The 58,303-nt window shown below is 41.6% G+C and overlaps 2 protein-coding genes across 4 annotated transcripts; one reads left to right on the top strand and one right to left on the bottom strand.

Annotated features, from left to right (window-relative positions):
• Positions 1-11,558: 11,558 nt before the first annotated feature.
• On the bottom strand, positions 11,559-30,062 carry XPNPEP3 (X-prolyl aminopeptidase 3). Of its 2 annotated transcripts, XM_075077993.1 has the most exons (10): positions 29,901-30,062; positions 28,132-28,248; positions 25,150-25,557; positions 23,309-23,511; positions 22,371-22,433; positions 18,984-19,097; positions 16,472-16,557; positions 15,632-15,815; positions 14,060-14,180; positions 11,559-13,270 (listed from the first exon to the last, which is right to left on the bottom strand). In XM_075077993.1, the coding sequence occupies exons 1-10, from the start codon at positions 29,959-29,961 to the stop codon at positions 13,104-13,106; spliced, it is 1,524 nt and encodes a 507-aa protein (XP_074934094.1). In that variant the 5' UTR covers positions 29,962-30,062; the 3' UTR covers positions 11,559-13,103. The 2 variants fall into 2 exon arrangements, with proteins under 2 accessions (XP_074934094.1, XP_074934103.1); XM_075078002.1 differs by lacking the exons at positions 28,132-28,248; positions 29,901-30,062 and adding an exon at positions 25,635-25,725.
• On the top strand, positions 29,695-55,197 carry ST13 (ST13 Hsp70 interacting protein). Of its 2 annotated transcripts, none has more exons than XM_075078028.1 (12): positions 29,695-29,862; positions 35,601-35,658; positions 36,874-36,943; positions 37,054-37,124; positions 37,692-37,758; positions 38,328-38,412; positions 40,470-40,580; positions 42,992-43,094; positions 45,824-45,940; positions 46,631-46,694; positions 47,931-48,013; positions 53,342-55,197. In XM_075078028.1, the coding sequence occupies exons 2-12, from the start codon at positions 35,602-35,604 to the stop codon at positions 53,468-53,470; spliced, it is 957 nt and encodes a 318-aa protein (XP_074934129.1). In that variant the 5' UTR covers positions 29,695-29,862; position 35,601; the 3' UTR covers positions 53,471-55,197. The 2 variants fall into 2 exon arrangements, with proteins under 2 accessions (XP_074934129.1, XP_074934117.1); XM_075078016.1 differs by lacking the exon at positions 29,695-29,862 and adding an exon at positions 30,421-30,658.
• The last annotated feature ends 3,106 nt before the right edge of the window (positions 55,198-58,303 follow it).

Genomic DNA, 58,303 nt, shown 5'->3' with positions numbered 1-58,303 from the left:
CCGCCCTGTTCACTGCAGTTACAGCTGCCAAGACAGAGGAGTGAAAAACGGGCGCCATTTGATGGTGAACAGGTTTACAAAGGCAACTTTTGGATGAACCTTGGATGTTTGTTTGGAAGCTTCTTACTGCAGTCTGTAGTCACCCCTCCTTTCCTGACAAGGATGAGCGGATTTCACTCTATTAACTGTATCTCCCTTGAGTTCTCTGTTCAAGTTAAAAAGAAAGTTCTCAAAGAACTTTCAGGGCACATTTGGGACTCACATAGAACACAACAGTGGTTTGTTTGCAGCAGCTTAATTTAAATTGGATTTCACATCAATTCGTTGAACAGCTGAGGAACCCCGTGTGGTCACACTTATTTGCCTTAAGAGTTGGCTTAAAATCAGTTCCTAATTGATTTAAGCTCCTCTGATCAGATTTAAATATATATTTAAAAGGTCAACACAACCTTTTGCATTGATTTAATGAAATGATATTGAAAGCAATGCTTGAGTAAACTGGTGCAGCTCTGTGTAAAAGCTGTCCGAATTAGTGTAATATGGATTGTCAAAGATGGAGAAACATTTCTCCCCTTCGAAGCTTGCAAATACAATCTTTTGATCGAATGCTAGCAAGATAGAGGCTGATGGATGTCTCCTCGATTGAGCCACATATTGATTTTATCATTAGATATACAAAACAAATGCCTAATTCAGTAACAGGCACATTTTATGCCTTCCCTTGATGGTGTAGGTCTTAGCCATACATATATATATATTTTACCTAAAATTTACATATATTCCCTCTTCAATATGAAAGTTCAAAATTCAGGCCTGGGAATGTTTTTGAAAATATGATCTTTAAAAGATTATAATCTGGAAAGATAGAACCTATATAAAAACTTAGATAAATAACAGCATGAAAGGATCACTTATGTCAGGAGCCTTTTCCACTGTTTAACAGGTGCAGATATTCACCATAAATTAAATATAATTTGTGCTGAGTGGTTCAATTGCTGAGCAATCACTTTATTGATATGTAATATTTACTACGTATAGCTGGACAACTTCTCGGGAATTCTGATGAAACACATTAATGCACAATAAAGAACATCCTTTCTTAATAAGACTTGTGCAAATGTAAGCTTTGCTACTCTCAGTATGTTATACAGAGTTTTTTAAAACTATCTGAATTGTCCATACAAATTTATCTAGAATAAATATTATCTAAAAATCTTTTTATGTAGAAAATTATCTCTCTGTTGAGAAAAGCTGCTGTTATAAACATGAATATCCAAATTAAAGACACTTATTTAAATTACATTTTTCTTCACCCTATTTAAAATTGCCTTTCTCTTATCGAAGGGTGAGAAACCAAATGTTGCTTTAAACAATTTCAGATGCCTAAAAGAGAAGAGTGATATTGGGATCACTTCAAAAAGCACATGAACTGAGAAGCCAATAACTAACATTTGGCTGGGAATTATTTGCATGTGTCCTTTGAATAAGAGGCATTATTTGCTAAGAATGATTTATTTAGACAATTCAGCTATGGATTTCTATATCTGTGGAAAAACCAAAATATGGTACAAAGGTAGGAGAGACTTGCAGTTACCATCTAAAAGTTCTAGGTTCCCACCTGTAATATGAGATCTGGGTTTGCTATGTAGAATAATTGATCTGCATGACAAATACAGGCAAGTTTAGCTCTTAGAGTGTGTTGCAATATGGAAGTAAAAAGAACATCAATAACAGGTTTACACAGACAAGAAAAATCTCAAACAAGTGGAGGCCATACTCCTTGCAGCTGAGAAGCCACATAGAGAACCCAACCTAAATTAAACAGCAATAAAACCCAATATGAACTGTGTTATATTAAAAAGCTAATACTGAGAGCCATGAAAGCTCAAGAGTTTACATGAGCAGCCTTTAAAATGATAATGTAACTAACACCAGGGAACTTATAGAAACCACCCCTCTGCAAATCCAAAACTATATTAAAAAAAAAAAAAAGTCAAACTATTTCCAGGCCAGGAGTAACAGATGTATACAAATTTGCCAGGTTAAAATTTGTTCTCTTTTCCTAATTCACAGGCATATGTCACCAAAGTACACATATAATTTTCAAGGATATATTTCTCTGAGGTGAAAGCAAGTCCTCTGTCCCACCTGGTATAAACTGGCTCTGAGATTAAGTTCAGGAAACCTGAACACGAGTGGTAGAATTGCCTTTCCATCCTCTAAACATTATGGCTATGCAGTGGACTGCTTATGATAGTCTGAACTACTCCTTTAGGCTGCCTGTGAACAACAGTATTTATATTATTTTTGCACAGATGCTTGTAACAGTAGTTTGAATATTCATGATTTATTGAAATTACATGGAAAAGACTAGGTACACAAAGCAGTGTGTGTGTATGGGTGTGTTGGCTTTCACTCTAGAGTGAGGACATTGCATTTGCTGAACAGTCAGGGAAAGAGTGTGAAAAAGAGGCAACAATTTTTTATTTCTTTACTATGATGCACAGAAAACTGCTGGAAAGAAGTCAAGGGTCAAATCTTAAAGTCTTTTTTCCCCAAGAAGACACAAACTGCCCAAGTAATGAGTAGATGAAACATTTCTCCATGAACACTGCACACATTAGGCTAAAACCATTGTGTTAATTTATTTTGACTCTAAAATTGCAAAATACATGAAGAAAACGCCTTTTTATTATAGCATTGAATATTTTAATTACAAGAGGATTTGCGGCTTCTGCCATTAGTGCTAGCACATTGATATAGATGTGCAAAAAAAACCTTACTTTCTCACAGAATGGAATTATTTGGCCCCATATGCAAAAGGTCTCGCTATATCCAACTAATACAGCAGCAGTCACATGGAGAACGGTCCTTTAAGTAAAGGAGTGGCCAGATCAGTTGGGAGAAATTTTTTCCATTATTTGAGTGCGTCATTAATACTTAACATTTCAAATACTCGTTAGAGTATGACAGAGAACGTCAGTCACTTCCATCAAGACCGAAAGTCATAAGAGCAGAAGTTCTATCCCAATGACTGAAACATTGCTGGGATAACACTGGATACACTTGTTCCTATTTCCACAGGCTCAGCAAAACTTCAGCTGGCCTTTTTATGAAGATCAGCTGAATGTATGATATGCAATAGCAGACCATACAGAAATCATACTTCCAGTCAGAGACTGGAACAAGCCAGTTAACTTCAAGACCACGCTAATCTTGACTACTTACTTAGGAGCTTTTATACCTGGGAGCAGTGAAAAAGGTACTTTAGAATTTTTATATATTAAGCATTTATAAAATTAATTGCTATTCATATTGTAAAGTTTTCTAAATCAGTTCATCTCCTATTTAAAAATTTATTCTTTTTACACATGTGTTTCTTGAATAAAAAAAGCTAGAAATGAGTCAACTTCCATTTTGCTCAGATTTTTAAAATTAAAAAATGTTTTTAATCTTCTAATTTATGTAACAATTTTATATTGGGTTTGCATGGCAAGGTTTTGGAAGTGGGTGGGCAACAGGGGTGGCTTCTGTGAGAAGCTGCTGGAAGCTTCCCCCATGTCCAATAAAACCAATGCCAGCCGGCTCCAAGACAAATCCACTGCTGGCCAAGGCTGAGCCCATCAGCGACTGTGGTAGCGCCTCTGGAATAACATCTTTAAGAAGGGAGGGGAAAAACTGCACACCACCAGCAGCAGTCAGAAAAGAGGTGTGAGAATATGTGAGGGAAACAACTCTGCAGATACCAAGGTCAGTGAAGAAGGAGGGGGAAGAGGTGCTCCAGGCACTGGAGCCGAGATTCCCCTGCAGCCTGTGGAGAAGACCATAGTGAGGCAGGCTGTTCCCCTGCAGCCCATGGAGGTTAACAGTGGAGCAGATATCCACCTGCAGCCTGTGGAGGACCCCACGCCAGAGCAGGTGGTTGCCTGAAGGAGGCTGTGACCCCATGGGAAGCCCATGCTGGAGCAGGCTCCTGGCAGGCCCTGTGGCTCCATGGAGAGAGGAGCCCAGGCTGGAGCAGGTTTGTTGGCAGGACTTGTGACCCCACGGGGGACCCACGCTGGAGCAGTCTGTTCCTGAAGGACTGCACGTCATGGAAGTGACCCACACTGGAACAGTTCATGAAGAACTGCAGCCCATGGGAAGGATTCACACTGAAGAAGTTCGTGGAAGACTCTCTCCCGTGGGAGGGACCTCATGCTGGAGCAAGGGAAGAGTGTGAGGAGTCCTCCCCCTGAGGAGGAAGTGGGAGGGAGGAGGTAGAGAAAATCAGGAGTGAAGTTGAGCCTGGTAAGAAGGGAGAGGTGGGGGGAAGGTGTTTTAAAATTTGGTTTTATTTCTCATTATCCTACTCTGATTTGCTTGACAATAAATTAAATTAATTTTCCCCAAGACAAATCTGTTTTGCCTGTGACAGTAATTGGTGAATGAACTCTCCCTGTCCTTATCTCAACCCGCAAGCTTTTCATTATGTTTTCTCTCCCCTGTCCAGCTGTGGAGGGGGAGTGATAGAGCAGCTTTGGTGGGCACCCAGCATCCAGCCAGGGTCAACCCACCACAAATTTCAAAACTGGGGGAATGGGATATGACATCTGTGACAAGCACAAATTTCAAGGATGCTTCTAATATTTTCTTTTGAAGAAGCAATCCACATAATAAAGGAGATAATACAAATTGTTGTTCCTTGACACTAGTGACCTCTAAAAACTTCCTGAAACAGAATAAATAGTATCATCAGTCCAGCCATCTCTAGGTATAATGAAGTAATGCTTTGTGGCACAAGCAGGTTACAAGAGACTGAATGGAAAAGCCTGAGCAGAGCAAAATCCAAAATGAAGCAAGGCACACTGAGAGCAAAATAACAATATGATTGACTTGAAAAGATAGAGGAAATCATGAATTCAAATTAAGCAATAGAGACTTGCCCATCACTGTGTGCTCAGTTTGCAGTCGCTGCACCATATGGTCACTTTTCTTGGATTAATTACTGACAAAAGGAAAGTAGGTGTGTACCTACTTCCCCATATTTGAACTGAAAAGGAAGCATACAGAAAGGCACACCGTGCTCACACCCCTTCTCCTCCATGCATGGAATAAAGCTCTCAGGGAGACATCTTCCTGGTCAGTGTCTGGGGTTGAGAACGGCTGCCTGGGCCAGTCTCCTCCAGATCGTCTCCAAACTTTTTTCAGGGAAAATCCAGGTTGTGGACCCTGTAAAATGTCACCCCTCCTTTTAACTACACTCAGTGGCATTCATATCTTCCAGCATGCAATCTGGAGCAAGCTTTCCAATGGAAACATTGTTCTGAAAACATCTCCTGCCACAGTATGTTTGTTACCTGTTAGATACATTATAGGTGGATCAATAAAAGTTTACCAAGTGGGATGGAAAAAAGTTGGGGGTACATGAAATTTGTATCTTGCCTGTTAGATTTCAATGTGAAGCCAAGAACAACAAACAGACATTGTGGAATTTAAGGAAAGACCTTTGCTGTTGAGGAGATTAAAGTGATCAAATGTAAAAGAACACAGACTGTTTCAAGGATGGGCCTTTTCTGAAACACCAGATCCTGAGTCCAGAATGTAACCTAGAAGGCAACATCGATTCACAGGCTTACTCGGTTCTCTCCTTTGCACTCACTCTTCAGGATTTGGACTTTTTCTTTCACTTTGCATTGGCATGAGTAGTCTGAGATCTGCAAAACCAGGTGATTCAGGGAGACTTAGATAACATCTGGACTATGCTCCTGTCATGCACAATGTAGTATGGATCCAGGTCCAGAGGCAGTACTTTGCAGCCCCTTTTGCAACTTGAATTTTCTCAAATACAAAAAGATTATGTTAAGTACTAGGGAAAAAAAATTAAAAGGAATGGCACTATTTACTGGAAGACTTGATTTTCTTGTGTGTGTTTGTGTACGCGTCCAAGATCTTTTCTAAGACAGGAGAGAGCCTCTCAACACGTGTGCCTCTTCATTGCTTTTTTTCTTCCTTTCCTCTTTCGTTCTCTGTCCGTCTGGGTTTGCTTTACTTGCTAAACGGTGAACTGCCCCATTGTGCAGCTCTGGGGACTCGAGAAATACAACTGAAGGGCGACATGAAGTTCAGAGTTGCAGGCATTTTTATAGAAGTACAGTCACAGTTCCACTGTCAAGGCTAAACTGAACCCAGAGCAAGTATGCAAACTCTTCATTAAACATATAAAGTTGCTCCTTATCCTCCCTATAATGCCTTGGAAGGGGTGGGCAAAAAAGGAAAAAGTGCATAGATTTTTAATGATGGGGTGGTTAACAGCTGGAGCAAATGACTGAAAGAAACAATTCTCTATCTCATCCTTCTCCCTCCCCCAGCCTTTAGATCAAGGCTTGATGCCTGACTGACAGATCTGCTGCTGTCACACACAAGCTACCAGGCTCAGCACTAAATTGAGGAGGTAAAATGCAACGGCTGTAATAGGAAGGCGCTCAAACTACTTGATCAAAGGGTGCCTCCTACCCTTTCATTCAGTGACTCTATTAACCGAAGATAGGCAATATTCTGGAGGACTTTCTACTCAGTCCTCTCTTAGCTTGTGACTCATTAAAAATTGAGTCCTTAAGAAATGTAGCATTTGATGCATTTCGTGTCTTAAATGAGCTTACAGAAACAGCTTATCAGTCTTCTAATTTATTATTAACATTCACTAAAATTTCAGAGAGTTGCACACTGGAGGAAAATAGCTCTCATCTCTAATTGCTGAGATTAATTTGCGGTTATCAGTATATTAGGAATTTAGATTTGCACTACAATCCTCCTTTTCATTAATTGCTACACTTGTTCTGTCTTATTTCCCTAAGAAGCTAAGTTAGAATGATACATTTGGGTTCAAAACTCATGTAGTTTACAGTTTTGAATTTCAAGAGTAATAACCACGTCTTTCAGATAGCACATTCACACCTTTTTTGGAAAGGCACTTCTCAGGTGAGAATCACAGAATGATGTCTCCTCAAAAGCCTCATGCTGCATGGAAATTACATTATATAACTGAAAAACCCTGATGACAGAGGCAATGTTAAGGCTTCGCGGCAGTGATTTACAGTAAAATATATTACAGAGATAATGCAATTATTCAAAGCCCAAGAATTATAAACCCTGGAAATTCTAAGGTAAAATTAAATTTAACAAGAAATCCAAATAAAGCATAAAGAAATGAAGAGTCAAATGTCTAAACAATCTTAATTATGCTTGGAGAAAATCTCTTCTAAACCTCTAACTCGCTAGAAGTCACAACGTTTGCGTAATATGTGTGTGTTTGTACATATATACTAATACACACATGCTTTTGAAGATGAATCATACATTTCCACTTCATACTGTGTAACTGAAAGTTCATTAAAAACCTCTCTGTTCTGCAGGGAAAGGCAAAAAATACAGCTTGCCTTTTAAAATCTCTTAATCATATCCAAGTCCACAAATGTAGAACTATCTCATATCAACTGTATGTTTTTGCCTGGTTACAGTCACCACAGTAACACCCATGTAGCTGTTACAAAGCTCATCTCCTGGAAAAAGAACAGGATAAAGCATAAATTAAAAAGCAATATACATACCAGACATCTGCAATGCATCACAGGAACCTCAGCAGTACCTTATGGAATCTGACAACAAGTAACGGGTTAGAGCACACTGGAGGCTACCGCTCTTTCAGCTGCAGACTGGTACCTCTACAAGTCTGGAGGGGGAACAGTTAGAAGGCCTCCGTAACAAGGGTAGCTGCACGGGGATGTCAGGATGGGAGATCCTTGAGCTGTCAGTAGAGCCGTGTCTCTCTGCCCTTCTGAGAATGAGAAGACACGTGCAACTGGACTGAGGGAGCACATGCATGGTGTGCGAGGAGTCAGCCAGACCCGCTCCGCAGCAGTTTCAATCCCATGATAGGAATTCTCCTAATCCCTGATGCCATATCAAACCTTGTCTATCCACAGGGCAACTTTAAAAATGTTAAGATGAAAATGGGATCCTGATGGCACAGTAGGACAACAGCACGGAAATGCCAACACAAATGACAAACTTCACCCAGGCCACTAAACAGAAATGATCGGTCTGCCAAAAGGAGGTAAGAAAGGGTGTTCACAGGAAGTTATCAGTTGTCTGTTTTTATAGCCTGGCAAGAGACTTGCACTGAGAAAGCTTAAACCCCCACTCCTGCTGTACCATTTACGGCTGCACTTTCTCTGAATGACTACAATGCCAGCTAACATGTCCACAACTGAGATGCAATGCTATTAATTACAGAGGTATTGCTTGTAGCTCCCATAGGCAAAACTGATGTTATATGTTGCACTCTGTGTGCACATTAGACTGGAAACACAAAGTATATTATCCCTAAACTTTAAGCACTACCTCTCTGAGTAAGAGATTCACATGATGAGAAATTACCTGACATCTGCTAATTATTTCCTGGTACAAAAGTCAGACTGCTTAATCTTAACTTGGATCAGTGGCCAATCCCATTTTGCATTAATGTCTCAAAAGTGGACATAGAGGCAGTAGCTTTGTTCTGCCTAGGAATAAAAAGAAGTTGAGCCTCTCCCCCCTAACACAATATTGGCCCAGTTTACTGACAAAAAACCACAGTGAGCCTATTTTCCTGGGAAGAACTGCATTTCAACCAGTTTTTACTGGACTGCCAACTTCTAGTTGATGACTGAGCCACAGGCTGAGTGTTCCCAACCTCTGCTGCCATGATATTCCTGGCCGAGTCTTTGAAAAAAAGAGATTCCTTTAAAAAGCCACAGGCTTTTCATGGTCTTGAGAGAAGAAAACCAACACAAAGCTTCAACCACTGCCAGTTCTGGCCCATCACAGCACGCCTGAGACCAGCATTTGCAAGAAGCTCCCAAACCAAGACTGCACATCACTCCTGCAGCGCTAGCTATTTCTCCAACATCCAAGTAGAAGGAACATTTTGAACCCTACAGTAGCCATTCTCACTCCTGGGTCTACAACCAGCTTTCTCGTTTACTTTTAATTTGATCAAAGATCTGGTCATAGGGCTTACCCACACGGGAATTTTTTTTTCTTTGCCATTGTTAATGGATAATTCTGTCATGGTAGTTAAAAAGGCATATATGGTATGAGTCAGCAAGAGAGGGTAACACACACGGAAGATCTGGAAATTCTTCCTTGTTCCTTTCTGCCCATCTTCTGAAGGGTCTGGTTTTGGTTAGCCAAATATCAGGTGGTGCTTCAGAGAAACAAGCAGGTGGGCTGAGGCATAACTCGTCCCAGAAGACAGGAGTTCACTGCTCTGTTTGCTGCTAGTGAGGAAGGCTCAGAGCTGGCAGCCAGTTAAGACAGCAAGACAAACTCCAAGAAGGTGAAAGGAGCTGAGGGAAGAAATTGAGCGCCATTGAGCCCACCATGTCTCATGATTCATTTTGATTATAAATTCTGCTTTAAAATGTAACATGTTACACCTCTGAAATATTATGAATTTTATAAGGCAGACCCACTCCTAGAGCAAGCGTTTTGGAAGTGTCCAAATGATTTTTAATTAAGTAGAGGCTGAGTATGCATGCAGGGAGCACATATAACAGAGATGCTGTAATGATCTCAGAAAATTATAAGCTTAAATGCAGTTTAGATCCGCATACTAATGAAGAGATGCCTATATTGGCTTCTACACAACTAGGTTTAAAATAAATCAAAAAATGTCAATTTATTGCAGTGCAGAGTTTCGTTATCCAATTACACAAAGTATTAAGCATCTCATCATAATTAAAGCATGTTTGTCATTTATCTCATATAGATTTTTTCTTCCTAAGTTTAACCCTAACTCTTTTTGCTTTATGGTAATTCTCCTGGGAGTAATTACTAAATTTCCATAGCAGTAATTTGGGTAGCATAAGAGCATGTAACCTCAGCCTTGCTCCCTCCATCATGATGAAGATTTTGCCTAGAAATGTACTTTTTCCCCTTCACATTATTTAAAATATGACAGATGTTCAATAACATGAAACTGCAGAAAACTTTCTCATATGATAATTCTATTGATTTTTAGAATAAATAATTAAACTAACTGTTAAGACCAAGTCATCAATACAATCTGACTCCTTTTTTCCCCACTCCCGAGTAGAACAAGTCAGTCAGGGTCTCCTGATTAGCATTACCAGTTTCCTGGAGCTATTGCACCACTAATACTTAATAACCATTTTATACCCTGTTCTCTCCTTGCTCTCACATCCACCTGAACACATCTCCACAGCTCTAAAGCACACCCTTCTCCTGAATCTTCTCTATTACATTGTACATTCCCCAAAACCTCCACCTCCATTCTCTTTCACATGCTCCCTCAATTTTCTTCTTCCTACACCATCAGGTTCTTTTGCAAAATAATGAATGCAGTTTTAGGAAAGACATATTCTATTTTTCACAGCTAACAGAGGTAGAACGCCAAATTGCGTTAAATGCCAAATTTCTTTCCACTTTGATGACAGAAGAATATCTGTAATTTAGCACCTCTGCTCAGACCATACTTTAACAACAGGACTTTACTACTAACTAGTTCTCTGCAAGGCAAAGCAGGCCCCTGGTAGAACGTGAAACGGGAAAGCCAAGAAAAGCCTCCTGGGCTTCTGCTGAAAGCAAAGCAGCTTCTCCGTACGGGTGGCTGGCTCTCATTTTCTCTTTTACTCCGATGCCCTTAAGACCTGTGCCACAGTAGCAGTAAAACCTCTCCCCAAGTGACCTTGCGTATACCTCAGTTCCTCTTTCGATTCCAGTGATCCCATCAACGCCCTCATCAAGCAGCTGGCAATTTGTGCTGCCACTGAGAGCTGCTCCTGCACCCAAGTGGTTGAAGCCAGGAATCTCTTCCATGGCAGAGACAGACAGTAAATCTGGCAGTGTGCGATTGGTGACTGGGCAGGTAGGCCACAGGTACGTGGAGCTGAAGAAGGGATTTCTTAGAGTTTCTTGACGAAGGTCATATAAAATTTTCATGGATTTGGTTGTATTCAAGGGACACTGCAGCATGTGTGTAGGTCCCAGATGATAACGCTGATCATCCACCTCTGCAACAAGTGAGAAAAAGCCTTCAAAAATTTAGGTTGGTAAGACTCAAATGTAATACATTCTGCAAAACGCACTCCTCTTTACATGAAACAGATTCAAAACATTAGCAGCAGTTTATGCTGAAGAAATGGCTGAACACTGTGGACAAATTACAGAATATGGAGCAATGCACATCCTACATCAGCCACACTTAGCATGGTCGAGCACAGCAGCCCTAGTGGATCCATCACTCTCCGCTCAACAGAGTCACAAACACGTTTTTACTGACAGAAACATTCATCCGCAACATTCCTAAGATCTATTGGCGCTTGCAAGTTACAGGATTTTCCTGAGAGGAGTAGGAACTGGTATGTGCCTGCATTTGACAATGTTATTTAAAGTCCAAGATAGGTTACAGATAACTTAAAAATCTCCCTGAAAAAATAATCCTCTTTCTGGAGGTGCTTATATCTATTATACAGCCATGCAACTCGACAGCCCAAGAAATTACTTTCTACAAATGGTTTTATTTTAAAAATAGCTTTTTAATATGTATTTCAAAGGCTTATTTACAGTAAATACAGTTATTAACTCTGTTAGGTACATGGGCAGATGTGCAGATCAGCACACACATGTAGCTCTCAGGTTAATGTTATTTTTAGCTGCATATATAGTTCCAAAATCCAAGATTTGTCCCAGTTGACACGGCTCGAACAGGTGTAACTGGAACAAAAACGTGTTACAGATCAGAACATCAAAAGTATTCACCAGTTCTGTGTCCACACTTAACAAGCCTTCCTTCTAACAATTTACACTGTACGTATATCACTGTAATGCATGAGCATCTGACAAAGGCTTCCATCAAAGATTAGCAGATTCTCTTAACTAGGTGAAACTTGATACACTAAACTCTGTAGAAGCATTTACTTTTCATCATGTTTAAAAAATGAAATATGGCATGTCTTGGCTGCCTTTCAAGTGCCAAATTCAAACCCCAGTGCATGCACCCAGCTCCCATATAAAGCAGTGAGAGATGCAAGAGACTGTCCATTTGGCCTTCACTAAGTGAAATGAAATACAGAAAAGGAAAAAAAAATAAGAGAAAAAAGCACAGATTTCACTACAGGTCACACAGCAACAGAGCCAGAGGTCGAACTCAGGAACCCAAACTACCTCCCCACATGCTTCTGACTACATTCACTGTGGGGAATTAGGGCAAACCGGGGAAGATGATGAAGCAGTGACATTATAGTGGGTCAAAAGTAGACAATATAGGAAGAGAAGGGAGAAAAAAAAAGAAAACTGAGAATAACAGATGAAAAATACTGAAAGCTACCATCAGAAAGGAAGTAAGATGATGTGATGCAACAGCGAGCATAAAAACAAAAGAAGATGCACTGATGAGAGGCATTTTTCAGGCATGTTAAATAGCTGATTGTCAAAATATTTTCAGAAAATACACGAACACAATGTTTGCCTCCAGTGGGTGTATTTACTACTGCATACAATGCCTGAGTGGTATGCTGATGTTGAGGGAAGACAACTCTTCTCTTTACTCCTCAGCCCTCCTAGCCCCTAATCACAATTGCAGCTGCCTCAAAAATACTATCACAGAGCATTAGTTATTGACTGCACTTGGCAAAACCCAAAAGGCAGCTGTGATCTTGCCCTCAGAATTTTAAATAATTACTTTAAATTCGTATTTAAAGTCATATAAAGACTTGAGACTCGCCACAGGGCTGACTCTTCAAAAATACACTGACAAAATTCACCCTTCCAAGGGCACCAGGACAGATCGATCTACAAAGCAGAGAGATGAATCCCACCCCCTTGTCCTACAACAGCTCAACATCAGCACTGATGACATCAGAAGGAAAATGCACACAGAAAAGGCTGCTTTGCTTTTTCATCCCCCAGTATCCGAGCTTTTTGCATTCCCCTTCCCAGCCCCAGTCTTGGAAACAACTGTCCACACCCTCCATCACTTGATAACTACAGCCAGCTACAGGGATCAGCATCCCTGGAGGACTGCATTTCCCGAGGAGGGTGAAAGAGGCAGAGAAGGAGCATCATGAGCTGCGGCCACAGATCTGCTCGATGTGGTAGATCTCCTTGGGACAGTCAGCAGACAAGATGAGAGGCACATCGTCTGTTATCACAACATCATCCTCAATGCGCACACCAATGCCACGAAACCTCTCTGGGGCACCCATGTCATCCTCAGGGATGTAAATGCCTGAAAGAAGGAAGGGAATTAAAACACACAACACTCTCCATAACAACACCGTTCCCTTATTGCACCACCATGAAAGCAGGATTGGATTTTCAGCAACATAACGTGAGTCTGATCCTGAAAATTTTTAATAAGAAAAACTACTCTCTTTCCCCTCACTCATGGCAGTTGGTGGGAAACAAAGTGTCCCTCAGTGCCTACAGACACTAGCATGGTAATCAAAACTTCCACAAGTACAGCTGGCCTTTCTGCACTCCTTGCTCTCAATGCCATGTTCACAATGATGACTTTAACAATGTTCTGAATAGAGAGAGAGCGAGCTAAGCTTTAAATATCAATTTCCAGCTGACAGCTCCAAATCCAGTGACAAGCAGAAAGAAAGATTCATCCTGAAATGCCTAATTTGCAAAGCTAAGTTGTGAATGCCTGTAATTGCAGACTGCAATGCTTGAGACTTCCACTACCAGTGACTGGTAGTAGTGTAGTCACAGTAAAATAAAACACAGCACAAGTGAATTGACCCTGCTTCTCTGCACCACGCTCCATCATTATCAAGAGTTTACTCCCACAATTTGTTACCTTGGCTGTGTTTGGGAGGGAAATAGGGTTTTCTAAAACTGTAATGACTTTGGGAGGGGAATAATTTAAGGTTTTTCAATACTGTAATAATTTTCAGCTTCACCAGGAAGTACCTGAATGCTCTGGTCCGAGGGACCAAGTAACTACTGAAAGCAAGACCGTTATCCTCAGTGCTGCACGCTTTTGTCCACAACTGACTACGTATCTTTTTACCTGGTTCAATGGTTATCACCATGCCTGGCTGGAGTGGGAGCGATCGGGACATATCTGGGGTATCATGAACATCCATGCCCAAGTAATGGCCCACATGATGTGGGCAGTACTTTCGAACAGCCTAGCAGAAGACAAAGCAAGTGTCACAGAGGCAGTTAAACACAGCCCAACCTCTTGTTCCAATACAAAAGAAGGGGAGAAGAGACATAATAATGTGCTTAACTAGCAATCTTACTGCCGTGACTATGTCACCAGGGGCTGTCTTCCGTTTACCAGAACAGGACGGCCCTCAAAACCAACGAGTAGCAGGTGCCTATTATGAGCATATTGCTGGCTGCCTTTCTCCCTTACTGAAAAGAACAGCCCAAGCCCACCACCACCTCAGCAAGCCAGGCAAGACTTCAGTCTTCGGCTCACTGAGCTTTGCTGTCCCAACCCTTTCATCCCTTAAACATCCAAGCCCTGCATTGTTCCCATCAGCAGACCCTGACAACTGGCAGCAGCTGATACAGCTGCTATGTGATGTGGCAAAGAGGTCTTCTATGCACAACAGAGTGGATGCGGTGCCGATTTCACTCAGGAGCTACAGCAGGATTTTAATGCACTTCTACAGGGCACTGAGACCAGCTCCCCCTGCATCATCCTAATCCCCCTCCCGCCAGAGAGTAGCTTCTTGACAGGAAGAATCAAGGAGCTAATTCTCCACGGCCCCACGCTCCTCACATTCACTGGGGAGTGAGCTGCAGATAGATGCTGCTCTCATCTGGCTGTGCTGCCGCCTGCTGAGAGAAACTGGCACGATAGCCTCTGTTCACAGGCGAGAACTTGTGCTGTTACTGCACTGACACTGTAGGACAATTAAATCTGGCAGAAATCTGTCCTGCTTCCAAAGGGATAGTTCTGTCACCTGGTTCCGCCATCTTTTCTTGTATTGGCATCAGCAATCATGCAGGTTTGCAGTAAGTGGGACTGGATAAACTTCTCTAACTGCAAACCAATCTTATTTTATCTGTAGGTTTAACTCTAAGGCAGACACAAAATGGTGCAGAAGAGGCAGCAGGTGGAATGACTAAGAAGAATGGGCTGCACCTTTCAGTGGCAGCTTTATGCTATGTTAAACAGATCACAAAACTATGTCTAACTGCTCCCAGCCAGCCCTGGACCAGAATTTTGGGTTAGTGCAAACATCTCTCTAGGTCCCTTCAGACTGTCTGTACTCTACAGCTGCAACTACACCCATTAGTGCAGACCAACAGGAGTGGATCTACAGAGTGAAACAATAAGTGTTGAGGAACACATATTCACACTACGGTCATATAAGACTGAAGGGTTAACTTCAGACCAAATTGTGCGCTGAATGGTTGAAACACATCTTCAGGTTTAGCCTTGCCTGACAGATATCCAGCCCTGTGCTGAGACCAGCCCACATGAATTAAAGCATAATGAATGGGGACAATCAGAAGATTAATCTCAAAAGCACTTTTCTGAGCCAAACTAAAGCCACTATCATAACCCAAGGAGAAAACAGTCAGGCCTGGTGGGGGAAGCTGGAGGAAAAGAAACTTCAAGTACCTTGAAGAAGTGGCTCTCAGTGATGCTGCTTGTTAGGATCCCCAGCTCTTTCAGCTTCTGTCCAATAAGGCTCAGCATGAGGCTATAGATATTTTCTAGACTCATGCCTGGAGAGCAGAGGCTCAGGCAGGACTTCTGGATATCCAGGACAGCCTGGTATAGTTCTGCTTGGGGTTTGGTGAACCTGAAAACCATTGAGAAGAGGAACAAAGGACATTTCTCACAGTTAAACCCCCACCTAGAACCTATTTTGGGGGCAGATTCCGTTCAATGTTAGAGCAGGGAAAGTCAGAAAGGAAAGCAACTGCTCCTTATATGAAATGCCATACAAGGCACCGCAACATGCCCTTCAGTGCACTGGGTAGAGGCAGCATTTCTCAGCTGACAACCTAACCCCAAGGCAAAGCAAGGCAAAGTTACTGCAGGAAAAATAATGCACTTGAGCCAAAATGTACAAGAATCAAACACACAATCATAGGGACACGACGCCAGCAAATTCAAAACTGACAGACCCATGTACAGGTCAACTAAACTCCTGTTTTCTTACACACAGCCAGAGTCAGCCACAGCTGAATGCACAAAAGCCCTCTCTGCACTTTAAGCATCCTGTAATAGCTGAAAATAGCAGTAATCACACATATTCATGCAGTAATTAATGAGGCAGTAGGGAATACAGCTTCTCATGCTGAAAGATTAGTTTATATAATTTGATTACTCTGAAGAACCACAGAATGGGACATGTTAAAACTACTCAAATGGAGATTAAACACACATACACTCAATCCATCAATTATTTAAGAGCTTCTCAAAGTTCTTCAAAACAGCCTTATTGCAGCATACCTTCCATTGACAGGCCAGGTACGTGTGATGTCGCTTACGTAGCAGGAAGACTCACATCCACCATCTAGCAAGACCAGTTCACCATCCTGGAGAATAATAAGAAAAAATGCCCTGTGGGTCAGTCTGGCTATTAACAGAATTGATTTTTCTGTCTGATAGCAGGAAAGGAGATTATGTATTTATTTTTGCAAAGCAGATGCAGAGATGTGAATTCCTTTTGCAGAACAACACCCCAGGTGCTACTGGTTATAAATAGGCTATTCTAGTTGGATAGTTTCTCTGCAAGGTGGTCTCTGACTGTTATGCTTATCTACCACCTAACTCTTAAGACACTGATCTGCAAACACTCTGGAGTGAAAAAAGACATTTTTCTTAACTATTCTGTGCTCTGAGACTCAGTCCCATACACACCTGGATCGCTTACTCCAGCAAATTACACCAGTGACTCCTTTCACCAGAAGTCCTCTGCTAGTGACTGAGACAGAAGTGCTTTGCAACAAAAACAGATTTCTGAGCTCCCCACAAGATCACTAACAGCTAAAGATTTAGCTTTGTCACAAGGTAGGAGGACCCAGCAAAATCACTTCCCTGACAGTGACTACTGTAAATGCACTACTGAATAGCTTGTATCATCTTCCCTGTTCTCTTCTGGGACTTTCCTGACCGCTCTAAGATATGCCTCTGAATCTATCTGGTGATGAAAAAAAAAAACTTTTGGAGATGTGAACCTCCCATTCACTTCAGCAAAACTGTTCCATGTCAATTAAATCACTGACTGCACATCTTCCAAAAAGCAACATAAAGAAGACAAAGGGCCAGGAACAAAATCACTGCCTTGCTTTCCCTCGTTTAAGGGGCTAACAACAAATAGAGCAGTGAGATCTATAAAAAGTTTGGATTAAATTCTCTATGGATTTACACTACATGTAATCCAAGGCCTTTTATAGAGGTTCAGTCCACGGATCTGTGACTGTGCCAGCAGCCATGATGTGGAATGACAATGAATAATTCTAGCGCATTAAGGGAAAAAAATAAGGAGCAGAATTCCACTGCTAGCACTACTTCCAGTGCTAGCTACTATCGTTGTGTACAGTTAAGTGCCACGAACGCTTACACAGTAGATAAACTAGCAGTGAGCAGATCTCACTATTCTGCTGAATAGACAGGCCATTAACTATCCATTTAAATTGTATTTTTAAATTTTTCAGAATAGCTGGTTCAATTCTTTAAGTAAAATATGAAATTATAGCATCTGCCCTCTTCCAAGCCATTAACCAAGCTAAGTAACAATTTATTGGCTAAGGGAATTCAGCCTGTGGTTTGATTGTCCAGTAAGTGCCTTATGTCATGCATCTTGTCCTCTTTCTTTGAAGCTGAGTCCACTAAGTGTCAGACTGCATGAAGTCTACATGAGGCCATAAGCAGCCTTCAGATACCTTCCATATCAGACACTTTGTTAGACTATTTGGCAACAAGATCCGTAGGAAGTAGCACATAAAGGAAAAGAAAGAGTCAAGTTTACAGGTTTAACCTCCTACTTAACAGATTTGAAATAAAACAAGTGACAGTCGTTTAACTGAACAACTTTAACAGAAGCAACTATAGTTACATGAGCACGCCTGACCTTGGATGACAGTACAACAAAGAAGGCTTCTTTCTGCCAAAAGCAGCCTGTCATATCTTTTGTATGTCTGTCTCTGCAGATCATTTCAAGGTCTGCTAGCATGCCAGCTTCAAGAAAAGACAATGCTAGTGGGAAAGTTTCACCCTGCATTAAGAGAGGAAAAACATGCTCCTCTGAAAAGTGAATCATGAGTAGAGCAGTGGGGGAATACTGCTCCTGAAAATACTTATCTGGATCTAAAGGCGTATTGTCAGGAAAGCTGGAGAGGGTTTAATTCAACAATGCAAATTTTCAGAATACAAGAAGACACGTTAATTTACCTACAGCCATTTAATGTGCCTCTCAACATTGAACGCTGATCCTTTCCCTCCTTGTTCCCCTTCCCTGCTTTGCTGGCCTACATGGAGTCCAAAATGCTTTTCAGCTTCGCCAGAGCAGGAATGCGCTATTGCACCTTAGGTTGCAAAGCAAGGCTAAGCAATGCAAGCGACAGCAGAAGACGCCCCACGGTACCTTCTCTGTGTCTGGTGCAGCGGTCCCTCTTTTGAGGTTAGCAACCCACCCAGCACCGCACACTGTTGCACATGGTGTGGCAGCAGACAAGCTCGCTAAATGAAGTTATTTGCAAGCTTGTTTGTAAGTCCTTCCACTGATCATAAAACACTTGCAGCAAGTGCAAAGGGGAGAGAAAGAGGCTAAACGGAGTGAAGTTAATCTGTCACTAACAGTAAAACTAACCAGGGCAGGATTTCTTTCCCTTGCTCACTTGAAAATATATATTTAAGTGTTTTGATTTGATCAGTCAAAACAAAGAGTGGCCAGGGGACACATATGGGGACAGTGTGTCACAGCACTGCATTTTAAGTTAGTAGAGAGCATATGGTTTACCTTGATGAGCTGATTGTTCTTCACATAGTGCAAAGTGTTTGATCTGTTGCCACCAGCAACAACAGGGGGGTATGCCAAGATGTCAGCACCACGAGCCCGGCACTCGAATTCAAACTGGAATACCAATTCAAAAAGGAGACTGTTAATGCTGATTCAGGTGACTAACTGCCCTGGGGCTATTATAATTCATGTCCTACAACTGTTCTCTTAATTTGTACAATACAAAGTGAAACTGTAAAGTGAGTTCACTAAACAAAAGCAGCCTTGAAGTTTTTCCAAGAACAATGGAGAAAAAGAATACAGAACTATCCACTTTCAAGAGAGTGTTTTAAGCCTGCCTCTGGTCTCATGGAAGCTGTTTCTGGTGCAAGCTGTTCAATGCTGTATATAACATTCATTACATTGTCATAAATCCAGGTGAGGATTTGTTCTTATATAAAGTAATGCTCTTAGTTGCCATACGACATTGCGAATTTTCAAAGATCCTAAATATTTGCATGACAACAGTCATGTTTTGTTACCGTCTTTTAAAATTATGAAGTACCAGCATATTTACAGCAGAATCTATTTTCATGACTCTGTTGAACTAAGGTTTGAAAGCATGCACTACTATGACGTCCGAGGGAAAACGTAAAAAAATAAAGCACTGTCAGCCTCAAGACCTTCACCTTTCTTGAGTGATGAAGCTGATGAAAGCATGGAAATGAATAAACTTACATCTATAAAGGCCATCTATACCCTCAACATATTAATAACCTGTCTTTTCTATAATCAACAAAACCACATGGCACGGAACACTCCAGGATGCCTACATGACCGAAAATAGGTTTTACGGTCCTGATCTGGAGTGAAAAATTGATCTGTAAAATATACTTTAATTAAAATAATTTTCTTTAGAAGTCAGTACTGCTTCTCAGTGCCATGTCAGCACAGATCCATCCATGTCATAACAAAGGGTCAAATCCTGCTGATGTTTCTCAAACAGGCATCTCTCTGCAATTCCTGACAAAACTCCTTACTAAATGTGCAGGCCAATTTGTCTTTATTTTGTGACTGAGAGGCGTCTACACTGCTTCAAGACAGCTGTGGTAATCCGATGTACTAAGAGGCTAGAGTCAAGAGAAGCAGGCTTTACAAACAGGTGTTATAACTACTGAAATTCTGTAGAATAGAATTGTGTTATAGAATAAGGTAATACTGTATCTCTGATTGTTTAGCAGGTTTAGCAGGTCTACTCAAATCCAAAAGGGAAGCACACCAGAAATGGAGAAGTGGAGGATTATCCACCGAGAACTACAAGGGCATAGCCAGAGAGTGCAGAGACGCAGTCAGAAAAGCAAAAGCCCAATTTGAATTGAAACTGGCTGTAGAGATAAAAAAATAACAAGAAAGGTTTCTTCAGACATGTCAACCACAAGCAGAAAAACAAGGAAAACATAGGCCCACTGTTAAACAGAAAAGGAGAATCAATCACCAATGATGCAGAAAAGGCAGAGGTCCTCAACACCTTCTTCACCTCGGTCTTTACCAGCACTGTAGGGTCCCAGGCTTTGGGAACAAAATTGCCAATTGAACCAAACACCAACCCACCATCGGTGAAGGAAGAGTTAGTACATGAACTACTACAGGAGCTTGACCCCACAAATCAATGGGCCCTGATGCCGTCCACCCGAGGGTGTTGAGAGAGCTTGCTGACATCATCGCGAGGCCACTCTCCATAATCTTTGAGAAGTCATGGAGGACGGGGGATGTCCCAGAGGACTGGAGGAAGGCAAATGTTACCCCTATCTACAAGAAGAGCTCAAGGGAGGATCTGGGTAACTATAGGCCCATCAGCCTTACTTCAATCCCTGGAAAAGTTATGGAACGAATCCTCCTGGAGGCCATCACAAGTCAATTGAAGGATGTGATTGGGAAAAGCCAACATGGCTTCTCTAAAGGCAGATCGTGCTTGACAAACCTGGTGGCCTTCTATGACAAAGTGACTTGCCTGGTTGACATGGGACGGGTGGTGGGCATTGTTTACCTGGACTTCTCCAAGGCCTTTGATACAGTCCCCCATAGTCTCCTCCTGGAGAAATTGATGTGTTAGGGCCTAGACAAGTGGTCTGTGCAGCGGGTGGGGAACTGGCTGACAGGCCGCACCCAAACGGTGGTGATTAATAGCTCCTTTTCCAAGTGGCAACCTGTCACAAGTGGAGTCCCCCAGGGATTGATATTGGGCCCAATGTTATTCAACATCTTTATAAGTGATCTGGATAACGGCATCAAGTGTAGCCTGATGAAGTTTGCTGATGACACCAAGTTGAGTGGGGAAGTAGACACTCCAGAAGGGAGAGCTGCTCTGCAGGGAGATCTGGATAGGCTGGAGGAGTGGGCCAGCAAGAACCTTATGAAGTTCAATAAGGAAAAGTGTAAGATCACGCACCTCGGAAAACATAATCCAGGAGTGCAGCACAGACTGGGGTCCACCTGGCTGGAGAGTAGCTGGTGGACAGAAAGCTCAACATGAGCGAACAGTGGGCTGCTGCGGCCAAGCAGGCCAACAGGATGCTGGGTTGCATCAAAAAGGGCACTGCCAGCAGAGAGAAAGAAGTCATTATCCCACTCTACTCAGCGCTTGTCAGGCCACACCTGGAGTACTGTGTACAGTTCTGGTCCCCACTGTACAAAAAGGATGTGGACAGGCTGGAAGAGGTCCAGAGAAGGGCCACCAAGATGATCAAAGGACTGGGAAGCTGCCATATGAGGATAGGCTGGGAGAACTGGGTTTGTTCAGCCTTGAGAAAAGAAGGCTCAGGGGGGATCTCATCACTGTGTACCAGTACTTAAGGGGTAGTTACAAAGAAGATGGAGACTCCCTTTTTACACAGATTCACATGGAGAGGACAAGGGGGAATGGACACAAATTGCTCTTGGGGAGATTCCGATTGGACACCAGAGGGAGATTTTTGACACTGAGGACAGCCAACCAGGGAAGCGGTTGACTCGGCCACGCTGGACACCTTCAAGAGTTGTATGGACAGGGTGCTGGGCCATCTTGTCTAGACTGTGCTCTTCCTAGAAAGGTTGGACTAGATGATCCCTGAGGTCCCTTCCAACCTGTGATTCTGTGATTCTGTTTTGTATTTAAATACAGTAGAAAAAGACATCAACAGCAGATAAGCTTAGACAACCACTATGTTCCTTCAATAAGGTTACGGGAAGCACAGCTGAAGAATTCCTCACACTGACTTTTCTGCATGTCCTAGGAACCACAAGAGTTGGGTGAAGGAGAAATGTGCCACAGTGGGAGGCATATTATAGAGAGATCTGACATTTCTATTCTCCTGGAAGGATAAACAACATCCACCCCTTCTATCTCACCTCCAACCACGAAGTACTCACCTTTGCATACAGAAAAGCTTCATCCACTGGGGATTTGCTGGCAAACATTGTCTCTGTGAAAGCCTATGAAAAAGAAGGGTCTTTCAGTTAGCAAAGGAGCCTGAGCTTGAGGGAAGTTTGTTTTTTTTTTACCTGCTGTCTTCTGAGAAAGGCCTAAAATCAGCCGGCCAAGAACACAGGAACCAGAGGCAGCTGAAAATGCAGAATGCTGTCAAGACTAGAACCCATTAAGCTCTGTTCCCATGAAACTGTATTTAGGTGCTGATTGACTCCAGTTTTTTAAAAAGGATTAGATGATTGAAGCTGATCCCATGGGTTGGCATTTTAGGAGTTGTTGCACCTATGGATTCTCTCACGCATAATAGGAGTGCCTTACGCAGCTTTTCCTTCAGAGAAGGACAAGCTGTACCTCTCCTTTCTATGTGGCTATCTATTTTAAAAATATTTACAGAAACATAATTGCATTTGAGGTATCTGTCAGATTTGTTTAAAATTGGCCACGGAGTTCAAAAGGTATCTGAGGGAGAAGGGGGAATATGGAGACATACACAGGCAATGTGTTCACAAAAATCCTGTTTCCTCAAAATCAACAGGATAAACGGGAAAGAAAATGGTGTGGGGAAGGAGGGAAGCTGGGAAGAGCATGAAGAGGCTACCCCTGTTGCTGAGTAGATATTGCTTTTAAACAAAGTCTAACAGCTACTGGCTTGTCATTGCTGGAGTTACGCTAATTGAGAGAAGCAGGTAATCCAAGCAATATTCCTGTTTCTCCTTGACATGTGGAGGGAGCTGAGCCCAGCTGATGGTTGAGACACAGCAGTTCAGTAACAGATTAGACCAAAGCTGTACTTCCAACCCATGTCACCCCGTCAACAGCCCTGTCCCCTTTCTTCTTAAAGGAATGCACCAGTTCATTTGGAGAGCACGTGATCCCATACCTCTGCTGTCACCCGTCCAGCTATCTTCATCCTTTCAATCTCTGCAGGAGATTTGATCAGACGAAGGTTTTGCACTAGATGTCGGATGCCCTGGATGTGGTTTTTGTTCCGAGCTTTTATCTCAGCCAGGGCCTGCATGTAGTCAGAGTGCAGCTCTGTATGCACTGGTTTCGTCAAGTCGTACCAAACAATGTTTGACTCTCCTGGAATACAAAACAAAAGCTGACACAGACAAAAATAAATGTAGAAATGTCCTCCCCATACCAAACACACTCAAGTCCCCCTAAACTAGACCTGTTCCTATATTTGAGAAATTAATTTCCTCTGAATCTGCATTTACAGACCATATAGACTTTCACTGTCACAAGATACTAGCTATCTCTTAAAAATGTGGAAGGTTACCAATTCATAGCTTGTAGATTTGACAAATCCCCACTTCTATGCAAATATTGGGTTTTACAATCATCACTGAATATATGTATCTTGCCCAGATCCACTCAGTGTTTGCATATTGAAGTTGCACTTGTGTAAGCTATGTAGCCATTACACTGCAGTGGTGCATGTTCTGAGTCATTCTCTCATTTAGCCCGTCCCCCCTGATGCTGTAAAGCAATCTACCTTTCACCCATCGCATGGAATCAGGGTCATTATCAACTACATTTCACAAGATTTTTGGGGAACAACCGCTTTTGTCAGCCATTAAGAGGTGAATTTACTGAGGACAAATATATTTACCTATGTGGAAATGTATTTAAAACATCAGAATTGGCACCCACATTCTCCCCACTGGAGCATTTTAAATGGGAACGAGTAGAAAAGCCATGCTGAGTCACAGCTAATGCCTACCTGGGCTGTCCTCCTTTGGTGACAGCAGCCATTAGCAGGTGCTTACAAAAAGTCTCTAAGAAACTGGGCATTTATGAAAGAGTATTTCCCTCAGCACATCCTCCCCACTTCTGGTTTCTTCATTTCAAGGCTTCATCTTCATAACAGTGATTAACTGCTTTTCATGGACCTCTCCCCCACAGAATTAAAAACTTTTGAATCCATTATTACTTTTGACATTCCAAACCTTCCATGAATGATCTACAACTCAAACCTTAAAAGGTGTCAAAATCTGCCATGTGATAATTTCATTCAGCATTCCCTTTGTTTGTAAATTATGAAAAATAGCAACTAATCATTCCTACACATCCTCTCTGTGCTTTCCATAACCATACAGACCCCTTATGCCTTACCTTCTGTTTTCTCCTTTTCAAACTGAGCACATTTGTCCAGCATGTGTATCACACACACTCCGTATTTTTGATCATCCTTGTTGCCCTTTCTGTGACTTTTCCATTTCCAATATATCCTTTTTTGAAACAAAACAACTAGAACCCAAGACGGCATTTAAGACTCCAGAATTCACTCTGTTTATGTGTGTTATCCGACATGCACTTGCCCTTTTTATATTGTCATAAGCCTTCAGCTTCATTTTATAACGCATTCACCCTGGATTATAAGTATTGAGGCTATATGCCTCAATATGTGTGACTAAAACAGTCACACAGCTTGCGATGCTCTCTTGCATATCCTGTTCCTTACGTTTCACAGATGTGCACACTGGCATTTACAGGGGTACACAAGAAATTCGGAGGGGAGGAAAAACTATTATCTTCAAAATCACATTTCCACAAGTGACCCTCAAGAAGCAACTGCCTTTGTCTTACTGTCATACCCCCTGCACCTCCCCAAGTTCATGACAGTCTTGAATTGCTGTCACAGACCACCTTCCGAACCCATACCATTCAGACCCTGCAAACCACATCTCATCTCATTCCCCCTCCACTTTTTGTTACCTTTCAGCTTGGCCACCAAGTGCCTGAACTCATCGATGGTGTAAGCTTCATCTACTCCTGTGAGAGCAATTGCCCCATCCGTGCCTGATCTGGGTCCGTCCCACAGCTCTCGGTTTGGATCCCTCCGGGGCACAAAAAGTATGGATTTGTGGGAGGGCAGTGCTTTGCCAGGAATGCTCTGCAGCACCAGGATGCTGTCAGGCTCCTGGAACCCACAGAGGTACAGGAAGTTAGTGTCCTGGTGGAAAACGTAGGGGATGTCATTGCTCATGTAGTATGTGGGGTTGGATAGCAGAATCACTGTGTGATCCAATCCATCCCAGCCACAGGCTTCTTTCTGGATCAATGCCATCAGTTTGTGTCGGCGAAGAGCATATTCCACCTGTGACAAGCCTGGGGTTACCTCTCCTATGAATACAAAACAAATCAGATCAAGAAATTCAAGGCATTTGTGATATTTTACTAGTTGCATGCACAATTCCCACCTACTCCCTGATGCTTTTCATATGCATGGCTTTGTTGTGGTCCCTCATTAGCCTTTCCATTGCTCCCTCATGCATCTCTTCAGCTTCCATCCCTATTGCACATCCTCACTCCATCTGCTCCTCTGTCATGCAAAGACAAAAATCAATTTTAACAAATCCTATTTTCTGTTCTGTATTTCTGTGCAAAAGCAGAAATCACAGAACCTGGTAGATTTAGATAACCATCCATAACAGATGGGTGTTTTCAGAAAGATATGTAAAAAAAGGGGAAGGAGCAAGGCAAACTGGACTTTGATTGCCCAAAACTAATGGGCTTTATAGCATCTGGACATTGAACAGAAAATTGCCTCCGGAGGTTGAGCATTAATTTCCTCAGGTAAAGCTAGAATGTCTACTCAAATACACACTAAGTCAACTCATAAAGTAACAAGTTGTAAACCATAAGGGGGGGATTGAGTGTTATAGATACTGGGAGATCAGGCAGAAACACAGAGGTCGCAGAGTCTAACCAGTCACAAGACTCCAGGCAGAAAGAAACCACGAACTGCAGGCTGGCAGCAGGCTCCAATTAAGAGAAGGAATCTTCTCCAGGGCAGATGTAGCTTTTCTCAATAATTAACAATTCAGATTTTTCCAAAGTTAAATACTATATTTCTAGTGACTCTAACTAAACAAATGATCTCTTAGATGGAAGTACATTTTAAACTGCTCCAGTCACAAAGGATACGAAGTACAGTGATCAAGATACTCACCGAAACCAGACTGAAGTTGAAAGAACGACAAACAACTGCTTAAGTATGTATTTTTAAAAATGTGAGACTCCTTAACTGTGATTTAAATTAATATATGAGCCTTAATCAGTACTTTGGCTAATACCATATTTTAACATTGATTGCATTTTCATACTGTTAGCTTTCTACTTTTGTATCTTTTGTTCCACTTTAATGTATTAGGCAGTGACAATTCTAGAATGAAAATTGAAATTTTGCTTATATTGTAAATGGATTCTTGCATGGGTGAGATGGGAGGGGGGAAGTTCTATCCAGAATGTTTTTCCTTGACAAAAGAGAGTTTAAGAAAATCACATATGTTGTATTTGCATTAAACTGTTCAACATCATACATCCCCAACGCCTATTTGGTGTAAAAGTTGGGGTTTTTTTTGTTGTTGTTAAGGAAAAAAGAAACTCACCAAATTTGGTTTACTCTGTAGATCTAGAAATGTAGATGTAGAAATGACAAAAACATAGAAACTGTTTTAATGCAATCTGACTCCATATTTCTGCAATATTATCCTGCAAATTTCCTATGCTCCACTGCATTTCCATCACAAACATCCCAGTGAAGTTTAGAAGCTGCAGTAGGGCAGAACATGGGAATCTCATTTGTCTTTTCACTCAAGGCCTGGAAATTCTTTTTGCCTTAAAGGCATCTGCTTTTTAAAGCAATAATTGCAATAAGACAACATTGTATAATTTTGAAGAAAACACCACTCCTTTATTAAATGGAAAATTACTATTGGCAGCTAGAATTAATCTCCGGTATTTCAGCTGTGAGTACTTTTAAAGTGTCAGCCTCATTTACCATGAGCTGTTAATGAGTGCCCTGAGCAAACTGACCTAATATTGAAGTTAGTTCAGCATGGAGCAGAGGGTGGACCTAGTAACTTTCAGAGGTCCCTTCTGACCTGAATTATTCTACAGTTAAATATGTAAGTGATGGTTATATATTCATATTCTTTCTACATATCTATCTTTCTATATAGCTATTCATATTCCTTCTATATACCTATCTATGGAAAAAAAACAAAGAACCATAATGTTTTCCTGGACATATTCTTGAATATATTTTTACTTCCGATTTTTTTTTTTAGATTTGATCATGGTCATCTCATATTTACATGCTCATTTACATTAATCTCATAAAACTGCACAACCTCAGCCTCTCTTTTCATCAGTACCTTCTAACTTTATAGCCACAAGTCTCTTTTCATTCTCCTCATGGCTTAAATACTATTCTGAAGGGGGCATGCTTTTTAGACAAGTGGTGTCCATCTCTCAGCAAGCTTCTCCCTGATCTCCTTTTCTGAATGACACCTTTATTTTGTGACCCACAAGACATTCGGTATGAAGCATTCTGGCAGTTCAGCTTGCACAGAGGACTCCCCCTTAATATAAATTGTATTGTATTTGCAGGACAATGAGCTCCCAAGATGCTACTGCCAGGAAAGGTCTGCAGCACTGAAGTCAGTGACACCAAGCTCCCCATGAGAAAAAGGTAAAAATCTAACGTGCGAAGCCTATTTTTGGAATCAGTATCATCTTAGACAAGGAAATGAACTACTAAATATAATTACTGCCTAATGAAGATAATCATAAACAGCTGAAATCACAGACACCTGTATGATGCAGCAAATCAATACTATGTCCTAGGCATCTCAGCAAAACAGAGGCAAGAAAGAATACCAATGATTGGCTTATACAGGGCCTGAACCTAACCTGGTTTGAGAAGGTGTGGATGTGTGAAGGGACTGGGCTGCCCCAAATACCGGTTTGGAATCTTCTTCTGCTGGGCAGGCTGGATGGAAAATCTTCGGAGACCACATGACTTGCAAACTAGAGGGGAAAAAAAATGCACTATGTCAAGGTAAAAAACCTTTCCAGTTAGAAAACTGCAGAATTATACTCCAGTCATCTGACTGTTAGTAGTGTTCATTCACTTTACGTGACATAAATATCCATCCTTAACTTTTCAATTTTTTGTATACCATAACAGTTTATGAAACAATGTGTGCACTACTCAACTAACGATTAAATAATCATAAAACAGATAGAAGGAAATTAACATATGCTAAATCTGACAATCCAGCAAGACAACCCAGAAAGCTGTGTTGGTTTGCACATGCCAATTTCTATGCTTGGTGTTCATGACACACTCAGCCCTCTCCCTCCCTTGCTTCCCTCAAACACTGTAAGGCTTGAAGCATAACACCTTCTTGACTATGTATACAAAAAGTACCACTCATCTGGAACAACTATGTAGTTTTCAAGGCCTCCCCAGTTCTTCTTTTACTAGTAATGCCACAAAGAAACCATCAAATAACACAGGTTTATATAGCAATGTGTATTTTTTTTTTCTGTATGAAAGATAATCAAGAGACCCTGTTTATGTATTTAACATACTTGCCAGTAGCATTAGCCAAATCGAGAACAGTTCCTCAGAAGAATACAGTTATGTATCCCACTTCCAAATTCACACACAGCCAAAGCAGACAGGTTTTAAAGAGAATTACAAATGTGCAGTTGGGAGCTGGGGGTGTGCGCAATAAGACAAAAGCTAAAATTAAGATTCATTATCACAAACTTTACCAACTTTGGAATTCTCAGTCACAGCCTTTTACAGCTGAAGAATTGCTTGTGCCTAGATACAAACTGTCAGACACGTGGAAGGGGATGGTGATCGGTTTCCTAACATCTACCAGCTGATGTTTTGGAGACTGGTTCTCTTCTATGTCACTTACCATGTGCCTACTACAGAACCAATTCATGCTGCCATGCCAATGCACTGAATCCTTAGAACAAATGATAATCAAGTCTTCACTAGCATAAGCAAGTGTAAGACAAGCAGAACAGCTGCCTGCCTTTCAGGGAACTGAGACTTATCACAGAACATATAGACTGTGGGTTTTCTGTGTGATTAGCCACTAATTGAAGATTACTTCAGTATGACAACTGATACTCATATACCATCACTATGTGATGATTGACAGAAGTAACAGACCTGGGCAGTCAAATACAATTACAGCTTTTCGTGCAATTTAGAAAGGGAGAGTTTTCACTGTCTCTCTCCACCTACACGGAAAACAAACAGGATACCTTGCAACGAGCAAGAGAACACAACAGGTATCAAGTAAAGCAATGTTTTGAAGACAGCAAGGAGCTTTCCACATCGTTGCTTTATTTTTCAAACAATAAGCCGTTCTTCCCTCGGATTCAACCGTGACTGGGGCAACGGCTCCGCCGCCGGAGAGCTGCTCTACCGCGCCCCCAGCACCCGCAGCGAACGGGGCTCGGCGATGGCGGCCTCACGGTCCGCCTGGCCCCGACGGCCGCCGGGGTGAGGAAGGGCTCTAAGCGGCTTGGCGTCCCTCGGAGCAGCCAGTTACTGCAGCCCCGGGACGGCCGGGCAGGGCCCCGCGGCACCGGGTCGGGCCGCTCCGCGCCGCTGAGGTGAGGCTGAGGGGGAGGGAGGGGGAGGAATCTCTGACCTGGGAAACCGCACCAGCCCCTCGCCGCCGCGACAAGCCTCTGGGCCAGACGGCGCGACATGTCCGAGGGAGGCAGGGCTATGGCGGAGCTGAGCCGCCCGTCCCCGCCACCCGCCAGGCCCCACACCCGGCCCCTGTCCCGGTTCCCCCGCCCCGCCCCGGAGCCCGCATGGCGGGGCCTTCCCCGGCGGCGGCGGCAGCGGCGGCGCGCGCTGACAGCATCGACGAGCGCCCTTTCCCGCCGCCAATGAGCGGCGCCGCACCGGGTTAGGCGCCCGCGGAGGCCGCCTGTCTCGCTGTCGTGGAGGGAGACCTGAGGAGAAACGCGGGGCTCGGATGCGGGGGAGACGGGACACAACGCTGGAGGGGGGGCGGGCGTGGATATGAAGACAATGCCGCGCCTGGGGGACCTCGCCCGCTCCACCGCCACCTCCGCTTCCAGAACGTTCCCGCCGCCCCGCGGCGGCTGGGCGGGGCCAGCCCTGGGTAGGGGCGGGTCCCGGCGGGTGGGGGCGGGGCCTCGGGGTGGGCGGGGCGGGCTGGAAGCTTCCACGGCGCCGCGCGGTGGTTGGGCAGGGAAGCGAGCGGGACTCGGTTACTGTCTCCTCCCCCTCCCCCCCCCCGTTCCCGCCACCCCGCCGTTCCGCCATGGACTCCCGCAAGCTGAGCGAGCTGCGGGCCTTCGTCAGGCTCTGCAAGCAGAACCCGGGCCTGCTGCACACCGAGGAGCTCGCCTTCCTCCGCGAGTGGGTGGAGAGGTCGGTGAGGGGCCGCGCCGCCGTTGGACCGGTCGTGAGGGGAGGCGGACGGGGAGGGGGGCACGTGTCGGCGCGCGGCCCCGCCGCGTGGCCGGGAAGGGGAACCGAGGGGGTGGGGGGGGGGTGGGGGGTGGGGGGTGCGCGGCTCGTCGCTGCCGTGGGTCCAGCCCGGTCCTATTTGGCGGGACTGGGCCGGCGAGCGGCCCCGGTGCGCTGCCGTCTCCCCTCCCCTCCCGCCGCAGGGCGCACCTGGAGCGCAAAAAAAAAAGGTTCGTTATATTTTTGTTTTGTTTTTAAAACTCTGGGTATTCCCGTTGCGAAAAAGCCTGCCCTCCCGGCCATGTCAGTGGCTCAGCTTTCCAGGCTGGAAAACCCCGGAGTAGTAATTAGCGAGTTAATTCTCGCATTATGCAGCAGAGTTGGCTAGCCTGTCTTAAAAGGAGCCGAGTTTGTGGGGAGGTGAGGGGCATTGATTTACATCCTGCTACCCAAAAGCATAAAATACCTGATGCTTTAACACGTGGGAGTGGTTCCCGTCCAAAAATGTGTTTCGCCCCTTGAAGTTTCGTGTATCAGGTAGTTGAAATCTTGCTCCCGTGTGAGGCACTTCAGATGCGTGCTATTTACGCTGCACGTAGCGTTCTGTGCACGCGTGGCCTGTCAGAGCGGAGGCTTCTTGACACCAAAACATCCTTGGGTTCCGCCCTGAGCACCCAGAAACGCTGAGTTGGAAGGTTTGAGGTCCTCTGCTGCTGGCAGGGAACCCGCCGAGCCCCTCTGTTTAGCTAGGGTACCTCTGCTTGGCTTTCGTAGCCGCAACCTTCGCTGTGCTAAAAGGGCTCTGAGAAGTGAGGAAAGTCCTTGCAGATACACCTTTTACGAAAGGGGTAGTGAAAAGATTGCGTCTAGTGGCAAACTGGGATTTGTTTTAGAAAACTTGCTTTAAATACTAATTTGAAAGTATTTTAATTGTACTTTCTGCTGTATCGTACTTGTAATTAGTTGAAAAACTAGCAGGGCTCTGAGTGCATGTATGTGCAAGTCAGGCATTTTGCAGTATGTCATGAAAACGGCTACAAGGAACTATTTATTTGGGTTTTTTTACTGTGCTGTTTAAACTTTTTTAGGCATCTGAATATTAGCGTAGTTGTAAAACCACTCCTGTTTAACTTCACTTGGTTTTGCAGTACTGGTAGTAGCTGCACGTATGCCTAGGAAGGAGGTGCATATCTGTTTTGTCCTACTGCAGGACTTCAGTTCCTTTTGCTACTGTGTACAAGATTTTCGTGCCTCGCCCTAGGTTACTTCCATTCTTCTGTTGTGTAATTCTGAAGGTGTGAAGGGAGGGGAAGAACACTTAGTTCTTTTGGCCAGAGAAGGCATTAGGGTCTGGAAAGGTGATAATCTGATTTCTAACTTTCTCTGTGTTAATGGGGACAGCTCTAACTTCCAGATTAGAGTTTGTATTTGGTTAATGAAAGGGTGCTTGTATTATAAGTATAAAAAATAGGCTTTGAACTGTGGAATGTTTTTTCCATGTAAAGTCTTCACTGGATATCTTTACCTCAGAATTTAAAAAGTACTTCAGAGTAGAACCTCCTGTAGCTCTCAAGTTTTCTGGTTTTTTTTTTTTCACATATTTAAGCTAAATATTTGGGTATGTTTACACTTGGTTATTTGGAGTGGTAGCCAAATTACTTTTCATGTCAAGCTGTCTGGAAGTCTGGTGGATTCCCCTCTTCCACAGTAGTGCTGTTATGTTTTTATAAAAACAGTAGTGCTGTTTGCTGTAGGACTATTAAATGCATTTATAGGGTCTTCTCATTCTTTGGAAACTGCTTGAAACTTAGCATGGCCTGGCTTCAGGTGAAAATAAACTCGATGAGTCTGATATCTCTGTCAGGCTTACCTGAATTAATCTAAAAGACATAAGTTTAGTCACCAAGGTAATATTGTGAGTGATTACAGAAGAGTGACTGAACGATACTGAAATCCATCATTAAATTTTTAAACTAAAATTCTGGTGATTGATTTGTTTGGGTTTTTTCTTAAAGCTAATGATTCTAACTTAAATAATGTGAACTGCTCATAAAGCCAAAATGGGATACTTTATTTCTGACTAGCTGTTAATGTTGCATCAGAAACCTTAAGTCTTATCTGTTTTCATGCACTTGTTATCTTCTAACCTTTATTCTGTCTAGCGATTTTATTTAATTTCTATATAGATGCTTTTGGTATAGAAAACATACAGTAGTGTATGATTATGTTTAGAAAGTGTTTTGACATCCCTTTTAGTTATGCCTGCTTTTTCATAATTGCATAAAAATACAAATACTGTCACTTAAATTCGTATGAAATGAGTCATTAAAGGGAACATGTTTTAAAAACTTGCAATTGAGCAAAGAAACAAAAACAGTCCTTAAAAGTAAAGCAAAAAATCTCTAATTGATGAACAGACCTTTTGCCTTTTATTGCTGTTTTGGTTTTGACCCCTTTGAATTCTTGGTAATCTAGTTTCTCTCTAAAGATAATTTTGCTGTCAGTGATGAAAGTGGACACAGAAATAACAGTTGCAGTTCTTCCAACAAGTCATAAAAGCAGCATTTCTCATCAGTGTGATGAGTGGAAGCGCAGAGTCGTTGTTGCAATGGAGTCCTGACAGCTCCCAAGAGTTATTACTGGAATTGCACAATTCTGTTTTAGCGCAAAGGTTTAATTTTTAAATATTTTTGTGTGTGTGCAGGATTTATACAGCTCAGTACCTGCCTTTCCTACAGGAGTGTCTCATACCTCTATATCATGGAGGTGATTAAATACACTGCAAACTTTGCATATCCTTGCTGTGCATTGGAATCAAATACTATTTTAAGGGATGATTTTAGAGTAACTTGGTTTTGAATTGTTCTGGGATTGTAACTCTAGATTTGGTAGAGGATAACTGGATAGTAAAACAGCTTTCAAGGACTAGGAGTAAAACTGTTTAGCCTTGGCAGTTCATGAAATGGTATATTTTAAAATGTGTGTATATATATTGGTTAGACATGTCTCAGATTGTTCTAAGCTTGGGTAGTTTTCAGAGGGATGTGAAGAGGGCAGAGAAGACTGATGAAATTGTTTCAGCCTTGAGATGATTCACGGTGTCAAACTTAAAACCAGCTGATCATGAGCCTGATAATTTGGAATTACTCAGGAATTTGATTCCTGTGTTCTTTTTAGCTTGAGCTGTTCTTAAATACATGATTGGAAGCTGGGAATGTTATTGACCTTTTTGAGTTAGAGGGTTCTCTGTCTTTTTCCAGGCTTTGAAAAAAGTCTGTTTTTTAAAAAAAAAAAGTGTTGCCAACAAGCATTAGATGGATCTTAACTTGTGAGCATTGTGTTACCCTGGATATTAGCAATTAGCACTACTAAAATGCTTCAAAATCTGTAGTTTCCTAGCAGAAGTGAAGTTCCAAGGCTATTCTAGACAGTCCCTAGAGTCCTGGGGAAAACTCTTTGATTTTTACAGACTGGTAGATGATTATGTGCCCTATTGTCAGCCTACAAAGGTAAAAATTTAGGAGGAAAAGTTAGTACATGTATAGTGGGTTTTTTGCCTAGCTCTGTAACAGTTTATCAGACTGCAGTTGTTGGGTCCTTGCAGTATAACTTAGATTAAGTAATGTCAAGGTTCCGAGGACACATCTAGATTTTTGCAATAGCTTCAGGGGATACCTTTTTTGGTAGCTTCTGGTATTTTTTCTTGACAATTTATCCCGGTAAAATAGAGGTAGTGTAGTGCTGTCTGCTTGCCTTTTGGTGTAGGGCCTGGTGTCAGGACCTGTCAGTCCTGTCCCCTCCTTTTCCGTCTTCTATCCCCTCTTCCCCCAATTCACCCCTGTCCTCATTGTGTCCCTCCCCATCTGGGTTTGTTTTCAGCCAGCTTGGGGCCTGACTGGGAGATGGTTCTGGTGACAGGAGGGAGGAAAGAGGGGAGAACGGGACTGCAGCAGCCTGACTTAAGAACCTGTAGGATCTCGTCCTTGGGGTATAGTTTTATGTTGCATTAATTCCTGAAAGTAGATATTCTGCACCCTTTCAGTTCCTCCTGCCCACTTCCTGCTCCTCTCCCCTGCACCGTGTCTAGGCAGTTGTGTGGGGCCCCAAGGAGTTGATCGAGCTTGTTGGGTTGATAGAAATCTTCCCCTGCCCCCCCCCCCCCCCCCCCCCATGGCCAGAGCAATTGGAAACTGTCGGTAGATGGGAATGCTGGGCAGAGGATGGATGGGAATGGTAGTGCTCATGGCAGCCTGCCATTAGGTACGATTAGATGTTATATGAAACAGCTGGAGAATTCAGCCTATGCTTATTTCTGGCTCCTGACCAAAGTTGATGTAATATAGAAGTTTATTCTATATTGAATCCTGTCTATACAGAGAATGCTCTTTAACTTATAGCTAAGGAAAGGCATGAATATTGCAATACATAATTTCATTTCTTTTATTTTCTAGGCAGCAGTTTAATTGCATAAGCATTTTAGGCCATTAGGGTTCTCTTAACTTGTTTGATCTCTGTTCAAAAAATAATTCTAATTTTAGTATCTATTTTATCTATAATATTTAGTTGACTTAAAATGTAAGCTACACTTTAAGGAGAAACTCCGTTTCAGCCAAGGAGGCAGCTTTTCTATGTGAGAAGGGGTGGGTGGGTGATGCGCATGAGTACAAGCCACAGCAGAGCTCTAGGTGAAAGAGCCAACAGATAAGAGTGTGCATAACATTACACTGAGAAAAGCATGGTGGATGTGTGCTTCTTATTTGGTGGTTTTACAGTGACCTGGACCATCGTGTTTTGTGTCACAACAAAAAGCTGAGATTATCAGCAGGATTTGCATCAATAACACACACATCACTGTTTTGATAATCTTATTGTTTGGTTTTTTTTTCTCTGTTTTGCTGTAAAGCATGGGAGGCACAATACCACCTGCTCCAGCCAATGCTTCTGCAGAGGAGACAAGTAAGGTGAGACTCTGCAAAAATTACTGATCAAGAGAAGGGAAAAAAATCACTGTCAGTTTTCGCTCAAATAGGGTGGGTGAATGTGCTAGGGTGAGTGAGTGAGACAGTTCAGTCTGAAGCCTGCCCATTGCATGATGTAGATGGCTTGTTACAGATGGCTTCCTAGTTTGTTTCAAGTGTTGTCATGCTCCATTTCCCTAATCCTGAATGCCTGATGTTCTGTGCAATGCAAATGCCAAACAAAGTCTTGATTGCTTTTTTGTATTTTTGCTGTCTGTTTTTACGCCTCTCCTGTAGTTATTAGTGGATGAAATTATAATCTTTGCATGAGAAGAAATATTAGTGAGCATGATAGGTAATGAACAGTTAATACTGCCTTAAAAAGTTGATAGTTTGTGGAAGAGGGTTTTACAGGGTTTTGTTAATTTGTTTTAAGGGAGATGATAAATTTAGCTTGTAGATATTTATAGCAGGATTTTCCCAAGTTTGAAAGTCCTTTTGGAAAAAGTAGGTATTTTGTTGTTGATTGACAGTGGATTGTGGAATTACTGGCTAGGTAGAACTGTATGGAGGGATTGTGTATAGGTAGTGAGTATAGTCTGTGACACTAAAGACAAGCAGCTTATGTCTGTGATAAAGAAGGACGTGCTAAGATATGGGATTCACAGGAAATTAGTAATGTAACTAGAAGTTGATAGGAAAACATCAGAAAAAAAACATTCTAAGTATGTGAAAGTGGCAAAGATCTCTGACCTTGGCAAACAGAAACAATATTTTGATCATTGACACCAGCTTACTCTTCCCTGCTAAAGGACCTTAGCCTAATAGTATCAGGTTGAGGGAATTTTTGATCCAACAAATATGCAAGGGAAGGCAGGAAGATTGGAAGGGTTGATTAGTTGCAAAACTGGTTCTGAATTGGGTATTATCTGGATTATTTGGTTTTGATTATTGAACTACACAATTTGAAGGACGGGCTTTACTGATAATAGAAGTTCATGAGGCAAAATCTGGGCCCTGAATTATTTGCATGCATGATAGACTTAATCTGAGAGGAGGAAAAAAGATTTGTATCTTAAAAATAAACCAATTTACCTGTAGAGCAATCTGATGCTTTGAAGATTAATTTTGGATTTTCTGATGCATTGTGATATATTAGAGTGGGAGTAGAATATCAGTCATAAGTAATATATGCTTACAAATACATTTCTTTTACAGGGCAAAGCAGAGGAACAGCCAGAGGAGCCAGTTAAATCACCTGAACCAGAAAGTGAAGAAAGTGACTTAGGTGTGGAAAATAAATGACTTTATCACATTTTACCAATTTGAATATGATTCTGGAAATCCTCTCTCTGTTTGTAGATGGAGCTTAATCTTGTTTTTTGTTTCCCCCCCCAGAAATTGACAATGAGGGAGTGATTGAACCAGACAATGATGACCCTCAAGAAATGGGAGATGAAAATGTGGAGGTAAGCACCATGTTTTCAATGTCTGTGGCAGTAGGAAAGATAGGGAGAGGTTCTGAGTTAGAATCAAGGACTAAAGGTTGAGTACTGTATTAGCTAGGTAGCCAGCTATTGCTTTGGCTCTTCTTCTCCTGGTTAGAAAACTTACTGGATTAAAACCACAGTCTTTTCGTATTAAAGATTATAGTCCATCAAAAAGTTCATTGAGGAAAATCAGGTCAGAAGACACCAAAAAAATTTATCAAAACACCAAAGAAAACTAGATGTGTAGAAATCTGCCGTTATTCGACTTACGTTTTGGGTGTTTTCTAGCTAAAAATGAAGGTGGCTGATGTGTCCAAGCTAAAATCACAAGAGTTTTGGGTTTGTTTTTGGTAGGTTCGTTATTTTTGGGGGGTTTGTGGTTTCTTTGTTTTTTTAAACTATGATTTTGATGCAAATTAAAAACATGATTCTGCAATGGGAAAACTGGAGCTCCCTTCTTTGGTGCTGTCTTAGCATGGTGATTCTGACCTGGACTCTACAACTTTTGGGTTTTGTGTGTGTGTTTTATTTTCTTTATTTTCTTAGGTAACGGAAGAGATGATGGATCAAGCTAATGAGAAGAAGATTGAAGCGATAAATGCTCTAAGTGAAGGTGATAGATTTGTTTTTAGTACCTATTCAAGGACATTAGGCTTGGTTCTCCTTTTTAAAAAAAAGGAAGTTAATATCTTGGACCACCTCAAATGTTTTCAAGGAGGAGAAAACTCACTTCCTGTTGGATACCCAAAACTATCTAGAATATGAAAGCTTCTTTAAGTACTGTCTTCCCAATGTAGCTATACTTTTGGGCAGGATGTGGGGAATGACTGCAGCATCTTAATGATAATTTTTTTGTTACAGTACTGCCGTACATATTATGATTAGCGTCTCTAGTTGTTTTCCTTAATGCAGTGAAAAGCTGCATAATAAAGAGGTATCTTCCTATTTGATTGCATACAAAGTTAAATGTACAAATTTAATTGGAAAAAGTCTCTCCTCCCCTCTAGCATTAATTTTGGAGTTTGTATTTCAGTAATGTAGCAAGAGGGAGAAACTGATTTTCCTTTGATAATCTTCCGTTTAAGAAGTGCGATGGGGCGTAACACCCTTTAAGGCACATCTGGCAATTTGGATGCAACTTCATTGCATAATGCTTGAAACTTTACTGGTACTTATATTTAGGTGAACTTCAGAAGGCTGTGGACTTGTTCACAGATGCTATCAAGCTGAATCCTTGTTTGGCCATCTTGTACGCCAAGAGGGCAAGGTGAGTTGTCATAAACTAGTGATATATGTTTCTGCCTACTCTGTTACTTTCCTTAAGGAACCTAAATATAATGGCGACTTGAGGATCTATGTAAACTTACACCACATGAGGGAAAGAGAAAAATACACTTCATGCATTTTCCTTTATACATGATTAACCAGATTTGCTGAAGCAGCCATCTAAAAGGTCTTGATAACAGAGTAAGTAACAGAATGGTGTTCCAAAATGCATTGTGGTAATACAGCTTTTGGTATGTTGAGTTAGAGTAATGCTGAATAACAAACACTTGTGAAATCTGAAGTTTATTCTGGGACTAAAGTGATGATTGAAATTACGTCCTGTTCAGATGCAGAGTTAATTGTGGATCAAGTGAATTCTCTCCCTGTTGTACCTGCTAAATAAATTTGTTCACTGACTTGTTTCTGTTCAACAGTCCTGTATTTGAACAGGACACACCTATTTCTCAACCCATTCAATACCCACCTTAATGCTAATTACATCTACCAGCTGGCAGATAATGCATTGGGAACGTTGTCAGATTTGATGTGTGGTAGCCCTAAATTCATAATGCACAAACACGTTTATCTTCCTACTTCTTGAGGAAGGTTGGGCAAGTATGGGTTGCAGAACTTTAAACAGATTCTTTTTCTCCTTTTACACAAAAAAACCACTAACTATGGATGTTTTGATAGTTTAGTGCATCTTTGCCATAGCAAGGTCTAATTCAAAGAAATGGTCAACATTTGATGACTTTCATTTGATTAATTAGTGTCCTTTAACTGTTCCATTGTAGTACATCTTAACTGGTACATGCCATGCTTCCCCCCCACCTTCCATATCAAAGTTTTTGTATGTAACACCACTTGTTTACCCGTAATATACTGTTGTCATTGCCATCATAGTAGTATTTTTAAAACCTCTTATGGTGCCATATCTTCTCAGGACTGGGATTAGCAATGAAAATTAAGAGTGTTAAGAGAAGTTTAAAAGTTACCTCAATTTGGTGTATTGTAGAAATAAGCAAACAATATATTAGGGTATTTTAAAACCTGCAGTGTAACAGCAGTGCTGATCTAGTGCTGTGAGTAATCTGCCCCTCTCTGGTGGGCTTGGGTTTTGATTCTGAGGGGGGTTTGTGTGTTTCGGAGACTAAGGGTTTTGTGCAGCCAGCAGCATTGGAATGTCTCTCATGGGTGAGGTGTAGCTTTGAGACAGTTTCCTGACGCATTGTCCACCTCTTTGTTTCTAGAAGAGAATGTGTGACTTTGTGCTTGCTTTCTAACAAGCCTTAATGATGAAGTTACTTACAGGCACTCTAATTGTTTTCAAGTAGATGGAAAAAGGCAGAAGTTCTGACCTGGAGTATCTTGAATATCAAATAGCTTTGTCAGTTCAGGAATGTTTTTTAGTGTTTCCATCAGATATTTTTAATTTGAAATGCCTGAACCTCCTAAAGTACTGCCCTACTAGTTAATCTGATATGCTTGTGTATTGTAAAATTGGCAGTTATTTCACTTAACTGACAAGGCATTGAGGCTACTTGCTGGGTGTGTTTTGTTCTGTCTCTTAATTTTGATGACGCCTCTCCTGTCTCTTGTAGTTCCTGATAATTTTAGCTGTTGATCATTGTAGCCTGTATAACTTATGCTTTCTATGTCTTACTGTTTTAAAGGCAATGTAATATGGCATGCATAATACTAATGTTGTTTTGTTCAAATTCCTATTGCCATTGGCTATAGGCTCCAAATACCATGGAATCTGAACTGTCCTTTGCATTTATATATCCTTTCTTTGTGGATTAAAGTTGTTCTTGCTGGCAAGGCTTGGCTCTGAACAATGAACACTTTTGCTTCTTGCTAATGATGCACCTACATTGGCGGGGGCGCGTGTGTGTAACTGAATTTCAGTGACTTCATTGTCACTACAAAATCTTTTTGAACTCAGCTCTTCAAATGTATTATCTCACTAGCTTGCCTGTTAGTCATCCAAAATTATTTCCAGCTTAAGTTAGTAACTTGGTATTTCAATATGTACAATGAATGTTCTTGTTCCCACAGTGTGTTTGTGAAGCTACAGAAGCCAAATGCTGCCATTAGAGATTGTGATAGAGCCATCAAGATTAATCCTGACTCGGCACAGACCTACAAATGGAGGGGGAAAGCGCATAGGTAATGAACTGCATGTGCACTTGATATTCTCTCAGTTACTTGGGGAAACAGTTTTTTATGCATTCTCTCCTCTGTGTCTCCAGACTGTCTTGTACCTGTGAACAGTAGCCATGAGCCAGAAACCATTGTGCTGAGTGTATGGCTTACAGGAAAGAAAGGATGATGGTGATTTATTGATGGCAATTTATGAGTAGTCCTTCTGGCACTGTCTCTTTTTTTTTTTTTTTTTTTTTTTAACATTTATGCTAAAGATTGAGTTCTAGGACTGTGGGTTTTATTTGTTTGGAGGTCTTTTATTTTCACTTAGTTCAGTTTTTATTTACTACCTTAAAATTCTAAACATTTCTCTGCTGCCCCTATTCCATTAGATCTTTTACATAGTAAATTAAACTATCTAGTTATTAAGGGAACCATTTGTTGCAGTTAAAGTGTTATTAAGCAAACATTGTAACTATTTGAAATGGCATTAGGCCAGCATGCATCCCCTTCCAACTGTAGTTAAAATTCTTTTTTAAATCACAATAGATCAGCCAAAAGAAATTAAGGTGACACTTCTCATGCTCTGTATAAAAGTGGAAAGTTTAAATGCTAATAGAACTTACCAAAAAAAGGGCATTTTAAACAGTGTTCAAAGAGTAGTTTGTTAATGTCTGCAGTTTTAATCCAAACAGTGCTCCAGTCTTCTCACTCTTGGGCTTTGTGTCATTTATTAACATCTTTGTCTGTAAGCAAAAGTGCTTTCACCGTTTACCATTTGTAAATAGTATTCAATGAAAATAAATGTAATAATAATTTAATTACAATAAAAATTATGCAAACTATAATTTTAATTATCAAGAGTGCGCACTTCTTAACTATTCATTTATGCAAACAGTAGCTTGTATGACCTCTTCAGCTAAAACACGGTGCCTCCAGTTAACTAGGGTGTTTGAGTGCTGAGTAAAGAGGGTCCACTTAAACTTAAGGTAATAGTGGTGTAGACTTGTACGGAGCACTGAATGTGTAGTTTTACACTGAACATCTGCCTAGCGGTGCAGAGGACTTTTATTAGTGTGCTTCATATGTTTAGGTAGGGTACCTTCTCCCTGTTAGACCCTGTTAGCCCAGAGAGTTGTGGTGAATGGAGCTAAATCCAACTGGCAGCCGGTCATGAGCAGTGTTCCTCAGAGCTCTTGGGGCCAGTCTTGTTTAATATCTTTATCAATGATCTGGACGAGGGGATCGAGTCCACCTTCAGTAAGTCTACAGATGACACCAAGTTGGATGGGAGTGTTGATCTGCTTGAGGGTAGGAAGGCTCTGCAGAGAGAGAGATCAGCCTGGACAGGCTGGATTGATGGGCCAAGGCCAGTTGTATGAGGCTTAACAAGGCCAAATGCCGGGTCCTGCACTTGGGTACAACAACCCCATGCAACGTTACAGGCTTAGGGAAGAGTGGTTGGAAAGCTGCCTGGCAGAGAAGGCCTGGGGGTGTTGGTTGAGAGCCAGCTGAACATGAGCCAGCAGTGTGCCCGGGTGGCCAAGAAGGCCAACAGCATCCTGGCTTGTATCAGGAACAGTGTGGCCAGCAGGAGTAGGGAAGTGATCGTGCCCCTGTACTCGGCACTGGTGAGGCAGCACCTTGAATACTGTCTTCAGTTTTGGGCCCCTCAGTACAATGAAGGACATTGAGGAGCTGGAGCATGTCCAGAGAAGGGCAACGAAGCTGGTGAAGGGTCTGGAAAGCAGGTCTGATGAGGAGCAGCTGAGGGAACTGGGGTTGTTTAGTCTGGAGAAGAGGAGGCTGAGGGGAGACCTTATCGCTCTCTGCAACTACCTGAAAGGAGGTTGTAGCGAGGTTGGTGTTGGTCTCTTCTCCCAAGTCACTAGCAATAGGATGAGAGGAAATGGCTTCAAGCTGCATCAGGGGAGGTTTAGATTGAATATTAGGGAAAGTAGTCTTTACTGCAAGAATGGTCAGGCATTGGAACAGGCTGCCCAGAGAGGTGGTGGAGTCACCATCCCTGGAGGTGTTCAAAACACATGCAGACATGGCACTTCAAGGCATGGTTTAGGAGACAAAGTGGTGTTGGGTTGATGGTTGGACTTGATGACCGTAGAGGTCTTTTCCTATCTTAATGATTCTGTGATTCTTTTTTTTTTTTTTTATAGCAAATAATGATACTAGCTGACTGAGGGTTTTTAACCTTGTTGTTACTTCAAGCAAAAGTAAGGGTATGAAGCAAGCAAGTATCCTCTAATGGCATCATAGTGTGCAGGTTACAGAAAACACCATGATTATTAAACTGTACACCTCTGTAAGTCCGTATAGCTGCAGGTAAAAATACTGAATGCTGCATGGTTGTCAATATTTTGAGGAACTGAGTTCACTTTGGTTTTCCCTTCTGACTGGTGATGTCTTCTGAATTGCAGACTTCTGGGTCACTGGGAAGAGGCTGCTCATGATCTTGCATTAGCCTGTAAACTGGATTATGATGAAGATGCTAGTGCCATGCTGAAGGAGGTGCAACCGAGAGTAAGTGGGGAGGCATAATGGAGGTCCCTACTCTATTTGAGTGGCATTACTAACTTCAAATTCTTCCAGTATGAATTGTTTTGTGGGAGTGCGTACATGTGTGATCTGACATTTCAAACTGAGTTTATAAATACTTTTGTCTCTGATCACAGCTGTTTATGGCTGTGTGTAGAGAAATGGAGTCTCTGGGGCTGGGCATGTAACCGAACTATGACATAATATGTTCCTTTTAAAAATCTGAACAGAAGAATCTGAAGCAGTTGAAGTTTGCCAGGCATTTTAGAATCTAGACTAAAAACATTCAGAAGAGCAAGACAGTGCTGACAGTGTTTTTTTCTCAGATGTTTCTGAATTGATCGAAGCTTCATCCTAAACATGTTTTACAAAGGAGGCATGCTTTGCTATGATTTGTACTTTCATTAGTCTACCTCATGAGGGCAGCATAACCTTTGTAGACTGGTTTTCAGCTTTCCTCAAGTGATTGACCCCAGCATTCTTCTAAGGCAGAACTATTGTTTAAAAAAATGTAAGACTGTCGATAGCAGGCTTTCTTTTTAATCTGTTTTGCATATTCCTTTAAAGTGGTTGACAGACCACAGATGGCAGCTGTTGCATTGTATTGGATTTATATGGCAAGGGTGGGGGGAGGTGGAGACTGCAGGGCTGGCCTCTTTTAGGAAGAGACATGCGGCTGCCTTTATGTCAGACAGAGCCAGGTCCAGCTGACTCCAAAACAGACCCACTGCTGGCCAAAGCTGAGCCAGCCAGTGACACCAGGGGTGCCTCTGTGATGATGTATTTAAGAAAGGGTTAAAAATCACAGCGCAACAGCTGTGAGAGAGGGGCTAAAGAAGAGAAAAAAAATGAGAGAAGCTATCCTGCAGGCACCAATGTCAGTGAAGAAGGAAGGGAAGGAGGTGCACTAGGCATGGGAGCAGAGATTCCCCTGCAGCCATGGTGAATACTGCAGTGAGGCAGGCTGTCCCCCTGCAGCCCCATGGTGGAGCAGATATCCACCTGCAGCCTGCAGAGGACCCTATGCCAGAGCAAGTGGGTGTGCCCTGAAGGAAGCTGCAGTCCATGGAGAGTCCACACTGGAGCAGGCTCCTGGCAGAAACCGTAGCTCATAGAGAGTAGCCCATGCAGAAGCTGGTTTTCTGGCAGGAGCTGCAGCCTGTGGGGGACCCATGCTGGAACAGTCTGTTGCCATAACCTGTGGGGAGGACCCCATGCTGGAGCAGGAAAAAAGCATGAGGAGGAAGGAGTGGCAGAGGTGCAGTGTTACGAATTGACCACAGCCCCCATCCCCATGTGCTGTTTGGGGTGGGGGAGGAGGTGGAAGAATGGGGAACAAAGGAGTGAAGTTGAGCTTTGGGAAGAAGGGGAATAGGGGGAAAGAGGGTTTAGTTTTGTTTGTTTAACATCTTTTAGGTCTCAACTCTTTTTTGTAAGGGGGTATACTTAATGCTTGGCTGAGGGGGAACCTTTTATATCCCATTCAATCTGCACGTGCACAGAAACAGCAAAGTGTGTCTGATACATTGATGTGTAGTTGCCAACTGTGTGGGAATTGGTGTATGTAGCTCAAGGAGAAATGTATGATCTTTACATGGGTGATTTTTTTTTTTATCTTTAGTTAAGTGAAGATTATATGTTCACCTAATTTATTCACTTCCAGCTTTCTTAGCACTTTTTAGTTTGTAGCACTTTGAGCTGAAAGTCTGAGTCAGATTCTAAAAATGCTTAGTTCATTTTGAGAAATACTTAAAAGCAATGAAAATCCAAACTTTGGAAACTCTTTGTTTCATTTTAAAAAAAAAAAAAAAAATTGTACCGAAACTTCACTACTTATAAAAAAATTTGTTTAAAAGTATTCTGAAAGAATAGAAGAGTGCCTGTTGTAGCAGTAGTTGTTAGTATCTCTATTCTTGAAGCTTCATATTTTTAAATATTTTTTCCTATGGTTTTTATTACAGGGTGACCGTCATACACAACTTGTGAAATTACAAACTGTTTTTTGCAATGCTATATAAGGATACATTCTGGTTTCAGGAAAGCAGTGCTACAGTTAGTGTTCTATTGTTACAGTGAGCCCTGAGTGAAGAGCCCTGGGGAGTTCATTGCTAACTACTCTCTTCTGCTGGGGCTGTAGATTTGATAGACTTGAAAAAAAGCTAATAATGGAAAGCAAACTTCCTCCCCACCCACCCTCTCTTGATGTGGTTCAGGAATTATTTGGTCTGCTTATGTCTAGCTGTATATGCTGCAAAGGCATCTGGAATAGCAATAACACTACCTAAAAAGTGTATGTGTGCAGGGGGAGTTATACTTCCTGTTGTTGTGCCAGCGAAAATTCCCTTTTCTGGGGCTGTTGCTGGTTTTTAGCACTGGAGAAAATAATATTTCAGCATAAAAGTATGAAGGCATGTGGAATGATAATGTTTTTAAGGTCTAACTGTGGTGCAAGTCACAGACCACTATAGCAAAAAAGTATACTAGCATGCATGTTCTGGTGAATCCGGTTAGGACTGGGAAGACATGAATAATTGATTGCCATAGAGAGGAAGTAGCAAATGGCTCCTCAAACAAAAGGGCTTTTAGGATGTGAGGTCAGATCTTATTTTTAAGAACTGGTAAAAACAGATGGTTATGCTTACATGTAGTTGTATTGAAATATGTTGTGCGATATGCTAAAAACATATATGAAACCTTGGTGTTCTGTTTAACAGGCTCAGAAAATTGCAGAACATCGCCGAAAATATGAGCGGAAGCGTGAAGAAAAAGAAATCAAGGAAAGAATGGAAAGAGTGAAGAAGGCAAGGGAGGAGCATGAGAGAGCACAAAGGGTGAATACTTAGGCTTTAATATTTCTTAATAATTTGGAGTGTGTCAGTTATTTTAGTTAAAATGAGTTGTAGAGAATTACTTTCATTTTAAGTCTTAGAATTAAATTTTAGAGAGTTGATTTCTGTCTTGGTTACTTGACCAATAATGAAATCTGGAGAAGGGGGCATTGAACTGCATCTGCTTTTATTGCTTATGACAAACACAGGCTCTGGAGTCTCTACTAATCCTGTATTACAAGAAGTCAGTTATTGTATGACTGTACCAGAATAGTTTTCACGTAGTACTTATGTCTCCTGAAGTAGGAGGTTTCAAATTCAGGATAATACTTTACTTCTCTTCCTCGCTTTCTGACACAGTTTGCTTGCTTTTTCATCATGCTTTACTGATACATTTTAGTATGTTGGAGGTGGGAGTTCTAAAAATATAAGCTGAGGTGCTAAAACAAATCACACAGTTCATATTCAGTAAAAACATACTCTGCATACTTACCTGCAAAAACATACTAAAGTAAGAGTAGGTATCGCTATTTCTTGTCAATGGTTGTGTACACAGTGAAGTTCTTTGTTTGTTGCGATAGCTTACCTACCTGAACAGTCTCAGCTATTTTTTTATTCTTAAAACCAGTTGAGCAGTAGAAAACAGGCTGCAGTTCCATTGCTTTGTGTGGAATGATGTACTTTCATCTGCAGGAGGAAGAAGCAAGACGACAGGCAGGAGGAGCTCAGTTTGGTGGTTTCCCAGGTGGCTTCCCAGGTATTTTGTTTTTAAGTACCAATACTTGAGGTAGAGGTGACTGTTGTTTCCATGTGGGGTATTATAACCACAGGTTTTATAGCTTTTGTTCTCAAGACAGAGAGAAAAATAGTCTTTGAAGTTTAGAACTTGTCTACAAACAACTCTGAGCACTAGTGGGAAGAGGGATGGGATTTTTTTTCTCTTAAAGAGGATTGATGCTGGGTAGCAAGTAGAGGGATGACAAATCAATATGATGGATAACAGAATGAAAGGATTTAGTTCTGAGAAAACAAAGGTGCAGTATTTGATCAATAATATGTGCTGAAAAACTAGTATGAAAACGTTTTCTAAATTACCCAGAGTGCCTTGGATCCATTCTGCTTAAGAACAATAATTTTAAAGTTGAAAATTTGGATTGAGTACTAGGGAAATCTGTGCTGGTTGCAAACTATTGTTGAACAGAAAGGTTTCTCAAAGGAGATAATGGCGGTTTACCTTATAAAAAAAGCTGTCCTTTAACAGTTCCATGGAAATCGGGCTTTCCATGTTATTTTTAAGTACAATAAATTGGGGAGAAACAAGTCTTACTTACTAAAGCTCTTAAAGATTGAGATGTAGTTGAGGTAGACTGCGTGCATGCTCCAACCGGGTCAGCTTGTCAGGGGAACCAAATAGAGACCATACCTACCCTGCTCAGCATAGCCGAGGTAGCTGCTGATTAAGGATCCAAAAACAGAACCTCAAGCATTTTGCTTCAGGGATTTTTGGTTTTTGTTTTGTGGGTTTTTTTTTGTTTGTGTTTATTTTTTTTTTCCCTTCGGTGGTACAATATTTTCAAACCTGAAGTTCCCGCCAAATGTGGAATGTGCTTGGGACATACTACAGCTGATCTGCTTTTGCCCTGAACTGTTCATTTCAGGCATTCAAACTCCTTATATTCCTGGGCTTGAGACCTGCCTGATCTAAGTTAACCAGAAAAATAACTGCATCCATATACAAGGTGCTAGAACCTGACACTCATTACGAGCCTCCCATTCCATTAAGTTAAAAACATGGATGAAGTAAGATGTAAGTCTTCACAGAAAGAGAAGGTAAAGACCCTGCTTTCCATTCAGTGGACCAGCTGTAGCCTTATGGAAGACATGTCTTTAGAGGTGTGACAAAGGAAGTATGTCTTGGTCTCTCTCTGCGAGCCTCCTGTATAGATGAATTAAATGTTCTTCTTCATTCATTCTTCTTGTCTTGGGTTTTCAGGTGGATTTCCTGGGGCTATGCCTGGAGGTATGCCAGGTCTTAATGAGATTCTTAGTGATCCAGAAGTCCTTGCAGCCATGCAGGTGAGAATTTGTTAAAATCAAACCTAAATGTTCTTCAGAAGGGAAGAACAACACCTATGAGCTATGGGAAGGAACAAAGATGTAGCCTTCTGGATAGCAATGGGATGCTTGCTTATTTCTGTTGTGAAATTCTGTCCTTGTGTGTGTGGCACCAGGCTGCTTGGAATCCATGTTAGCTATTTTTTAATCCAATGGGAGCTTAATTAAAGATGCTGTGCCCATACGTGCCTATGATAGGCAAAACTATATGCTATATAGAGTTCTTAGTGTCTTTTGAGTCTCTTGAATGACTATTTCTACACAGTACAGTTTATTTGCTCCTTTTTTGAATGCACACACATTGTGGCGAGATAATTATGCACAAACAAAAATGATTAATATTGATGCAACACAATATATTACAACAATATTGAGATGGGAATTGCCTTTCTGTTAGGGGATTAAGTGTTTGGTTCTTGCCAGAGGCAAAGTAGTATCAGAGTAGTTTGGCATCTGGCATTTTCTAAATTCATGTTCATAAAGCTTACTTTCCCAGTGCACTCAATTAATTGCTCGACGTTATGACTACTTTTACGCAATACAGTATTCCAGCAGATCAAATAGAACATATCTGACAACAGCAGTTTTAGGGGCAGGTGGGCTAGGAAAAATCTGAGCTATATAGTTCTATTTGCATACTAATATGATCAAGTATAAAAGTGTCTTGTTACTTTTTGTTGAGGTTAAACTACAGTTACGTGTTGTTCTCAGCTCATTGAACAGCTGCAATCCCCATCTACATAAAAGCATCACAAGGGACTCTTATTTGGTATGTCCTGAAATCACAAAAGAAGGCATTGCTTTCCATACAAAAGATCATGGGTTCCTTTAATGGTTGCTGGTGTTTGGAAACATACCTTTACTCAGGCTGCCAGAGTCATCAGTGTTGACTCGCATGCAAACCATCCAAAAAAAGCCCATAATTTGTAGTTGTACTCCTTACCTGGCTGATTTATGCTGCAGTGCAGGAGTTTGAAATTAGAGTTGCTGAAAACAGAGCTTTGGGTGCAGCTAAATGTTAAGCCCTTGCCACACACTTTTAAGAAGTCTCCGTTAAATGCTGATTATATATACCCCAACGTATTGTAGGACTGTTGCAAGAACGTGTGTTGATGGTGTTTTCTGATAACACAGGCAGGCTTTAACAGGTAGAACCTGTCAGCAAACCTTGAGTCTCTTGCTGACCTCTTTGTACAAACTTCACATCTAGATATGATTTATTCAGCGTTTCACCTATGTCCGCACTGCCTTCTTTTCCTAAAATGTCCAGCTGACTACGTTCTGGTCCTCTCTGAATTGGCAGTATAAGCTCTAGTCTTAAAAAGCAGTAATTTATACTGCTTGGCTTCTGCTCACTGCAGTTATGGAATATGTTGGCAGATAATGGTGGCTGGCAGCTATTACGTAGGTTATCTGAGGCCTTACAAAAAAGTCTGAAGATACAGAATCATGCAAGTCTCTCGGATCCTTAAGGTACTATTTTAACTGACAATACATAGAGGCTTTTCATAGAGACAAGTTCCTGCTGAAACTGGAGTATTCTGAGAGTAAAGACCTTCTCAATCTCTGTACACTTAGTGATTGTCATCTCATCTTTGAGACGGTTCTCTATAAGCTAACACTGAAATATGCCTGAGTCTGTTAACATCCCAGTAAACATTACAACCATGTATGCCTGAATGTGAGCTAGATTAAACTGGTGACGCTGTCAGCTTCAGCTTGTCACCTGTAGAAACAACCAAAGAACCAGGTATGGCTGCCTATGAACATGTTTATAAAGTTATTGCTTATCATTGGCATAGGATAAGAATCTCTGCAACTAGTATAAAAACTTCTTTCTAGATTAAGATTTCTGGTTCCATTACCTGAAGATTTATTGTCTTTAGGACAATAAATATTGCCTTCCCTCCCCAGCCCTCCTGAGCCCTTTTTTCTTTCTTTTTCATAATTGTGGCTGATGCTAGTCTCTTACCATAAAAGACTCAGTGGCAAAACTTCTGTTGCATATCTTTCCATAGCTTTTTAACGGCAGTAGTTGAGACCTTTGGCAATGACTTCTAATGCATGTTATTTTAGCTTATTTGCCCCCAAGCGTTTTTGTCTCCGGAAAAATTGGCTGAAATTTTTGTGTGTGCGCGTTTCTCTTATTTTACTATTTTGGCTGTCTGGAGGGTTCTGTAGTATAGGATCATAGAATTGTAAAGATTGGAAAAGACCTCTACGGATCAACAAGTCCAACCATCAACCCAACACCACTTTGTCTCCTAAACCATGCCTTGAAGTGCCATGTCTGCATGTGTTTTGAACACCTCCAGGGATGGTGACTCCACCACCTCTCTGGGCAGCCTGTTCCAATGCCTGACCATTCTTGCAGTAAAGACTACTTTCCCTAATATTCAATCTAAACCTCCCCTGATGCAGCTTGAAGCCATTTCCTCTCATCCTATTGCTAGTGACTTGGGAGAAGAGACCAACACCAACCTCGCTACAACCTCCTTTCAGGTAGTTGCAGAGAGCGATAAGGTCTCCCCTCAGCCTCCTCTTCTCCAGACTAAACAACCCCAGTTCCCTCAGCCACCCCTCATCAGACTTCCTCTCCAGGCCTTTCACCAGGTTTGTTGAGGTGCAGGAGCATGTCCAGCTCCTCAATGTCCCTCACTGTACTGAGGGGCCCAAAACCGAACACAGTATTGAGATGCTGCCTCACCCATGCCAAGAACAGATAGTACTTCCTGTTTTGCATGTGCAACTGCTTTCTCTGGACCCAACATGACATTTGTGTTTTGGAGAGCTGTCATGGGTCAAATAGTTCTTTTCAAAAGCAGTGATGTGTAAGATGAAACTAAGGATTCCTTATTTGACATGTAGTCATATGTTAGACCCAGACTTCCACCAAAATGTGTAAGTTGGAAAAAGAATAATAAGTTTTTCCTTATAAGTATTTTTCATCCTTCTGCAACTAAAGACTAGAGCATTAGAAATGTTTTTTATACACAATGGTTCCTATTCTACCTTATGTACTAAATATTTCCCTATGGAAATATTGATATCTTCAGTCCTGAACTTTATTCTGATAATATTGCTCATCAATTTGAAACCCTGGATGTGGTAAACACAGGTTGAGGGCTTCCAGGGATTTGCACAAATACAGAATAATTTACTCACTGTGAATTTACAGGACCATAAAACACGTAGTATATAAAATTGTTTAGGTATGCTTTGACACAAACCAGTGACTAAGCTTACTTAGCTTTTTGTTCTGGATTCATATACAGGTGAAAACACAGATTTAATGATCTTTAGTCATATGCCTGGTTTTGAAATTGGAAATTCAAGAAGTTTGAGGTTGTGAAATGCTTTTTTTTGCATTGCAATCCTGTAAAGTGGAGAAAATATATCTAGTGTCCTTTTTCTGAATTTCAGCATCCTATTTTTCATATACTTTGCAGATTCCCTTTTGTGAGAGAGACAAAACACTTGTAAATCCTTCTAAAAAACATAAGATTTGACTCTTGGTTCCCAACATGTACAAAACATGACTGAACCATGTGGGTGATCTCAGTGGAGTCCATACCTACCAACTGCAATTTTGGATTAGACTTGAAACAGCTTTTAACATCTGCCTGACGCTAGAATGGGTACAGGTTGGTGTTACAGTAGCACAGATTGCTCTGAGGACACCAGTTGGTTTTTGACAGTTTCCAAAGAGTACATCTGTGGTAGCAATGGTCTAGAAATCTAGGGAAGATTGTATCTTTCAGTGAAACTACTTAAACGTGCTAGAAAGAACAGCAAATTAAATTACAGCTGATAGAGATTATTTGTATTGGATGTAATAAACTTCTTGCACTTCAGCTCGATTAAAGAAAACTTGAATATTTGCAGAAGTTGCTTATAATGGAAACCTTTTTCCAGGCTGAGATACAAAATCAGTCTATACAGATTTATTGAAGGGCACTGTTCAAAACATGCACAGGCAAAATGAGTAAAAGCAACTCTAGTTTAATGGAGGCCAAAGGTGTACTAGAAGTACAGAAAAAAGCATTAATGCTTCTTGTACTAAACAGAGAAGATGAAGCTGGTATTCTTTTGACCACTGACTTTAATGTATATGTGAATATATTAACCACAGCAGTAGTATGATGAGAGATAAGAAGATTCTCTTCCAGTTGGGTTTTCTTAGAGGAGGTGAGGAACGACTGAGAATTAGATGCATTTTTAAAAGCCAAACATTGCCACATCATCTGCTTTCAGTCCAGCAGATCAAAGTTTCTGCTGCTTGTTGTGGTTCAGCCTCAGTCAGCAACTGAGCAGCCACTTGCTCACTCCCCCCATCCCTCAGGGATGGGGGAGAGAATGGGAAGAGCAAAAGCAAAAAAAAGAAACTTGTGGGTTGAGATAAGAACAGTTTAATAATTAAAATAATAATGATAATGATTATTACAGTAATAACAATAATGATAAAAAAAAGGAAAAGGGAAAAAAACAAGTGATACAACTGCTCACCACCTGCCAACTACTGCCGCCAGTCCCCGAGTCACGATTGCTGCTTCCCTCCCCCGGCCAGCTCCTCCCAGTTAACATACTGGGCATGACTTTACATGATATGGAATATCTCTCTGGCCAGTTTGAATCCGCTCTCTTAGCTGTGCCCCCTCTCTTCCTGGCTTCTTGCGCACCTGGCAAAGGATGGGAAGCTAGAAAAGTCCTTGACTAGTACAAGCATTACCCAGCAACAACTAAAACATCTGTGTGTGATCAACATTGTTGTTCATACTAAGTCCAAAGCACAGTGCTATGCCAGCTACAGTGAAGAAAACTAACCCTATCCCAGCTAAAACCATGACAGTGCTAAAAGGAACAGAGGTGAAAAGTATGAGTAGCAGCTGTTGCTTGGAGGAGGGTTACCCTATCATGCGTGCTAAGCGCATAGAGCTCCTGCCTGCTTCAAAATGCATTTGAAGATGCCTGAATGGACATAATCCAGTAGGTGTGGCTGTGTTTGGCTCCTGTTTTGGGGAAAAAGAACTCTTTTCTCATTTCCCCCTCCTCACACATTGTGCTATTACTGTACCAAGTTCAGTAATGACTCTGGTGTTTACTGATGCAGTGTTAACAGAGGGCACTATATCACTGGGTTCTCTTTAGAGACCTCTTGCCCAAAACTCTAATCTGGTCTTGCTCAGCTTTTCACATGATGAGACTATACTCATGTTGGAATCACATAAGCACAAACTTTTGTAGGCTCATTTTATAAATGTCCTAATTTTTTTGCTTTTTGTCCTGCAGGATGCAGAAGTTATGGCTGCGTTCCAGGATGTTGCTCAGAACCCAGTAAATATATCCAAGTACCAGAACAATCCCAAGGTCATGAATCTTATCAGTAAATTGTCTGCCAAATTTGGTAGTAAACAATAATAATCCCTGGTTCTTAAAAATCATATCTGAATGGGAAGGATTGGATTTGGCTAACAAGTGTTGCAATAAAACCATTGTACCTCTGATCTTCTTAACAAGAGAAACGGGGTATTCTAAGGAGAGCTGCTCTCTAGCCCCAAGTGTTCACTTTATTCAGTAATTGGTTTATAGCACTCAAATTATATTCAGATGACCTAGTTTAAACTATCCCTTCTTGTCCAAGAGTTGCAACTTTCTATTGTAAGTATTACAGACAGTTTCCTTTGAATGAATGCCCCTGTAAGAAAAATTAATATTTGAGGAGTGTAAGATGGAAAAAACTGCTGTTGTGTTATTTTGGACTTTTTTTTTTTAATTATTCTCAGTAAGCAAACAGGAAGGAACTTTAACAGTTTAAGTCTGTCTTAGTCCCCTTAGGACAGAAAAGTTGGCCTAGTCACAAACAGAAAAGGTGGGACAAGTCTGAAGAATTAACTGGATAAAGGAATTGTCTGCAAATACAAGTCCTTATGTTTTGGGTTTTTTTTAATGGATGACTGACTTCATATGGCTATTAATCATCAGTATAACCATGCTAGCTAGTTACACACTGGAACTTCTGGCAGTACTGCAAATAATGTAATATCTTGATCACCACAACTGCACAGCAAAGGTACGGTCAATCCTTTGCGCCACCTGGCATGAAGTACGTATTGCAGAGGCCACAGAGGTTTTGTTACTTGCTCAATTCTTGTCCAGCACATTACGTAACATTTTGGTTCTCAGTCTGGGTATGGGAGAGCAGCTTACTGTCTGTGCTTGTGCTCTTGTCCTTTCCCAGTTGGCAGGTCCTCAGCTGCTTGCACTCCCCCTTCCCTGGGGTCGTGCTTACCAGGTTTCATCTATTCGGAAACTTTAGGGAAGGAATCTTGTTCCCATCGCTACCTCTGTCCCACTGAATGCAAGCCATCCAGAACATGTAAATGCAGAGTTATTAATTAGTGAAGGGGAGAATACCCAACAAAATTGCAGCTCTGGGTTCTGAGTCGGTTTGAGTTCTTACATGCTTACTCATTAAAATTTCTTGGCCGAAGTCCTGCTGTCTCTTTAGAGATGATGACTCTTCCTTCACTGCATACTATAGTCTTCCATCTTTTCTTGTATCCTTTCGTTAAAAACAACAACAACAACAAAAAACCCTACAAACGAACCCAAAACAACAACAAAACAACCCCCCAAAAAAAGCTGTTGTCATGGTTTCAAACTTCCATGTTTTGAGGCTTGTGGTATGGAGGAAAAGGTGAAGTAAATGGAGCAAACGGAACATTCTTTGAACACTTGTGGATTAACAGCATGGGTATCCTTGAAGCAGTGTCTGTGCTGATGATGATCCGTTGATTTGTCTACCAATAAAGACAGTTGTTGCTTCTGTTTGTCTTAGCTAAAACATTATCTTTCTGTGGAAGAATGACCATAGTTCCCTGTTCACCACCTGAGTCTCAACATTTGTGTAACTCTTTTGTAATTCTATATCTTAAGCCATAATTGATGTTACCATGTTTAAATAAATGGATTGGTGTAGGAACTCAACGAGAGTTGCAAAAAAAAAAAAAAAAAAAACAAACCCTGAATGCTTTTTCTCATGCTAATGACCCTGCAGAATGAAATGTGAATTGTTTTGCTTAAGAAATATAGTTCTGAATACTTCTCTTAGCCTTTAAAAATAAAGTATCATTTTGAAAAATAAAGCTTTTTGGGTTTGTGTAACTTTCTGATAAAACCTGTTTTGTTTAAATTAAATGTGGAAACGCTTCAATTAAACTGCATATATAACTTGTTATTTAAATTGGAAATACATGCTTAAGGGCTTGCCTTCATACCAGATGAACTCAAGTTGTGACTGAGTGTTGGTGAGTGCCTGGCTTTTGGTCATACTCTTGATCTCCTGTTCCCAAGAGGAAACAGCTGAAGTAGGTCACCCCTCAGTCTAGGCTGAAACTTGACTTCATTCAGGCTGGGGCATATGTGCTGTGCATGAATTGGAACATCTTGAATTTATTCCCTGCAGTTTCCTGTTACTCCATCTTAGCTGTTTGTGTCTGTCGACCCATGAGTAGTCAAAAAGTAGAAAGTTAGTGCTAGTTAGTAGAAATGGTCATATCTGTGTCCTGCCGCATGCTTACACATCCGTTGCCCTTATTTGGAGCTAAGTGACTCAAGAAAAACTTTCTCCCTAATTTCGGTGTTAGCATTAGCAGTGTAGCTGAATTCTTGTAATTCCATTGGCAATGCACATCCTGTGACTCCCTTAATGTGTGGGGTTTTTAATGTTATCTGGCAAGTTAATTGTGAAGATGTCTGGACCTCATCTCGGTCCCCAAAGTTGGCGTGTGGACATCTAAGCAGCTAAACTGCTTTGAACAGAAGTGTAACTGCAGAAAGATAACTGCTCAGGAGATGAGCAAAGATGATATGTTCTGAATGTGAGATATAAGTAGCTGTATGAGGACGTTATTTTCTTCAGTGCTTGCTCCAGTATTTACTGACAGCTCCTGCAGGTTATTTGCTTCCATTGCAGCACAGAGCAGGGGTGATTCTTCTAAGTACAGGGACAGTAGTCCACTTAGCTGATAACTAACTTGAGCAGCCAGCGTGTATGAATGGTTCGGCTCACACGGTGTGGCATCTGTGGTGCTGACTCAGGTTCAGGTGTGTGTTTGCCATTTGAAGCGAGTCGTGTACTGCACCGTTTGGCCAGTCCATTGCCACAGATTAGGTGACCTGGTCTGCCAGAGAGTGTGATGATATACCTGCAGGCGACTGGTAGTAAAGGGTCGAAGCCCTATTATGTTGTGTGAGTGAGTCTGAGTGACTTGTCTGTCCTCTCTATGGTTCAGCTGCTGCCCCAAGAGAAAATAGAAAATGTCCGGTCAGATGCCACTTCCAGACTCTACTAGTTCACAGTGGGCCTTGATGCACAGCAACGTGGAAAATGCAAGGCTTGGTGTCTGTCTTGTAATTTACAAGGATTTTCAAACAAATTTCTCTTGCTTCAGTGTTGGGCTGTGAATAGAAGCCATTTGTCAAAGTGGCTTGGCTTGTCTTTGTTGGAAGGCAATGACCAGATGGGCAGGAGCCAGACCATCTCAAAGATGGAAGAAGGCAGATGGGACAAGGCTGGGTAGGGTAGTGATATGCCAGAGGCAGAATGTGTCAAAAAATGAGTGTTAAAAAGCCATGTAAAGGTAAAACCATGTCATAGAAACAGCAAGTGGCCAGCAGTAGTATCTGTAGTTTAAAATACCTGTCTTTAAACACCACTTTGTTTTTCTTGTTACCTTCAGGGCCTTTGCATAAAGCTTGTACAAGCCACACACTTGTATATGCCTGTACATCCCTCTTCTGTGAGATCTAAGAGCAAACAATATTGTTATGGTACCTGGTAGCAACTGCTGTCTGAGCAGAATTCTTCACCCAAAGGGACTGGAGGTTGCGGACCTAGCCAGTTGGGTTGGAGCCAGGTCAGCTTTGGCATGTACCTTCTTGTGGATTGTGGCATACTCCTGACTGGAAGTGTCTGGAGCCCCTTTGAAATCCCACAGGGTGGCTGGGCTAAGGGATACTGCAGGCTTTCAGGGTCGTAGGGCAAGCAGGTTGTTGGAATAGTGGTAGAGGCTAGAGAGTTGTTTCCTTTTGTTGGCTGCAGGGTAGTCTGATAGTGGTTAGTATCGGTACAGAAGCGGCCTGGCATCCTTGAGCAGGAGGGTGATTCACTAGAAAAACAGTAGCAGTATTTTCTCCTCGTGTCTAGAAAAAAGTGTCTCATGAACCTTAATCAGAGCTTTGCGGAGGTGGGCCTCAACTCATAGATGATGGAGTGAGGGCAGCATTGTTGAAAAGTAATTCCAGATTACCAAAGAGCTGAAATGGAGTAAAAATGGCAACTTCCAATTGGATGCAGAGACCACTAAATTGAGTACCACAGGACAAGTCATAGGAGGTCAGTAGTATGATATTAGCAAATCCAGATGCAAGGGAAGCAGGAACAGTTTTAACGTGACAAAGAAATGAAGCAGGTCAGGTGGTGGCTGGTGGACCTGTGCTATGGAGCAGTGAAAAGATTTTGGTGGCTTTGGGCTACAAAGAGTTGATCACCTTGTGAATCAGGTCTTAGGTAGGTCACATTCTCCTGGTGTGGTCCTCACAAATAGGAAGTTTATGTGAGACAAACCTTCCTTCACCCCCACTGACTGGAGATCCTACTGAATGTAAATACCGAGGACTTTCCTGTAAATCTGAATCTTGATGACTAACCGAATCAAGATGTTAACTTGTAATCTTGCTAACAAAGTGTTATTACTGTACCTGTCTGATGTACAAATACACTTTTGAAATGTATATTCTACATTGATGGTCTCAGACAAGCTTGAGATCTTGTCAATAAATAACTGTGTTTGCAGAATGTGTTGCGACTCTTCTTGTAAAGTAAGTGGTTAACAAACTTTGGCATTGTTGCACACATTTACTAGAACCAGGATTTTTTAAATGTACAAACATTTCAGTGGCTACAAGGAATACAAGTTGCTACTAGTTGTAAAGAATTGAATGTGAAAGGTAATGGGATTGGGGGTAGCAGTTTATCTTGGAATTTCTTCCTGAAGTACAGCAGCTGAAGCAGTCAGATGGTAAGCATAATTTGTATAGAACAAAGGTGTTCAGAAAGAAAAGGTACTTACTTGTGAGCTATAAAGTAAGTAACGAGGTGAGGTCTAAATGAGTTAATAGTAAAGGTCCATTATTGAAACCTTTAGTTTTCTAAATCTAATGTTCTCAATTTGGAGGGTAAGAGTTGCT

The sequence above is a fragment of the Phalacrocorax aristotelis genome, chromosome 1, assembly GCF_949628215.1.
Source record: "Phalacrocorax aristotelis chromosome 1, bGulAri2.1, whole genome shotgun sequence".
NCBI classification, from domain to species: domain Eukaryota; kingdom Metazoa; phylum Chordata; class Aves; order Suliformes; family Phalacrocoracidae; genus Phalacrocorax; species Phalacrocorax aristotelis.
This window is presented reverse-complemented; position numbering and strand designations above follow the sequence as displayed.

Coding starts and splice junctions, on each gene's coding strand:
- XPNPEP3 (XM_075077993.1), bottom strand. CDS start 29,961: ATGTCGCGCCGTCTGGCCCAGAGGCTTGTCGCGGCGGCGAGGGGCTGG. Junction 22,434..23,308: donor CTGGACGGGTGACAGCAGAG/GTATGGGATCAC, acceptor TCTTTTTCATAG/GCTTTCACAGAGACAATGTT. Junction 16,558..18,983: donor AGAACAATCAGCTCATCAAG/GTAAACCATATG, acceptor ATTATTCTCCAG/GATGGTGAACTGGTCTTGCT.
- ST13 (XM_075078016.1), top strand. CDS start 30,549: ATGGACTCCCGCAAGCTGAGCGAGCTGCGGGCCTTCGTCAGGCTCTGC. Junction 30,659..35,600: donor CTCCGCGAGTGGGTGGAGAG/GTCGGTGAGGGG, acceptor TTTGCTGTAAAG/CATGGGAGGCACAATACCAC. Junction 48,014..53,341: donor AAGTCCTTGCAGCCATGCAG/GTGAGAATTTGT, acceptor TTTGTCCTGCAG/GATGCAGAAGTTATGGCTGC.